The sequence below is a fragment of the Helianthus annuus genome, chromosome 5 (genome assembly GCF_002127325.2).
Source record: "Helianthus annuus cultivar XRQ/B chromosome 5, HanXRQr2.0-SUNRISE, whole genome shotgun sequence".
NCBI lineage: Eukaryota > Viridiplantae > Streptophyta > Magnoliopsida > Asterales > Asteraceae > Helianthus > Helianthus annuus.
Genome location: NC_035437.2, coordinates 173,824,627 through 173,896,715, shown reverse-complemented (window position 1 = coordinate 173,896,715; position 72,089 = coordinate 173,824,627). Strand labels below are relative to the sequence as shown.

Sequence of the window (72,089 nt, the reverse complement as noted above, 5' to 3'; positions counted from 1 at the left end):
ATTTTGATTTTGAAACCTTGAATTTTGATTCCAAGAAGCATTATTGTTGTAATTTCTAAAGCCATTGTTATAAAAAGTTTGACCACCATTATTCTGGTATCGATTTTGATATTGACCTTGACTTCTGAAATTATTTGAATTATAATTGTTCATTCTAGGTGAACTGCTTCTAGGTCTCTGATATCTGCCTGGTGGAGATCTAGGCTGAAATCTTTGTTGATTTCTTTGAAAACGTGGAACTTGTGGAGTTCCTGTTCCAGCCTTATCTACACCAACAGCAACATTCTGTGGTTGCTTAGGAGCATATTTCTTTGGAGAATTTGAACCCTTCTCCTCACTATCACCACTCTTCTCTGGTAATTTCCCTCTCTGTTTATCACTCATTTGTGCTTCACTATTTTTGTTAGGACAGCAGCTAGCTACATGTCCCTTTATGTGACATTTGAAGCACGATCTCCTTTTCAAAGACTTCTTAGCTGGAGTCTGTGAGGTAGATCCCTTATCAGATGGTGATGATGCCTTGGAAGAATTTTGTTCAGTTTGCTTAATTTCAGATTTTTCTATGTTCTTATTTTTTGCAAACTCTACATTTGATTCTTTTTCAATAACAGCGGTTTCATTTTTCATATCACTACCTTGAACAAAATTAATCTTTTTAACAAAAGTTTGATTTTTGCTCTTAGGAGGTGAATTTTTCTTTTTCAAAGATTCCCTGTTATTGTTCTTCTTAGCATCATCACTCTTAGACCCCTCACCCTGACTTGATGTGGATGCGAAACTACTTGGTGCAGTTGACATAAAGTCTGCTAGCTCATCTTCATCAGGGAGGAAAGAATAGTCATGACTAAGAGGAGGTGGGACTTCATTAAAGCCCTGGAAGCCCACAGTGGTCTTGTCATTACTTTTCTTTAACCCACCCATCATGTGTTTCATTACAAAAGACGAATCTCTGAATTGACTTATTTTCTTATCATGTTCAACAATTTGGAGTTGTGCATCTGACAACTCTTTGTTTTGTTCAGAAATCTCTTTTGTTTTCTCAGCCATCATGTCGTGAGCTAAATCTATTACTTGAAGTTTTTCATTTAACTTGCATGTTAAAGCTTCAATTTCACTTTCATAGCCCTTTATCTTCTTCAAGTATAAAGATTCGTTTCTTTTTGCAAAAAAGTTTGACTCCTTTATGCTCGACATCTCGCTTACCAGACTTTGGTTTTGTGTTCTCAACCTGTCAACCTCACCCTGTAGTTCACGACATCTTAAACATACAGAATTAGATTGTACCTCTTCCTCATGAACTTCTGTAGTTTCATCAACAACAACCTTTTCAGCTTCACTTTCTTTCTCTACTTCAGCATCCACTTTTGCTTCATCACTTTTCACTTCAGATTCAGCATCACTCACAGTAGTTTCAGCCTCATCAACTGGCACTATTTCTGCCATGAATGCCTGAGTGACACTCTCATTTCCCTGATATCGCTTTTGTAATGCATCCCACATATCCTTTGAATTTGTGTACTTCTTGAAGATATGCTTGATGCTATCAGGTAAGGATGTCTTTATTGCAGCCAAGGCTCTCTTTTCAGCCTCGTAGATCTTTTTATCATCCTCTTTCATGTTCACGTAGTCTGTTCTACGTGGTCTGCCCTCAAAATCATGTACTGGGTTTATGTACCCATCTTCAATACAAATCCACATGCGTGCATCCTGAGATTCAATGAAGGATTTGAAACTGTCCTTCCATGTAAGATAATTCTCCACCTTCATCATCTTAGGTGCACTCAAGTTGGTCATGTTCGACATTTTAAACGTAACAGACTGGTAAAACCGTACAAAATATCTCCGAAAACAGTGGTTACCAAATTACACCGTTAGAATCGTCTCGAAAAGACGAATCCAATGATATAAATGTCAAAAACCGATTTCGGGATTTTCCAGAGTTTTTTTTTGTTGTCCTAAAATTCCCACAAATTCAACGGTGCAGACGGTTTCTTCAGCTGAGTTACGGTTCACTTTCTATTTTCGAAAACGTGAATTTTTCCTTACGCTTGCCAAAAAATCTTCCACCTTTTTAAATTTGCTGCTAATTTCGCTGGGAAGCACCTTAATTTCGCTGGGTTTATCCAAATCAAATTCGCTGCACTGGTTCACTGTTCAACTTGATTAATTTCGCTGCTAATTATGCTGGTTAACTTCGCAGATTTAATTCGCTGGTTAATTTCGCGAATATGACAACCGGTAAAGTCGCCGAAAATCGTAATAATTTCGCTGTGGAAAATTATACGATTACCAAAGTCGCCTTTGGATTTAATTTCGCCGATGACCGAGTTATTAAGTTCCAAATTTGCCGTTCAGTTAATTATGCTGGTCCTGTTTGCGAATTTGCTAAATTCGCTAGACAGTAATAAGGAAATTCAATCTTTTTAAAATTCTGAAGATTTTATCTCCTCTCCAACACAAATCTGCAAAATCAAAACAGCAGACTATCAGTAATTTTCGAAAATCAACAAGAAACAGAACGAAGAACGTGAAGAACACGAAGAACAATCTTCGAATCTTCAAGTGTTTCCAGCCAAAATCCTTCAAACAATCAACAGAATCTTTCCAGAAATCCTGCAAAACAGCAATCAAACAAACCAGAAGATCAAAACAGCCAACAAATTCGAAAATTTTATCAAAACCAAGAAGAAAATTTCGAAACCCTAATTGTCAGGTTTCATAAAAATTCGAAAATTCTTCCTGTTTATGCAGCAACAATTCTGAACCGAGCCTTCAAGAACCTAATGCTCTGATACCAATTGTAGGTCCCCTTGATGTGTATGGATCTTCACAGAATTGTCAATCCGATCAAGAGTGCGGAATCCTCTTGATCAGAATATAGCAGAAAACGTGTAGGAACAGAAATCAACAATTCACTTTCTAACCGGATCTTTATTGATTAACTATCAAACTGATTACAATCAATCAAGATCCCTAACCACACTAAATTCGTCCAAGACTAGCTCTCACGAAATTTCACTCTCACAAATACTGTTTTGGCTGATTAACCTAAACCCTAATGTCTAACCTTGTTTATATAACACAAGGTTGCAACTGGGCTAGGTCAAACATTCTTGGGCTGCGAATTGGACAGGCCCAATTCACCCACATACACCCAATTCTTTGGGTTTAGTTAGCCCAAACATTACAACTAACTATTACAAAGCTAAACCCGCTAACTGTTTATCGTTTAACTAATTACAAGATATCCAAAGACCAATTCTAAGCTGTTGTCACAGAATATGCACCAACAAGAATCTCAATGTAGGTGCGACATTACCTGACAAGGATTAGCGACTCAGCATCTCCAGTTGCAGGTTACTTTATGGCTAACTAACGAAAGGATAAAACAACCAAGCGATAATAACACAAACTTTATAATAATTTATCAACTATATGCTACTATACCGTGTTATTCACTCAAAAAACAAACCTGGATGCACATCAGACTGCGAATCCCCATCTTTATCACTCCATCCAGAAGATTCCGTAACCTCCACGAGAAAAATTACTTGAATCACCCCTAGTGGGCGGTGAAGAACTGTAATCATTATGACGGAAACCCTATAACGCCGAATTCCCATGAGCTCTAGACCTATCCTGTATACTATTCTCTTCGAATTCCCAGTTATTAGTGAACCAATATATCAATAAAACACAACACAACACAACACAACACAACACAACACAATACAATAACACTGATTGAAACAGTTCACATAATAGAACTCTAAAAACACTACCTCAAACTCGATTGGTCAAATCCACTGAGCAGCTTTTTGCAAATTTCCAACTCACTCAACAAAAGTAGAAAATCTCTAGTATACGAAACTCTCGGTTTCCTGAATCATCCAACACAAATTAAACCCTAATTAACACCACCAAAAGAGAACTTTTCAATCAATAAAAACTATCAAAACACAACAATTACTTTTTCCGATTCATTAACTGATTCGAACGCCTCCATAACCGAGATATCATCTTCGTTCTCCAAGCTCATTACGAAAAACTAACAAAAATCTAACCTTCTACCAGATTATATAATCACAAAAAATGCCATATGAGTGAATCAAGCAACTTATCATTAAATGTGCTACAGTTTTTTTCCCAACGACAATTAATTATGCTACATATGGGATACATAAATCATTAACAAATTGAAAATCAATTTTTTGTTACTACCGATTGGTGGTCAGGGATATTAATCATTGATTTGATGATAACTAAAAAACTTGAAAGATAAGTTTTACGGTACCTTCAGTTGTGATGCAACATAATCTTCCTAATTGGACGGCCATAATCGAGGATCCGATGGGTGATTTTGTACCCGAAAGCGCAAACGAATTATGAGTTGTCAGTCATGTGTATCGATGGAAAGGTAATCCAATGTCCTTATCCAAAATTACATAATTGGTTTGTACATGAGCAATATTCATTGATTCAAAGTTTATGCACTTATCTGCAATGTACGTATGTGTAAAACAATGTAAACATAAAACCACCGGAAAATGAAAACTTTCTGCAATATGCGTATGTGTGCAACAATATAGCTCTTCGATTATGTGCCATATATGCTACGCAAAAACCATTAAAATTAAAAAAATACATTAATACGAATATAAAAAAATAGACAACTCATACAGGCACAGCAAGAAACCCGCAATAAAACGCAAAGACTAGAAAACCATTAATGTATAACATATAAACCGAATAAAACGGCCATCTTCATTGTGATACAATGATAGTGAATAAACCTACGCTCCACGGTTGTAATATACGTATGATTGTTATCTGTATTAGGCTGAACGTCAATATAGGAATCCGACATTGGCTGACTTTCATGTTTCTATTTACATGTAGAATTGGTTGCTAGTATTATCTATGAAAGTTCGAATGGCACTAGGTACTGGACATCAAACGTTCCTACCGGTTTCAAACCCTTTGATGGAGGTTGATTCGTGTATTAGAGGAAGCAATACCTATGTATGAGTTGTATGCAGAGATGGCCGAATTTTGTATACGGTTGGGAACTACAAAGAAAGATAAAGATAAAGAAACAACCAAATGTACATTTGAATGGTACACATATGTAAAACAAGGGTTATAATTTATGGCTTCGGAAAAAATACAAGAGGAATAAACCAATCAACACTTATTTTCTCTTTAGGCAATACACAGATGTATAATTGCATGTTACACATTGTTTCGGCACTTACCCTATTTCATAAATAAGATTATTCAAATCTACCATGATCTTGATTAAACATGTTACCTTCATTTAATATATACTTATTACACATATCTTTACCATATGCGTGGTTTACATTACATCGGTGTAAATGGAGTGGAACACATATGTACACAAGTGCTTATAAAAACAACATATTTTACCTATATCGCGTTATAGCTAACACCAATAAATAGTCAAATAATACACATGTATATCTAACTTAATAAACACAGAGACGATAAACAACAAAAACAACCGCACACTTATGATGGAACATTACTTTAAACAAAAACTTAACTAACTACAAACACAATAGATGTAATATGTCTCCACAAATAAAAACCACACATTAGATAAGTAAAAGCCTAACAAAAGACTTCTTCGCTTTTTTTTCTAAGTCATTCGCTTCTTTCAAGATTCTTTCTGGGTGTATTTTTGCAATTCAATGTCATAAGCTGCACAACATATTTTTTTCTGTAAAAGATTTAGTTTGGCTTTCTTTTCCGTTTTTTATAATCATGGACCCAATCAGCCTACCAGGTAATAGATCTCGCAAAACAAACTTCATCAGGCCTACTCCTGCCTCTATTTCAAACACCATTTTCCTTCATATGCAATATATAATTTAAGTATTAGACAATTTATAAGTGTGAATTTTTCAAACATCTTATACACACAGGTTCACCTACTTATTATACACACATGTACAAGTGCATTATACATATGTGTATAAACTAACAGATTATTTTAGTGTACAACATATATAAACAGATGTAAATTGAATACACATCTAGTTCAGAAAGATTCATGGTTTATTCAGTTCATAACTAGTATACATATACGTGCAGAAACTTTGAATGGATGAAGATTGCTCATGTACAAACAAATTGTGCACACATGTACAAATGTATTATACATATGTGTATTAACCAACAACTTTGTTTCAGATGAGTATAAACTATACATACGTGTATTAACCAACAACTTTGTTTCAGATGAGTATAAACTATACATATGTGTATTAGCACATGACCAACCATTATACCACACACAGACAACGCACCACTTTTTATACTTGTTCAAAAAAAAGTTAATAACACATTAATTCTTACTAATCGAACAAACCCTAACATAAAAACACCATCTTGAAAAAATCCGAAAAATCAACCAAAAAAACCCACAAATCACATGTATATTATGAATTTACAACAACCAATTAAAAAAACACCAGTACATTTTGATCAAACATAGAACTACATTATTTAACTAAAACGTTTTTTTATATGAACACAAAAAGTTAAACTCTAACTTTTTAGATGAACAAACAAGATTATAAGTCTACACATTTGAATAAAAGAGAAGTTCAAAGAAATCAATTAACAATCAGTAAGTTACCTCCATGAACTCGCCAGAATAATCAATCACCGTAGGAAGAAAACATGGAGTCGTCAATTGAAGGGGGCTGTGAAATATAGTGGTGTAGAGAGAACGAGATAATGTTTTAATTTGATTTATGATTTGATATATTGGTAACTGATATTTGAATTACAAAAGAATGAAAATTACTAATTAACCCTCATATCATTTAATAAAAAACCATGAAACATATAAGAATAACAAAACTGCCATTCATTTTAAATCTTAAGATCTCCTAAATCAATGGACAATATTTGTTGATTTTGTTTACAAAAACACTATGGTTCACTTAGGAACCTCACTCTCTCTATATATATAATAAATAGGGGAAGGCTATAGAGAAAACCCACTTGAGTTATGTAAACTCAAGAAACCTTTGTAAAAACCCCATGTAACATTTTTATTTTTTTTTCTAAAAAATTAGAAAATGTAATATACATATATTTAAACATTTTTATAAAAGAAAAAAAACCACTGAATAGTTTTCTTTAAATGTTAAAAATTTCATGTTACATAATATATATGTCCAAAAAAATGTAACACACAAATTTTGAACATTTTAAAAAAAACTAGTAGGCGTTTTTTTTCATAAAAATGTTCAAGTACATTTATGTTACATTCCTTTTTTTAGAAAAAATAAAAATATTACATAGGGTTTATATGGGTTTTGTCAACTCACATTGGTTTTCGATTTATCTTTCCCATATATATATATATATATATATATATATATATAGTGGAGGGTTCAAATGAGAAGAATTTTTTTGTAAGAAGAAAAAAGAAGAAGTTTCAACCAATAAGAATGCTTCATTTTAGTTCATTTAATATTTGTATTTAATTTTAATATAAGGGTATATTGGTAAACTTACTAAATCATTAATGTGTATTCTTCCTATTTAATAACTAGTTAAATTAAATTTGTAACTCCTTTTCAAAATATATACTTTTTTCAAATTAAAAAAAAAACAACTTAATTTAAAGTGTAGAATAAATTACTAGTTGTGTAGGATAAATCACGAGTTGTGTAGGATATATTTCGAGGTGTGTAGGATAAATTTCGACTGTGTAAGATAAAATTCTATAATGTGTAGAGTATATATAGAAAAATTTTGATATGTGTAGGTTTTGTAGATTATATGTAGGATAATTAATAATTAGTTGACTAATTAATTAAAGAGAGAAAAATTAATGATATGAGTTATAAATGAAATAGCATTTTACTAATATGTCCTTTCTTCTCACATTAAATTTCTTCTCAAATGAACATTCCCATATATATATATATATATATATATATATATATATATATATATATATATATATATATATATATGGGAAGGCTATAGAGAAAACTCACTTGAGTTGTGTAAACTCAAGAAACCCTTGTAAAAACCTGATATAACATTTTTATTTTTTTTTAAATTTAGGAAATGTAATATACATACATTTGAACATTTTGTAAAGGAAAAACAAAAAAAACATCGAATTGTTTTTTTTGAAAAAAAAAATGTTAAAAATTTCATGTTACATAATATATATGTCCCAAAAAAATGTAACATTCAAATTTTGAACATTAAAAAAAAAAAAAAAACTAGTAGGCGTTTTATTCATTTTTTACCACAAAAATGTTCAAGTACATTTATGTTACATTCCTTGTTTTTTTAGAAAAAAATGAAAATGTTACATAGAATTTTACACAAACTAACAATAATTCTATCTATATCATATACGAGTGCATGTTTAAATATTCTGTTGTTAAATATATAATTAACTAACAATTTAACAAATCTCATTTTACACAAACTAACAATAATTCTATCTATATCATATACGAGTGCATGTTTACATATTCTGTTGTTGAATATGTTCCAGAACAAAAAGACAATAATATAATTATTGATGTTGTCTTTATCTTTATAATTGACTATTTAGAAAATGAGTATAAATAATTTAAAAAATTAGAAACACCTAATGTAACATTTCTATAATGGAATGCGTCAAATATGTGAACATCACACTAATATAACATTTCTATAATGGAATACGTCAAACATGTGAACATCCCAAATTATATAAAGTACACTCGTTTTTGAAATTACACGATTTAATTTTAAAACATTATGCTAACCCTAAACGATGCCACATGATGTCATCATTTAGAGTTAACATCATATATGTGGGTTAATTTTAAAACATTATGGTTTTTTTTTAAACGACATCATACATGCGGGTTAATTTTAAAACATTATGGTTTTTTTTTAACGGCAAAACATTATGTTATGTAATTCTAATAAGAAATTTCACTGAATGCCATCTTACAATTTCTTATACTAACTTAATTATAATAAATTTCAAAAAAATGTCAAGTAGCAATATATCCTCCACTCTCATGAATAATAATAAATTTATCTATTAAATGATTGTATTATATATATATATATATATATATATATAGGGTTCTAGAGTGAACAAGAGTTAACTTGTGAACAAAATGGACAGATCTGGGCCCTTCATTTGTTAGATGATCAAAATTAAGGATAATGACAAACTTGTAAATATAAAAGATAATATAATAAAGAAATGGGACACATAGGGGCATTAATGTAATTGGATACTGAAACTAATTTTGGGAACTGGGAGAATTTGAAGAGGTTTGTTGAAAAGTTGAAAGATCTTCTCCTCAAACATCGCAATCTTTGTTGTACATATAATCTCATTATATCTCTCTAGAAAAATAACAGACATTTCATCTAAACATCCTTCTCTCATAATCGACGGCGAATTAGGGTTCTTCTTCCCTTAATACTCACGGCGCTGCATTCCGAATAGGTTTAGCATCAAAATCGACGACGAAGGTAAGTTTGTTTCTAGTTATTAATTTCCGGTTGTGTATGAATCGAACTTGTTTAGTGAATATGTAGCCAAAAAGTTAGGGATACCTTAATCCTATGTGAAAAGTTAGGGTTTCTTTAATCCGATGTATAAAAATCATTTTGGAGTTGTTTTTGTGTTGCTTAATCGGAAGGATGTTGTCGTTTTTGTGGTTTGATTGTAGTGTATTTGACTACCTCAGGATTACATAAGGACAAATTAGCCGATGTACATTTGTGTATAGCAGTTATGTGTGGGGTATAATTTCTTCGATGTACACCTGTGTATAGCTTTTATGTGTGAGTATAAATTCCCCAAGTGTACTCTGTTTTTTGGCATTATTTGTTACATCCTGATGTTATGCTTTTGGATTGTGTTTGATGATTGACGTTGTCTGGAAGTACACATGTGTATATCCTCTCGTTTTAGTATAGTGTACTGATAGTTTATGTGTGTTTGTTTTTTGGATACTGATGAAATGTGTATGTTCCGTTTATATTACTCTTTTAGTATACAGTAGGTACATAATCTTAAAATGACTATACAGTTGTGTATTATGCTTCGAAAGATGATTTATGTGAAACTTGTACATGCCTATTAAAGTTCATTTGATTACATTATAAGATTAACACCTTCATTTAGGTTTTGTACTTGAGCAATCCCATCTTGTGTATATTTTGTAGGTAAAAAAGGGATACAATGAGGAAAAGTAAGTTTTAGGAAATTTAAGTATAATAACGTTTTATGGTAGGAATTCAAATTAGTAAATATAACAATAGTAACAAATTTTTATGCATTCGCGTAGGGGGGGAAGTGAGAGGATAGCCCGTATAAAGGCTCGTAGCCTTAGAAATACAAAAGAAGACCCGATTGAGTGTTCTGACGACGATGAAACGGAAAACATAGGTGATTTTAATTTTTAATGTAGCTGAAACTATAGTTTGTCTTGTTTAACATAAGTCCTTCAAGATAGTTTTATAAACGGTGTTTTTAACGTAATTATGTTTCAACAGTAAATAAGATGTCAACTGTAAAAAGGGACCGTAAGGAACCGTTACATGATGGAAAGGATGGGTCGAAGCTGCGTGTAGATAGTGTCCCAATAAGCTTGATAATGGGGATCAGAGAAATAAAGATAATTTTGCATACAGAAGAGGCTTTTTTGATTTATCATGGACACCCATTATTATTTTTTTTACTCGTAGGTTGTGTACTATAAACTAATTACATTTATTGTCGGTTATATCGGTCGGACATAGCTTTTTAGTTTGTTAAAACTGGTGTTATGAGTATTATTTCATATTAATCCGTTGTACACAAGTGTATAATTTCATATTAATCCGTTGTACACAAGTGTATTTTTCATCTTACACATGTGTATTGTTATGTTATACATATGTGTATCAGTTTATGTACACAATGTACAATTATCTATCGTAGCTGATATAGCTTATACTTTATCGAGCAGGGACTTTGTGTTCGAAACCAAATTTGGTGTTGGACTGTATCATTTCCAAATGAAGGATTTACAACCAAGTCAGTGGATTGATGTTGGAATCGTTAATTGCTTTGCGTCAATGCAATAGTTGATAAATGGGATATTGGCTTCCCGCTTGAGTTGGGCCCAAAGAAAGCAGCATTGACACGTTTAAGGAAGAAATACGTTGTGAAGCTGGTTACTTCAGGCGTTAACAAGCATCGTGACCGCATATTGGATGAAGCCAAACAATACGGGAAAGCGTGCAAATTGGGTTAATTAGTACATTTTTTGGTTGTAGACAATAATATACGTTTTATGGTTGATTGTTTTGCGAATTTTTTGGTCTGTCATGGAATGTGTGTTTGCTTGGTTATGGTTGTAGACAATAGCATACGTTTTATGGTCGATTGTTATGTTAATGCAAGTCCTCTGCCACTTGATCTAGAGATCATTGGCTGTTGAGGAACTAGTATTGAGTAGGAAATATAATATGGATAACTGGAATGTACCCTATTTATGTGTACAACTGTAAAAAAAATATGTGATTCACATATTAGCAGAAAGTGGTGATTGCCCTTGTTTTCTTAGTACACTTGTGTACAGTTAATTAAAATGGAAAGTACACATGTATGTAGTAACAGTGGATTACAAGGTTTTTGTTCACAACTTGTATTGTGCAATTGAATGCGAATTTTACATTTGTGAATATGTGTGTATAGTAAGTACATAGGTCACTGGTGTTAATTAGATAATTGAATAGTACACATGTGTATATATATACTTTCAGATTTCTCTTTTAGTACTTAAACAGTAGGCTAAGGATATGAAAATGGGTTTGTTCAAAGTTAGGATTTAATCATAGTAACTAGCAAAGCATTAACAAACATTATGAATAAAGGAAATGATAGAATGTAATCAATTTTATTAGTAGAGCAATGTACATTTGTGTACAGTTATTTACAATGCAATGTACACATGTATGTAGTTCCAGTAGATTATAAGGCTTTTGTTCACAAGCTGTAAGGTGTACGTGAATGTGACTCTTAACATTTATGCATATGTGTGTACCCTAAGTACATGTGTATATATGTAGTTTCATAATTTTTTTTAATACTTGGACAGTGGGATAGGGAAATGAAAATGTGGTTCTTAAAAGTTAATATTTGCTCAACAGTAACTAGCAAAAGCATTAACAAACATTATGACTAAAGTAAATGATAGATTGCAAAGTATTGAAACAGAGTCAACAAACAAATGTAAGTGTGTCATGTATTAAAATTGGAAAAACTTGGAAAAGGTGATTGTCAAAGCATATTCTAATTTTCGCTATCGTTGGCTTCGCTTTCTGACTCATCCGATCCTAGCACCATGTCTTCCTCATTTTCTTCTTCCTCGTCGTCTTCGTCGGTAGACGAGTCATCCTTAGTTGGATTAGCTTTTTTCAAAGGGCAATTCCTTTTATCGTGTTTTCGAACTCTTTTTCCACAATAATTACATTTCCTTCGTGGCCAACTTTTTCTTTCTTAGAAGTACCCAAACGTGTATAAAACCTTGCTAGTTGTGCGTAACCCTCATACATCGCAATTGCGGCTTCCATTGTACTAAATCTTGACTTTGTAACGGGTTTGCAACCAGGGGGAACAACTGGCGTCCAATACCTACTGCCATTGGGTGTCTCGTATACGTTACTAGTTACCGACTCTGAACATTAAGAGAACAAAAGATTATAATTATTTATTATACATACAACTTTCTTATACAAATTAGTTTATCTTAAAAATAAAATTGCTGAATAATATAGTACACATGTGTATATCCATCTGTTATATAAACGTAAAACATTCATTACCCTATGTGTACAACAAAATTTCTGGCACTAAACTAAAAAATATACAAAAAAACCCTACAAATTGTGTGTTGCTTACAATATTTACGTCTGTGTACAAAAAAAGTAGAACATACTGGGAATACATAAACAAAGCATGATTCTATAGAACCAACACAAAACAAGTACAATACCCAAACAACTCAGATCCAATTTGAACAACAACAACAGCTCAGACTTTAAACTTTGAACAATCTACAACTGACTTTTCCGATTAAATAGCCAGAATCCAATCCGTCTCCGATTAATGTTCATCGGAATACAAGTACAATACCCAAACAACTAACGATACACACATGGGTTTAACAAAATCAACTGCCTATTCCGATTAAAATGTTCGTCGGAATCCAATCCGTCTCCGATTAATGTTCGTTGGAATTTTATGCCCTCTCCGATTAATGTTCTCCGGAATAATCGAGCTTCTGATGAAAAATATGAACGTGATGAACTGGGTTTATGAAGATAAATATGGGTGAATTCGATAAATCTGGTGAATGGATTCGATAAATATGATGAACTGGGTTTATGAAGATAAATATGAATGATAAAAGTTGAATTCGAAATCTGATGAACTGGGTTTATGAAGATAAATATGAATGATAAAAGTTGAACGTGATGAACTGGGTTTATGAAGATAAATATGGTTGAATAGGGCGAATCTGATGAATTGGGTTTATGAAGATAAATATGAATGATGAAAGTTGAATTCGAAAATTGACTTACAGAATTATTGTTCTTGTAAGGTTGGATAGAATCATGGAATAAAATTAAAAGATAATTCAGATTTCCCTAAATATAGGAACATGTAACTAAATATTGATTTGTAAAGAATAATAAATTAATAAAAAATAAATGTTATATTACAATCCTATCCTTTTCATCTAAAATATAAATGGATGGTTAGGATTAGTTCACTAGGTTCACAAACAATGATGTTATTCACTCATGATCCTAACCCTATACATATATATATATATATATATATATAACATTAAATACACATATTAAATGAAGTAAATGAAGCATTTCTATTGGTTTAAAACTTGTTCTTTTTATTCTTACAAAAAAATTCTTCTCATTTGAACCCTCCACTATATATATATATATATATATATATATATATATATATATATATATATATAGGCTTCGATTCAATTAGGAATTACCATGAGTTGTGAAAACCATGAGAACTCCTACTTCTCGTGTGAGTTGGGCCACAATTTTTTTGCACAAACTAGATAAAAATATTATAAACACATCTATAAAAAAACAAAAAAAATGTCAAGTCGGTAGTTACGCCTGATGTATGTTTTGTTTACGCCTAATGTAAATTTTGTTACGGCGACGAAATTTTTTTTACACCTGATGTAAATTTTTGTATGCGACATTTTCTTTCTATTTTTCTATTTTTTTTTTGCTAAAACAAGTGATTTTTTCAAGATTTTTGAGAAACTTTTTTTTTTGCGAAAACCTTAAGGTGGTTCTCATTTTACCCTTTTTCCTATATATATGCATATTAAAATAATATTATATTCATAATTATATCAATTCAATAGTATTAATAATTAATATTAGTTAGTTATCTACTTATCTCTACTTTAATAGAAAACAAATTTATCGAAAGAACACGATATAGAAAAAACATTTATACAATATATATTGTAAAAATTTATCCAAAGAAGATAGAGACTGCAAAAAAATTAGATTGTGAACAAATTCAAGTCCATCTATTTAGATAACACTTTCCAAAATAAGATAATAAAAATTTTGAAATAAAATACTTACGCGCATTATTTAAAATGAATAATTTTATATTTTCTTTAATTTTGTATGTATAGTTCATATTAGGGTTATATGTATTCGTATCAAAATTATATATATTATGTGTGATACAAGAAACAATATGAAATAAAAAAAATAATTCAAAATTTATTACAATTTTGTTCCTCGAACACAACCAACCTCAACAATAACATACTTACTTAAAAAAATCATTCAAGTTTATATAGATGGAAATCACAATTTTCCAAAGAACTCGATCAATATCATGTTTATTTAAAGGGCTCTCATTTTCTATCATCAAACTCATGTAATTCATACATGATTTTTTTATAGTGTAAAATATCGGATTTTTAAGAGTTTGGCCTCCACCGATTTGGATTTTTAGAGTTCGACCCCCACCGAGTTTCCTTTCAAGCTCCGCCACTGGTTTAAAATACAAAACCGAAACCGAATCCGAACCTGAACTGTTAAATTTAGTTGTCCGAAAATACAAAACCAAACCGTCAATTTTTTTGTATGGTCTGGTTAGTTTAGTTCGTTATATAGGTTAATTTGGTTTCAGATTGGTTAAACGGTTTTCAGCTCACCCTATAATTAATGTATTAATATATCCTCTCCTTGTTTTTTTTAACTTGACACTCTTCACTGGTGGCTTATAAAACATCAATATATATTTCCAAATTTGGTGCCCTTTCTTTTATGTGTTTGTATGAGGACAATTCCATCATCCATGGGTTCAACACAAGAAAACCAGCCACATGTGGTGTGCGTACCACTCCCAGCACAAGGTCACATTAACCCAATGTTAAAACTTGCTAAACTCCTCCATTCCAAAGGCTTTTTTATCACGTATGTTAACAGTGAGTTCAACCACCAACGCCTTCTACGATCTGTGGGCTCCGACGCCTTACACGATCTCCCTTCCTTCCACTTCGAGACCATTTCTGACGGTCTTCCACCACCCGAAAACCCCGATGCCACCCAGGATGTTTCATCTACACTCAATTCACTGCATGAAACAGGTTTGGGTCCATTTAAAAGTGTCCTCTCTAAAGTGAGTACCCTTTATTCACCGGTCACTTGCATCGTCGCCGACTTCCTTATGGGTTTCACACTCCCTGCCGCCGAGGAATTGGGTATCCCGGCAGTTCTCTTCTGGACATCTGGGGCTGGTTCTCTCATATGTTACGATCAGTACCCAAATCTTATACAAAAGGGTTTGATGCCCCTCAAAGGTAAACATTTTATCAATTTATTGTATAACTAAGTAAGTTATACATATTTCTGATAAACAAGCTATTAAATTTCCGAAGATAGATAAAATATATCTCAGAACAATATTGGAGACAAAGTTGTTTGTAATCATAAATTGTATAAATTCATTTGAATATACTGTTAGTTAATGGTATATTGTAGGGTGTGCCTATTGGCACACCAAACCCTAGCAAATTTAGGGTTTATCTACGCAGCGTATTGGTCAATACGCAGCGTATAGGGTTAACCCTCTACGCTGCGTATTGACCAATACTCAGCGTATATAAACCATGGATTTCAGTGCCTGACAACCAATCATTGCACAGAAAACAAGGGTTATATACGCTGCGTATTGGTCAATACGCAGCGTATATAAACCATTAGATTTTTTGGGTCATTTTGGTAGGTTTGAGGGAAATTTTTTCACAAAGTCTAAGGAGCGTATATAGAGGTCTGAAAATGTCTTTTATACCCTTGTTTTGAGGCTATACGAAGCCAAATACAAGGGTAGTTGTATCATTTTGGTCTCATACGCTGCGTAGGGACCTCTATGGAGCGTATATAAAGCTCCATTTTTGTATTTTTTTTATTGTGTATTCCTTTGTTTATTTATAAAAAAAAAGAAAATTATTTATAAAAAAACAATATTATTGGTAAATAATACAAATATAAATTATAAAAATAAAAAATAATATATATATTATGAATTATAAAAATTAAAAAAGAAAATTATTTATAAAAAAACAATATTATTGGTAAATAATACTAATATATTGTTTTGTTATCGTTTAAATTAAATTATCGTATTCCTTTGTTTATTTATTAAAAAAGAAAATTATTTATAAAAAAAGAATATTATTCGTAAATAATACAAATATATTATATTGTTATCGTTTAAATTAAATTATCTTATCGTATTGCATCGTATCGTATCGTATCGTATTGCATCATATCGTATCGTATAGTGTATGGTATATAAGTCTCGTATAGAGGCCTATACGGGTGTTATTGTTTAGTATCGTATCGTATCGTATCGTATCGTATAGTGTAGTATAAGTCTCGTATAGGTTTCCTATAGGTCTTGTATATGCATATAGGATTAGACGGGACTTAAACCACACCTATACGATACTACGATATCACACTTATAGGCTTATACGAGGTTAATACGTGACCTAAACCACACCTATACGATACGATACCACCCTTTAAATACGCTGCGTATTGACCTATACGCAGCGTATATAAAGGTCTGAAAATGTCTTTTATACCCTTGTGTTCAGGCTATACGAAGCCAAAAACAAGGGTAGTTGTGTCATTTTGGTCTCATACGCTGCGTAGGGACCTCTAAGGAGCGTATATAAAGCTCCATTTTTGTATTTTTTTTATTGTGTATTCCTTTGTTTATTTATAAAAAAAAAGAAAATTATTTATAAAAAAACAATATTATTGGTAAATAATACAAATATAAATTATAAAAATAAAAAATAATATAAATATTATGAATTATAAAAATTAAAAAAGAAAATTATTTATAAAAAAACAATATTATTGGTAAATAATACAAATATATTGTTTTGTTATCGTTTAAATTAAATTATCGTATTCCTTTGTTTATTTATAAAAAAAGAAAATTATTTATAAAAAAAGAATATTATTCGTAAATAATACAAATATATTATATTGTTATCGTTTAAATTAAATTATCTTATCGTATTGCATCGTATCGTATCGTATCGTATTGCATCATATCGTATCGTTCGTATAGTGTATAGTATATAAGTCTCGTATAGAGGCCTATACGGGTGTTATTGTATAGTATAGTATCGTATCGTATCGTATCGTATCGTATAGTGTAGTATAAGTCTCGTATAGGTTTCCTATAGGTCTTGTATATGCATATAGGATTAGACGGGACCTAAACCACACATATACGATACGATATCACACTTATAGGCTTATACGAGGTTAATATGTGACCTAAACCACACCTATACGATATGATATCACACTTATAGGCTTATACGAGGTCAATACGGGACCTAAATCACACCTATAGGCCTATACGGGTGTTATATCGTATCGTATATTATCGTATCGGGTGTTATTTTCCTTTTTTTTATAAACTAGATGGAACTCCCGCCGCGTTGCGGCCGGGGGCTTAGAAATTCAGACGCAGCATACACAAACGCTAGATGGAACCGGTTGCGTCGGTGAAGGTTAAATGACATTAAACATTAACCATGTGAAACGCACTACAATACAGAACTAAAAGCATCGACCAACTTAAATTACACCAACATGCAAACATGTTTCATAATGAAAACAACATTACAGCGTAAAAGACTTGTACAACTTCAATCACAGTGCTGCATCTCAACTGGCTCAACAAAAACGAATTCAATTCGAGAAAGTCGCCTTCTTTCCATTACGACTTGCCTCTTTTAGGATTTTTGGTACTTGTTTGCTTATCAAAGACTCGTATTTTGCATTATACCAATTACCTAACACCCCCTTATCTAATGTTGTGCATTCATCGCAAACATTACTATGTGGTCTATCTGAATCCCCCCATCTAATGGTGTCATTCCAAAATCTCATATGCATACCAAGAGTCTTGCTACTCTCAAACACCAGGTAAAAACTGTTACCAAACACCCCCTAAACACATAATTCTCAAAAGTATAGACATACTTTCAGCTTCGTAACCTGTGTAGAAAGCGTAGTCGCTTACAATTGTGGATATAACCTGAAACTGTGCATGCAGCTTATATCCGAAGTCGCATACTTTCAGCTGATGTGTGTGGATTCACCTGAAAGCAAGTTAATGTGTAAAAAACAAAGCAACCCTCCCATGCTTGTTAACAAATTGCCATCTAGTTGAAGTGTTGAGATTTTATAAAATCCAAATGAATTCCTCTTCGGTCTACAATCTAGATTTATTTTGTTGGTGCACTTGTGTCTGTACTTTGTCTGTATTCGGTCTGTATATAAACGATGTCCTAAGTTAGTCTGTTAGTTGACCAAGTCAACTATCCTCCTAGTTTGACTTGGCCAATATGTTGTAATGTAAAGTGTCTGAGTCGAAGGATAAGGGATCGAAGGATGATGTGGATCCTTCGATCCCCACGAAAGATATGCTTCGAACTATGGAACTCGAAAGATTACCTTTCGAGGTTCTTGCTGATCCTTCGATAGCTTTGTATTCGAAAGATGATCCTTCGGATCATCTATCGGATCCTTCGACCAGACCTGCTGTGTATGGGTATAAATACCCATGCAGTGTGTTGGTTTCAGTAGACAGAGATAGACACTTAGACAGATTCACACACATCCGAAAGAGAGAGCTTTGAGAGCATTCTGTCCGGAACTCACACACACACTTTGAGAGTTTACAAGTTAGGTTTGTAAACATTGTGCTTGTAACCGAAACCTTCATTTGCATTAATACAAGTTGTGTTAATCGGTGAACCCGTGTGTGTTGTGTTTGTACTTGCTTAATCCCGGTTTGCTCGCTAGCTTGGATTCCGCACTCGCTAGTGGGTTAGTATAACAAGGTTTGAGGTTCGTCATCCTCCGACAAAAAGGGACCTACAAGTGGTATCAGAGCTTGGCTCTTTGCCTTGTTTAAAACCGGGTTATTCAAGTTCTTGGTGTGTGTTTGAACACTTGGTTTAACACCCGTTTTTGTTGGTTTTTCTACACTTTTAAACTGGAAAACGTGTTTAAACTTACCGGGAGTGTTCATAAGTGGGTTGGGTAACTTAAAAACTTGTTTTTGAGTGTGTTGGTAATTTTCGGCCATATTCCGGTCAATATTCCGGTGACTGGTTTGGAGATAAGGTTACCTTTTTGGGCAACCTTTCAAAGTTGGTGGGAAAGGTACAGTCTGCACATCCTTTCTGCCGAAAGTTGACTTACCTACCCATCACCTTTTCACCTACCCGTCACATCAGTGTCAGTGTGTCAGTGCACATTCGAAAGATATCCTTCGACTTCGAAAGATATCCTTCGACATCGAAAGACCATCTTTCGATCAAGGAAGGCTCGAAAGATCATCATCCTTCGACCCATCCTTCGAAGTCTGAAACATATCTTTCGATAAAGGAATCTTTTCGAAAGATAAGTGTCCGAAAGATAGGGATTTATCTCGAAAGATAAGGATCTTTAAATTGTGAATCTTTCGAGATTTTGAATCTTTCGAAGCCTGTGCTCGAAAGTCAACAGTGATCTTTCGAACACTGTTGATCATTCGAACAAGTGTGATCTTTCGAAAATCAGCTATACGAAAGATAAGGATATTTAACTCGAAAGATAAGGATCTTTCAAAGGAGAATCCTTCGAGTTCTTGAATCTTTCGACATCATTGTTCGAGATTCAACAGTAATCTTTCGAGTACTGTTGATCCTTCGAACAATAGTTGATCTTTCGATTGTGGTCAGTTTATTGTTAACAAGTTTCTATGATCTCAGATCTTTCGATCAGGATTCTTCGGCTGTGTGATCTTTCGGAGTATTCAGTTAGCATTTATTTTGCTCATTAATCATGAATCCGAGTTGGTGGAATCCTGCTCCAGATAGTGGTAAATATACAAGTTCAGGAGTTACTCCTTCATGGTGGGGTACACCGGCTCCTGATAGTGGAAAATACACGTGTACAAGTCTATCACCATCATGGGCCGAATCTCCAGTATCTACATCTTCACAAGTAAATGCTTTACCATCAAATCAATGGGCATTAGTAACGGGTCAAACTCCGAGTGTACAAAGTATCTTATTAAGCGAAAGCGAAACAGGAAGTTTGAATCGATCCCCAAAACTGATGAGTTTAAATGAATATCCAGGATGGGCTGAGAGGTTTAAAACATATGTTCTTGGTCAAAATACGGAACTGTGGATACGTTTCACCACAGATTTCGATCAAGCCATAGAGGTTGCTGCTTCAGAGACTGCGTCATTTGCTGATCTTCCCGAAGATAAAAAGAAAACGTATGATCTGGAAAAGAAAGCATACGCCATTCTCACCCAGGCTTTGAGCAAGGATATTTATCACCAGTTTGTCAGCTTCAAGACAACTAAGAAGTTGTGGGACGGGTTGAAAACAAGAGGAGTAGGGAATGAAGCAACACGTCAGCTGCGTCATGATCTACTCAAGAAAGAATTTGACAGCTTCGCTTGCATGGATAAGGAGTCTCTGGGAGACATGACAAGTCGTTTCTATCACCTGCTTACTGAGTTGAACAATTTTGGAGTTACAACAACTCAAGCAGAGGTGGTAAAGAAGTTTGCTGATGCCTTACCTCCTCAATGGAGTAGTTTCTTGGAAATCCTTAAGTATAACGGAGCGTTGAGAACTACAAGTTTTAACGACTTCGTGCAGCTTTTGGAAAACAAGGATCAGGAGGAAACATTGAAGGCGAAGAGAGTTCCATTGCCACAGAATCCAGAAATGTATTATGGAACTTCCAGCTCTTCGTCTGCAAGAACTGGTTCACATGCTCCAATTCAAACGGCGTTTGTCACAAGCACAGATTGTTTTGGCAATCCAATACAAGTTCCTGTTAAGCCGCCTCCCACCACAGACATATTTGGAAATCCAATCCAACCACCTCCACCTCCTCCTGCTCAACAACAACGTGCATGTTATGGAGGAACATCATCTGCTGGTCAACAATCAAAGCCAAATACAGTACAGCTCGACACTTCAAGCTTTTCTAAAGTCAGTGTAGAAGTAGCCAAGGAACACATGGAGCTACTTAACACTATAGTGAGCGCGTACTGTGGGTTGATAGAAGGTCAGATTGGTAACATTAATCTGACACAGGAAAACTATCGGCAGATAGATAAAGAAGAGATGGACTTGATGGATATCAAGTGGGCCTTTGCTAGTGCTGTGAGAAGAGCAAAGGATTGGATGGAAAGTACTGGCAGAACCAGCTTGGAAAGTAAGAGAGACACCAAGTATGGGTTTGATAAACAAGCAGTAAAGTGCTTCAACTGTGGTGAACGGGGTCACTTCAAGAGGGAATGTGCAAAGCCAGCACAGCATGGAAACCAGAACCCCTTCAGAAACCAGGGCAACCAGCAGAACCAGAACAAGAATAATGAACGTACATTAGTGCCTGTCAACAATCAAGCCAACCGGGCACTTGTAGTTCAGATGGATGAAGGTTGCGACTGGTCAATCCAGTTTGGTGGTGATGCTCCTAATGGTACAGCTTGCTTTGCTCAAGTTGTGAAGGATGTAGTTAACACCAGTGGTGGAGAATCTTCCGCCAGTGGTGGTGAATCTTCTGAAGATGAAGACTCTTCTGGGTACAGCAGGAGTGTTGATGAAGATTCATCTGGGTCAGGCGATGAGAATGTGGATGAGACATCTGGTGTCTCGGCTGATGCTGATATTGATGAACGTTTGGATGAAGCTGCAGCACTAAGTGTTGGAAGATCTATTCTAGTGGACCAAGCTGCTTGTACTTCGTCTTCTCTCCATTCAGCCTTTATGGCTAATGTCGACAGTTCTTCAAGTCAGGTATGTGTCGATGAACCCATTGCTGTAAACTGTGATAACTGTGATAGCTTGCAGGCTAAATGTGTTAAGTTAGAGGCAAACATGTCTGAGTTGCAAGCCAAACATGATGCTTTACAAGCTAGTTTGTTTGACTGGCAAGACAAACATGGTTCCTTGAATGATGAGTGGTGTGCATTGCAAAGCAAACACGAGGCTTTGCAAGAAAAATATGATGTGACATTCATCCACAATCAGAAGTTGACTGTGGATCTTTCAAAATGCACAGAAGCCAATATGTTTTATGAAAACCATGAAAAGGAATTTAAGTCAATGATTGAGACATTAAAGAAAGACAAAACTGAATTGACTAAAATGGTTTCCAGAAAACAAACGGACATTAATTTGTACATCTCACGTCTTGAGGCAATGCAAAAAGAAATGGTCTGTGTAAAAACGGAAAGTGAGGCAATCCAACTCAAGCTAGACAGCTATTTGAGCTCTAGCTATGTGTTGGATCACATCATTGACGTTCAGAAAGAAAAACGGGATGTCACATGCATAGGTTACAAAAAATGTCCACCACCAGTCAGACACAATTATGATGCCATGCCTGATGAGAAGGATAGAGTGTTCTTCGAACCATCTGTTCCTCTTGATGTGAAGGAGTTTGCAGCAGGACTCGGATACCAGAAAGAAGTATCCTCAGATTCAAATGTGTCAGCAGATACATCTGTAACTGCTGAACAGAAACAGGATCCTCCAGTTGAGGTTGAGGATGCTGATTCTTCAGATGATGAATCTGATGATGCTGCTCCAGCAAAGTCTGATGCGGTAGTCAAAAATGAGGACATACCTCTTGAGAATCACATTCTGTGTGATCCCCCTGCCACACCCGCTAAGACTGTTGCAACTGAGTCCTCGTCTGAGAAGGAGTCGGAGAGTGTGACCTTGCTTTACACTTTGGTTGGTGATGATAAAATTTACTCAGACAAAGATTTTCCTATTAAGAACGTTAATCAATCCTTAATCGATAAAGTCTTTGAAAATTCGACAAGTAAGTTTTTGGGGAAGAAAGGACCACATGTTACAGTTACACAGTGTCCTCCAATCCCAAAGGCTGAAGTTCGAAAACAATTTGGCAACAAGAAATTACCAGCAATGCCAAAACAGCAAAATCACACCAAGCCCAAAGGAAAGGCACCGGCTCAAGTCCAGAAGAAGCCGAATCAAAAGAAGAAGAAAAATGTTAACTTTGTGAAATCGACGGGAACGGACAAAATTGAAACGTTTGAAAATAAATCTAACTTAGATTTTGTCAAGAAAGCTACTGTTTTGAAAAGAAATGAACAAAACAGTTCACAGCCTAGTACCTCGGGTTCACAAAGTTCAACATCATCGGCTAAGAGAACACATGATTCTTCGAGGTATGTTGAACGAAGATCATGTTTTGAGTGTGGAACCATTGGGCATATTATTAGAAACTGCCCATATCTTCATAAACAAAAAGGAAAGGTTGATGATCCCCGTGGCAAAACTGACCATAAGCCAACTGTTTCAACAAAACAAGATCCCCGACTTGTAAAAGAAAGGGAAAAGAAGCAGAAAAGGCAACAGGTCAAGAAAATTGAAAAAGCAATTAAAACTGATGTGTTTCAAAAACAATCTGTTGCTGTAAAACCAGAAAATTCTAAAACTTCAAACAATCAGGAAGTTAAAATTTTAAAGAAAGACACTGGTAAAACAAAACAGACATGGAAACCTAAATCGGTTACTGAATCAGGGGGACCATCACAATTTACAAACCATCAAAGACAAGAAGTTATTGTCATTGATGAAAATGGAAGACCCAAGACCACAATGGCTTGGGTCCCACTCTCCAACTAATCTCTGAGTGAGTGTGCAGGAAGTTCCAGGAGGAACTATTGATAGTCTTAGGATTGTTGATAGTGGAATGTCCTTGCACAAGATAGGCGACAGAAGAAATTGTTGCCTTTGATGGAGAGAGAGGAAAGAAAAAGAAAATTTGGATGAATGAAGTTGCAAAATTCGACCAAATGAAGAACGTGTCAAAATTTGGTCATTATGGTTTTTGATCGGGTCCACAGGAACGAATGAAGTGAAATGTGTGTCGATGCCTTGGCGTGGATTGAACATCCGCACACCATTTCTGAAAGAGAAAGTCAAAGACCTTCGCTGGTGAAATGTGGAAGACCAGCCGGACCCGGAGGTTTATGAGCTTGTTGCTGTCAAGAGATTTTTCAGTAGTTGCAAATTCGACTTTGAAGTCCACACCGGGTGGATATCCAGTTGGGAGAGTGCTTAGATTCCTTGCAATGCACGGAACAGTTGCAGGATACGCCTTTAAATTCTTAATCTCTCCTATACTTGTCGATATTTTAGCTGCTTTGTGAATTGTTATTATCTCGTACAACACTCTTTGACCTGACACATTGATCTCGAATATCACCTCACACGTGATTGTTTCAATATGAAATTCATCAATGTTGTCATGGTCCGCACCGCTTACCGACATGCCAACTCACTTTTCCAAAATTTGTTAAATCTTTTCTGATAAAACTTAATTTTGGTAAACGGCATTAAGGTCAAGCACAAGAGTAAACCAACATCGGAAAATCATTTATGTAAATACCCTTGTGTTTTTAAATTTATCTTAGTTTATTGATTTTAGGGGGAGTAAATCCAAAAATCTGAAAATCCAAAAACATCGAAAAATTTCAAAAACACAAAAACAATAGAAAAACAAAAATGAGTTTCCTGGCGAGCAAAAGAGAAAATGATAGTACATCAGTGGTCTATCCATACCTCTTTAAACCTTAAATGAAAAACGATAAGCAGCTCTATATAAGATGTATCGGTAGGCTCACAATCATTTTAAAATGTGCAGGGTGATATAAATCTTAATCGACTGAAGATCAGGTGGGAACCATTCATTGGCATATGGTCTTAGTACCGAAATTTCGTTTGATAGATTGCCGAGGTTCTGAGATATTCGGTCTTTATGCTGCTTATCATCTGGGTATCATGGTTGTATCTTTTACCGAAAAATAACGGGGACGCAAGTCTAGATCTTCCATGATACTATACATACGTGTACATATTGCATACTGCATTCGACCTCAATAAGTGATAAACAATCACATGTCCAAATCAAATAAGTGATAAAATATCACATTTATCCGGGTGTCAAGTTCGTCTCTCTGCTGTACGGAAGTACTGACCTGTTCACGGACTTGCACCTGTGCCCTCATGCATATGAAAATCAAGTTCCTCATCAATAAGTGATTATATCACATAGGACTTGTTTTCAAATCAAAATAAGTGAGTATCTCACAATTTATACGGTCAAACAGATGATAATCGGTATACTCACCGGTAAGATGAACTCTCGTGCATACCTTGATACGGGAATGTGTCGTGATGTGGATGAACACCGGTCGGTAAGTATAAATCATACCTTAACGTATCCCCTCGCCATGATTACATCTGATAAGTTGAGTTTAAGTGGACAACAATACCGATAATTGTTATAGGATGCTTATCTTAATGTTAACTAACTAAACAACAAGAGTATTTTGGCATGACCGTACACTGATATGATTCTCTTACCCTCGAAACTCGCAAAAAGAATGTCTGTATATATTTATGTACTGCTTAACTTTTATTATTTCTTTTAAACAGTTTCGTCGTTTGGTGCATATCAGCACGACATTAGCGGTGATGTCGTTTGATAACACTCAAAGGATTTTAAATTGTTGTCTTTTAATTTCTAAAATCCGTGTTTTAATATAAACTTTATAAAAGCCAAAAAGATTTTATTTCTGCTTTATTTTCGATCGTACGATGTTGGAGCTCGAGTCTTCGTTACCTGAAACCTGACTGAAAACCGAACTGACTAAATCTTCATAAACGGTCAAAATTTGCAGATTTTGAAAGTTAGAATTTAAAATTGATAAATTTATTAAACTTTCAAACTGTCGGACGGTGTTTGATTACGACATGGTCATTCGTGTGTCATTTGTTTATACTATTCCAAGCAGTTGTTCTCATTACGTGTTTAGATTTCTTGCATGTGCAGATTCTAAAGGCTAGGAGAACATGGTCGATGACACGCTTTGGAATGAAGACACGACGAGAAGGCGCTCAAAAGATGAAGATGATCGAGTTGCCGCTGGCCATCATCAACACCACAAGGATCTCACTTCATAAAGATAAAGTCTTTTCACGAGCATAACTCAAGGGGGAGCTTATGTTAAGGGAGAGTTTGTCAACACACTTCCTACATGATACGGGTAGTTTGTTGATACACTCTCTGCTTTCAAGACGTGAAGACTTTGAAGATCCTCCGACATTGAAGACTTGAAAGGACATCAGAGTTTTGGGAACTCGAAGACCAAAGACCGTCGAAGTTCGAGACGAGTCTACAACTATAGAAGATAAAGACAAAGCTACAGCCAAGGGGGAGTTTGTTGGTGCACTTGTGTCTGTACTTTGTCTGTATTCGGTCTGTATATAAACGATGTCCAAAGTTAGTCTGTAAGTTGACCAAGTCAACTATCCTCCTAGTTTGACTTGGTCAATCTGTTTGTAATATGCTAGTCTGAATCGAAGGATAGTCTCGAAGGATACTGTCGATCCTTCGAGGTAATCGAAAGATATGCTTCGAATTGTTGGACCTCGAAGGATCATCCTTCGAGGTCATTGCTGATCATTCGAACATGTTGTCATCGATAGATGATCCTTCGGATCATCTATCGGATCCTTCGACCAAGACCTGTTGTGTATGGGTATAAATACCCATGCATTGTGTTGAGTTCAGAAGACAGAGAGAGACACTTAGACAGAAAACATACACCCGAAAGAGTGAGAGCACAAGTGTGTGCTAGAGAGTGATAGGAGGTTTGAGTCCTCACCGGGAGAAATCACCACTTGATTTCTCCCTGGATGTATACTTCTTTGGTATTAGTTCGGTTTCCATGTAATCGGGCCGACTTGTAATGTTTTACTACCGGATTAATGCAAAGTTGTTTGTTTATCATCTCTATCTTCTTCCATCTATGAACATTATCATGAAAATCACGGATTGGATCCCGAAACACGGACCTACATATTTTCCTTATCAAGTTGTTACCAATGACTTCATTAGAAGGGACATAAAAATTTGATTAGAAATCAAATCAAGTCTTATTAACACTGATGTTTGAAAAATTCAGTCACATACATAACGACAAGCACATCTATCTTTTTGAACTGTTAAAAGTAGATGTGTAATTGATCCCACTAACGTAATCATGATGCTATCTAAGAGCTATGCATTATGTATGTGTTTAAACTTCAATCATGTAGTAAATAAAAATGGGTTTTAGTTTAAAAGAAAAATCTTACATGGCAATTAGGTATGTGCCTTGCATATCTGTAGAAAATATGAATACAAAAACAATCTCAGTATGGAGGTACATTATTTTTAATAGCCTTTTTTTGCCTTGAGTCCTTTCATGTGTAATATAAAAATAATTATATCTTAAAGATGTTACCAAAGAGATTCAGCCAATGATAAACTAAATGTTTTTGACCCATTTATTCAAGTGCACATTCCGGCAAAATTCCTAGATTCCAGAGAGTTTCCCGCTAAATTCCGACAAGATTCTAGCCAAATTTCTACTTTTAATCAAGGAAAACTACTTTTCTACACTAATACACTAATACTTTGGTACTAATTAGATGATATAAAGTGTTAGATAATAGACTTTGTTTATTTTATTTGAAGAATAGTATTTTTTTCTAATACATAATACATTTTTAAATTTTTTCATTACGCGCTTTATTTTTCTCAGGCCATCGCTTTTTTTGCGCTTTGCGCCTAGGCCCAAGGCGAGGCCTACGCGCCTTGAGCGCGCCTAGTGCCTTTAATAACTATGTCTAAACCCGTGAATTTCGTGTTAGGTTCGTAACCATCTTTTATGTAGCATCAGAAATTCACAGCTTATGCATATATGTCATTGATCAATCTAAAAATAAATTCTTTAGAGGTCGAAACGGGTCAGGCTTGGTCATATTTAATACTGATACAACCCGGGTTACCAACAATATGTTAGCTCTAATCTTATATGAAAGCTATAAATAACAAATTCATGAAATATATTTAGATTAAACACACATTGTGTAAATTTTGACCACACAAAAGTCAAACATTACATTTTTTATTTTCTTTATAAACTCATTTTGCAACAACGCATTCAATCTTGGTTCGGGTTTTGACAAATTTGTGGACTAAAAGGTCGCACATAAAAATATGTTGTTCCAAAGGTTATTAAGCTTTAAAAAATGGCGTGTATATAACAAATAGTGGCTACCTCCTTTAAAATCATGAGTTAAAAGTGCTATTAAAGATGAGAACTTAAAGCACGATAAAAAAAACAACCTTGATGAAGGTTAAAGCATAACAAAGACATACCTCTGTAATCATGGTTGCCAAAAGAAATATGAGAATCCGCTAAAATCGATCTAACATTGGACATGGCTGCAAATAAAAAGTGTGATCCCACTACAGTAAACTTCAACTACCAAGCAAACAGATATATAAAAAGTAAACTAATTAGAACGTTAAATTTGAGTCTATGAATCACATTTCCATGGATCTTGCAACTGAAAGCATATTAATACTTTGCAGATATCGAGTACATTGATTTCTTAGCTTCTTTTTCACTGCCAAAAACACAAATGAATACCATATTAGTTCTTTGGAAATGCAAGTTCTACTTTTAGGTTATAGCCTAATGAGTTAAAACATACCTACCTACCCAATGCGGAAGCTAGGTTTTGTATATAAAGTTGAACAATTTGATACCGAAGCGGATAGCCTTTTCCCGATTTCCCGTGTCTCTTCGTCAGATGAACCGAGCTTGTCCGTGAACTCAAAACCACCGTTGGAATTCCCCGACTTTGTCGCTCGAAGGGCGGCTTTGAAAAGTACCTAACATCTCTTACGAACAAACAATCAACAACTAACAAAAAGTTAATTTATCAAAATAGGTCATTATTATTACTTATAATAGCTACCAAATCAACAGCATGCACCCCAAATTCAAACAAATAATACAATATTTCCTAATACGTTTTAACCCTATCACATTCTACCCAAATGGAAGAAACTCATTCACTTCAATGTCGAAATTGAGTAAAGCCCCAACTGCACATAAAGCAATTTAGCGTTAATTACAAATAACAACTACCTCAAACTGGATTCATCAGATTAACCTCCAATTGCACATAATTACCTTAATTCTTTTGAAAATCACATACATTATACTAAAAGCCTAGAAGTTGGATCATCAGTTCGGAAGATACATATACGCATTTAAAATAAGATGTAAAAGGATTTCCTGATTAACTAAACAAAAAGCATCGCCTAATCTTCTTCTTTTTCTCTCAGTCTCTGTATTGTTTTTCTTAAATGAGATGAACTTAACAAAACGAAACCCATAAATGAAGCACATATGTTAGAACACTGAGTTGAAAATACCTGCAGTGAAGTCAGACATTTGAAGATTGACCAGAATTTTGTCGAAACCCTAACAGCTATCGTCGGAGGCGGCAAGATGCCCAAATACCCTGTGCGACAAAGTATAAATATTGTTTGAGAAAATAAACATCAACAACAAACACTACAAAATGATACGTAACAACAGCATCACCACAAAGAAACCATCATCAAAACCCTAATTATTAAGCATCTAAAGGTGAATTTCGAACTTAGAAGAGCAAACCAAAACCTGGTTTCTTGGTGGGTTATCACAGGTATCTGCATGTGAAATTAAACAACCAGGTATCCACGTCGGTTTCTTTGCGACTTCACCGCCGGTTTCTTTGCCATCTGATTGTGGTGGTGGAATTGTGGCGTATAACCAGGAGGAGAAGAAAGAAGATATGTATGGTTTCGGACACGTACACCTCAGAGGACACCTGTCTTCAGCAGCAAAAGTTACAAACAAAAAAACCTAAGGTACATATATCTACTACACAAAACACCATTTATGCAAACGGTACAACATGTATATGCATAAACATGTTACAAAATTATAGTTTATAATAAACAAAGGAATACACAAAAAAAAAATACAAAAATGGAGCTTTATATACGCTCCTTATAGATCACTACGCAGCATATAAGACAAAAATGACACGACTACCCTTGTATTTGGCTTCGTATAGCCTCAATACAAGGGTATAAATGACATTTTCAGACCTTTATATACGCTGAGTATTGGTCAATACGCAGCGTATATAAACTTTGTGAAAAAATGATCCCTCAAACCTACCAAAATGACTCAAAAAAGTCTAATGGTTTATATACGCTGCGTAGAGAGCTATACGCAGCGTATATAAACCTTGTTTTCTGTGCAATGATTGGTAATTAGGCACTGAGATCCATGGTTTATATACGCTGAGTATTGGTCAATACGCAGCGTATAAGGTTAACCCTATACGCTGCGTATTGACCAATACGCTGCGTAGGTAAACCCTAAGTGTGCAGATAGGCAAACTGGGTGTGCAGATAGTTAGGGCCATATTGTATTCTATTTTCTGGAAAGGAAGATTTTTTTTTTTTTATAAATAAAATATATGAGTCGACCTATTTTCGGGTACATAAACGAAAAAATGTTTAGAAAAATAATCATCCCATTGTTTTAATTGTGGAAAGTTCTTTACAAGATTACACAAAAAAAATTTGCCACTCAAATTTACCAACAACAAATCTAGCGACAAATTACGACCAGAAGCGCGACCATCACGAAATAGCGACTACTACATATCCTGTCGCAAAACGTGTTGCTTTTTTCTTATTCCAGGAAACAGTTTGAAAATTTGAAAACTTGTATAAACTATATCAATAAATCAATGAAATACTTCATCACTAGATGCACTACGGATTTCTATAAACTAATATTTGTCAGAAAAGATAATAATTTATGAAACAATGTTCTATATTTAGTCTACTCTTTTTAATTATAAGTTTCACATACTTGGTGCTAACTTGTATCAATTTTTCTTTTTCTATACAGATCCGAGTTATTTAGTAAATGGGTATTTGGATACGGTTGTTGATTTTATCCCTACCATGCCCGGTATACGTCTAAAGGACATTCCACCTTTTGTTAGAGTTGTCCATCCTGGTGACGAGTTTATGGTTGGATTTTCGCAAAGGGAATTGAAGAGAGCGAAATCAGCATCGGCCATTATTTTCAACACTTTTGATGAGCTAGAAGATGATATTCTAGACACGCTCTCTTTAATGTTTCCACTTTGCTATGGTATAGGTCCTGTGCATCTACTTGAGACAAATAATGTTGACAGGTCTCTAGATATCATCAAATCAAATCTCTGGATAGAAGATCCTAAGTGTTTAAAATGGTTAGATGGCAAAGAGCCATTATCGGTTGTTTATGTAAATTTTGGCAGCATCACTGTGATGACACCTCAACAACTAGTCGAGTTTTGTTGGGGACTTGCTAAGAGCAATTATTCATTCTTGTGGATAATACGACCTGACCTTGTGATTGGTGATTCTGCTGTGCTTCCGCCGGAGTTTTTGGCCGAGACAAGCAGTAGAGGGTTATTGGCTAGCTGGTGCCCACAAGAACAAGTTCTAAATCACCCATCAATAGGGGGGTTTTTAACGCACAGTGGATGGAATTCGACGATCGAAAGTATTTCTAGCGGAGTCCCAATGATTTGTTGGCCGTTTTTCGCTGACCAACAACCGAATTGCTGGTGGAGTTGCAACAAGTGGATGATTGCCATGGAGATCGACAATAATGTAAAGAGTGATGAAGTTTCGAAGCTAGTGATCGAGTTGATGAGTGGAGAAAGGGGAAATGAGATGAGAAAGAATGCCATTGCTTGGAAGAACAAGGCTAAGGAGGCATGCACCTTTCCATCTGGTTCATCAGTTGTTAATCTTGATAAACTGATCCATCTGCTACAAACTTCTCCAAAATAACTCATAGTATGTTTTTGATGCATGTGTTTTTATCTTATGTGTGCCCCACAATTTCTCCAAATGAATTCTATTTTGTGTGCTTAATACATATTGCTTTTTTTTTTACTAGAGACCTCCATAATTTTGTTTCATCATTAGTACATATTCAATCATTGTGATGGAACGATCCATACAAAGGAGAAGTACCATGAAATTATTCAAAAATAACGATAATATCAATATAGCCACATACAGATTGTTACTAAATGTAAACAATCAACAAACACACATTGTATAAGAAAGAGAAAATGCAAATCATTAAACAAGAGAATAATTTGTAACAATAGATATTTGTTGGGGAACAAAGATGATACAAGGGGAGTGGGCTATTGCAAATGTCGGTAATTAGAAATAAGCAAAATTCTGGTCGCAAATCAGTTCAAATAGCTATCTGGACTGAAGTTAATCTCGCAAATGCCCAATATTCTAATAGCTAGTGACAAACCTCCGTATATAAGTGGCTAATGGCGACACCATCAACTCTAGCAGCCAAGCATCCAAGACCTTGAATGAAAAAGAAACAAATAAATTTTATAAAATATTTACACATAAGAAATTATAGCTTTTATAATCTTACCAAATCTTAAAAGGATATTTTCATTTTCACATTGATACAAATAGTATTTTATATAACAGAACTTTCTTGAGTTTAATGTTTTAAAAAATACCACATATAGATCAGAGCTATTTAGTAAATTGGTAATAAAGCATAACAATATGAGATTTGATAAAGATGTTACAAACACCTTGCGTGATTCATCGAACCTGATGAGGTTTGCCCGCCCACCATCATAAGTAGAAGAAAATCTGAGTGACTTTGATACCATTTGCTACACCTAACCTCTCATGGCGACTAATATTGTTCGCTTTGCCCACTAAGATCTTACGGATTTATTTTTGGTTGTCGGGCGAAAACATTCCAAGAGGTCTAGGTCACCAATCCCTGGATTACTCCCACATGAGAATGCTTAACTATGAAGTTATCCACTTATCTACACGCATTGCACCCAAAACATGCTGCTGATATTTGAGATGAGAAATTCATTATGGCTTAGAATCTCTTTTGTGGACATAACAAAATAGGACGATGTGAGATTTGCCAAATTTGTCGTAGTATCCCTACCATGCCCGGCATATGTAAAGATATCCCACATTTTGTTTGAATTACCAACATGGTGATAAGTTTATACTTGAATTTTCATACACGGAGCTGGAGAGCAATAACAACATCGGGCATATTTTTAATACTTTGGAGCTAGAATGTGATGATCAGGACACACTCTTTGTAATATTGCCTTTTGCTGCGGTATAGGCCCGTTGCATCTCCTTGAGAACAATATTGGCGATAGATCTCAGCATTCTGTACAATCAAATTTATGGATTGAAGATCCTAATGCTTAAGATGGTTAGATGCCAACGTGCCATTATTGGTTGTTTATATGAATTTTGGTAGCATCAATGTGATGACACCTTTATAACTAGTCGAGTTTTGTTGGGGTCTTGCTAAGAACAATTATTCACTATTATGGATTGTACGACTCAAACTTATGATAGGTGTCAAAGACAATGGTAATAAACAAAAAAATGCAACTTTATTTCATAGAGATTAAGAAGAAGTCGGGTGAATATCCGATTACAAAGATTATTAAGACTTGAGGTTGATATAGAAGATAAATTGATGCTTCTGGACATGACAACAAACCACTATATAAACACTATGGAGCGAATGATAAGCAAGGCAAGAATTAATCAAACTGAAAGGATCCATAGGATTGATTTCCATTAACAATCACAACAAACATATATATAAAAAGGATTGCACCTACTCAGAAGAGAATATCTCCTTGACTAAAAGAGTTTATCACAATAATTAGGTAATCAACATATGTTTGAATTTTGAACTAATGATTGGCGCCTAATACCCCCTTCAAGCGAGCAGGTGGGGTCCAACACAAAGCTTGGATCGGAACCGTTTCGGTTATGTGGTGATGTTTACGCTCGGCTCTTCCGTTTTGTTGCGGTGTGTGAGGACATGATAGCCTATGAAAATTGTCGTTTTGTTGAAAAAGATTTTGCACACGGTTGTTTGTGAATTCCGTTCCACTATCACTTTGAAATACTTAATCATTAGTTCAAAACTAACATATGAATTATTCTAAACAGTTTTCGTCAAGGAGATATTCTCTCTTGATTAGGTGCAATCCTTTTTGTATATATGTTTGTTGTGATTGTTAACAGAAATCAATCCTACGGATCTTTTCATGGTATCAAAGCGGTAAGGCTAAAACCTAATTTTTTCTATCGCACCTTTCTCTTCCTTGAAAACTCTTCTGTTCTTCCATGGCATGCTCTAACCCGTCCTCCTCCACTGACCCAAAACACTCCCCTTCACACTCTTCTCCATCTCATCATAATTAAGCTATCATCTTCCAACTACCTTCTATGGAAAAGCCAGATTCAGTCTGTTCTCCTACCTCACTCTTCTCTACCATATCGAGGGCTCCACCACTATACCATCCCAAACCATCGCCACTGATCGAAAATCTGCACCAAATCCTGATTACCTCACGTGGAAAGAGGCTGACCAACGTGTCCTTCTCCTTCTTCAATCCACTTTAACCGAAGAAGCAATGTCCGAAGCACTTGGCCACACCATAGCCCATCAGGTATTGTGTGCTCTTGAACACGCCTATAGTCACACATTGAAAGAATGCATACACTTCGTGACTTGCTCCATGTCATTCAAAAAGGAACTTCCTTAGTCGCGGATTTTGGTTGTAAATTCAAGCTTCTGTGTGATGAGTTAGCTGCCATAGGTCACCCGGTTTCGGACGAAGACAAGCGTCACTGGTTTCTCTGTGGGCTTGGGTCATCGTTTGAAACATTCTCCACTGCCTAGAGAATGGTTCGCCCGTCTCCACCTTCTCATGATATTCTGGATCAAGCAGAAAACTAAGAGGTCTTTCTCCAAACTCTACACACTCTACTACCCAAATCGGCCGCTCATCACAGAGATCCTCTCATGACTCGTCATCCCAGGGGATATTGCGTGGTTCGTCTTCCACTCATGGCAGCTCGACCACAAACAGACGACCACCACACTGTCAGTTGTGTAGGAAAGACGGTCACTATGCCAGCTCATGCCCTAGCCTTGATAGTTATGCTCAACGGGCCACTCCTCTAGATGCCAACCTTGCTCAAGCATTTAACGCTCAATGCAACCTCAATCCGGATTGGACAGCTAATTCCGGTGCCACCACTCATACGCTTCGTTCCACGGATGGCCTTGATGAAACTCACACCAACACGGGCAACACTTATGTAACTGTTGGAAATACAAACATATGTTAAACTTTAGTTATGTTATGTATATTTATTCGAACATTATGTATATGTATGATATGTAAACTGATAACTAGTATATTAGGGGAAGCATGATAAGCGGTTTAAAAGGATAAGCGGGTAAATATATTTAAACTACATTATAAGGCAGTTACCCGCCAAATCCAACCGCCATATGTAATGTATATATATGTACTGCCGGCAAATGTTTGCCGGTCACCAAGACATTTTCCCTCCAAAACCGAAAGTGTCCATTTAGTATTAGTTTTCGTTCAATCTTTCTTGTTCTGCACATTCGTTAATCATGTCTGCAAAATATGTTATCTCTTCCGCTGCAAATGGTAATACATATGCAGACGGTGATGATGTCTCGGATGTCCAACATAGTGGTATCAGAGCCACTTCTAGATCCGATGCAGAAATTAAACCAACAGTCACAACAATGCCATGTCAACATTGTTTTGATGAGAAGAATGAAAGAAAACGAAGATCCCGACGAGAACGTTTATGTTATTACTGTCACTTGCCTGGTCATCAAATTTACGCATGTAAAGCCAAGGAGAACGATGAAGAGTTACAACTAATTCGGCAAGCGATCAATGCCGGAATAAGAACCCAGAATGAAGATGTTCACTGTCATGATGAGATGATAGTCACGGGGACAGACGGTGGACAATGGAAGGACATCTGGTATGTTAATTCAAGTTTTCATCATCATTATCATTATGTGGGTAATATTGATGTTTTCAAAAGGGTTAAACACATCATGGGTGTTGAAACGAAATCCGGTATGAATAATTTTATATTCATACACGGAGTAGGAATTGTGGAGATGAAAACAGGAAATGAAACGCTGAGAATTCCCAGTGTATTTTACTCACCGGATATTGATCGAAATGTTCTAAGTCTTGAACAATTAACACTCCAAGGTTTCACGGTCAGAAAATATCCGGTGGTTCATGTAAAATTTTTCCTATGTTTTCATCTCCGGTGGTGAATTCCATAAATGAGATAACTGGGCTATCGAAAGAGGAAGAACTGGGATTAAAAGAGAAAGAGAGGCTACAAAATATGTGTGGAATTGATGATGAATTCAAAAACGATTATTTGAATTCCTATTTTGAATCGCTGAATGTATCGGAGAAAGAAGAAGATGACTGGAATTTAATGATTTTAAAATCATTAGAATTTCGTGATTTCGGCGATTGCAAGGCTCTGATAAACATGCTTGATGATCGTGAATACGTACTCAAGTATAGAGTTATTTTACAAAAGAAATTCGAAGAAATGGTCAAGTGGTTTCTGAATGGATATATGGGAATTATCTCAAGGCCTATCCCTCCCTACACTATGGATCAAAAGAAGATAGATCTGTTAAGTCTCTATATTCTGGTAGCAAGGGATGGTGGATACCGAGAAGTAACAACTGAAAACACATGGCCAATCATAGCCCGGGACTTAGGTTTCGGATATGAAGATGGAGATTACATGAGAATGGTATATGCTATGTATCTCGATGTACTCGAATATTACTACAAATTCAAGTCGATACAGGAGGAAGTTCATGTGAAAGATATGGCAAATGAAGTCGATAAATTAGCAGGAGACAAACACCGAAAGACTCGGAGTGAAGAACTGGATCAGAATGGAATTACCGATAATGTTTATGCAGGTGCAGGTTCTACTTCGACACATTTTGCACTCTTTGCTAGCAATGGTTGGGAGGATAACTGGAATTTGCACAAAAGAAGGAAGCGTTTCAACTTTGGGTACATGAAGAAGGCAATGGAAGATGCAAATCGAAGTGTAATGGAGAAGGGTTCCAACATAACCAAAGTTTAAGGGGGTTGTGTTGGAAATACAAACATATGTTAAACTTTAGTTATGTTATGTATATTTATTCGAACATTATGTATATGTATGATATGTAAACTGATAACTAGTATATTAGGGGAAGCATGATAAGCGGTTTAAAAGGATAAGCGGGTAAATATATTTAAACTACATTATAAGGCAGTTACCCGCCAAATCCAACCGCCATATGTAATGTATATATATGTACTGCCGGCAAATGTTTGCCGGTCACCAAGACATTTTCCCTCCAAAACCGAAAGTGTCCATTTAATATTAGTTTTCGTTCAATCTTTCTTGTTCTGCACATTCGTTAATCATGTCTGCAAAATATGTTATCTCTTCCGCTGCAAATGGTAATACATATGCAGACGGTGATGATGTCTCGGATGTCCAACAGTAACTTTCGGTAATGGTCAATCGTTACTGTATCAAATATCGGTACTTCTAAATTGCATAACATACCATTACAAAATGTTCTTGTGGTTCCCAATATCACAAGAAATCTATTGTCAATCAGTAGACTAACGAATGATTGGCGCCTATTACAAACCTTTGGATAGCAGTGATCAGCAGCTGACATGAAAGAGACCAAAGTAAAAGTTGGGTACACGACTTCCTAATTTGCAGAAAAAACGCAAGATTAGGGGAAATACCATCTTGAAAGGCATACATGAATAGCTTCAATAAGTCCACTACAAGCCCAAGAATCTCAAATTTTACGCATGCAGCCCAGCAGAGAAATAGACCCATATGCAAGACAAAAGAAAAGAAAATGTTAGAAGAAAGCTTTGGATTAAGAAATTGATGATATAATAATTTTAACAATAGGTGATTCTGTTGCGCTTTGGCCAGTGGAATCTCTGCCCCACTTTACTTGCATGAGAAGCGAATTTGGTGATTTCTTTTGGGTACCAACGAATTTAATCTTGCAAGACTCTCTAGCCATTTCTCTTTCTTGACCAACAAATTCTTGACAACAATGTTGCAGATAAGGTTTCGTTTGCCTGACCAATGAATTTTTGTATGACCATAAGGTCCTGGTTTCGATTCTCAAAAGAGGGTTTTTTTTTTTTTTTTTTTTTTTTTTCAGATTTATTGGGTTTGTTCCTGAATTGGTGTATAGGCATTATAGCCTAATGGAGATGAATATGATCGGGTGGTTCCGCTGGTAATATGATGGTACTCTAGTAGTCCGTTAGTAATGCAAATTTGCCGTTAAAAAAATTGAGTTTGTCAAATAAAGCGACGAATTTACTACTTTCATTCACCAAACCATTTATCAAGTTCTTTGTAGGTAATTTGTATTTTCTAATATTTTAATTATTTATTTTCTCGAGCTCACTTCAATAGATTTTTTTTAAATGAGTTTGAGGATAACTCCTGCTCCAGTCGCTAATCACATACATGTATCATTTGCAGACTTAAAAAATTACAAGTATTTTTTTTAGAATTGAACCTGTATGCCTCTACTGTGATAGCCCCAAATTAGATGAAAAAATATAAATGGTTTTCCATTACCTAATAATCTAATATGATTTCAAAAATAATTGTGGTTATCTATCATACCTTCCAGGGTTTGAACAAATTACTTTATCAACATGGACAAAACAAATTACGTCATACTCTTACCATTATATCAACTAATAATAATAACAGATTGTATTTTTCCCTTATAAACCAGCCTACATGTTTGGAATTTGGTGTCCTTGCTTTTGTTTTTGTGTGTTTGTGTGAGAGAGAGTTTTATTTTATCATCCATGGATTCAACACAAAAAAACCAACCACATGTGGTGTGCATACCATTCCCAGCACAAGGTCACATTAACCCAATGTTAAAACTTGCTAAAATCCTCCATTCCAAAGGCTTCTTTATCACCTTTGTCAACACCGAGTTTAGCCACCAACGCCTTCTCCGAACACTGGGCTCCGCCGTCCTACACGATCTCCCTTCCTTCCACTTTGAGACCATTTCTGACAGTCTTCCACCACCCGAAAACCCGGAAGCCACTCAGGATACTACATCTACTCTCAAATCCCTGCATGAAAATAGTTTGGGTCCATTTAAAAGTGTCCTCTATAAAGCGAGTACCCTTTATTCACCGGTGACTTGCATCGTGGCCGACTTCCTTATGGGTTTCACCCTCCCTGCCGCCGAGGAGTTAGATATTCCGGGAATTCTATTCTGGACCTCTGGGGCTGGTTCTCTCATATGTTATGATCACTACCCCACTCTTATACAAAAGGGTCTGATGCCCCTCAAAGGTAAATAATTTATCAATTTATTGGATAACTAAGTAAGATATTTCTCATAAAGCTATTACATTTCTGAGGATATAGAAAAAATATCTCATAGAACATCATTGGAGACTAAGTTGTTTGCAATCATGAACTGTATAAATTCATTGGAATATTCGGTTAACGTATATTGTGTTTTATTTTCTGGAAAGGAAGAATCTTTTGTATACAAATAGATACAGGGAAAATCAAGAAACTAAACATTGACCCAAACCTTTTGTGAAAATAAACATGGGATGTGTCTACCGTAGATGAATCACCATAATAACGCTATGTAGTGTGGTCATGACCTAAATAACCACCACCACCTTTCACGTCAGCGCCATGTCATCCCACGTCCCCACCCCATATGGTGTGGACTATGACCCCCACTATCCTCCACTATCCTCTCCCACCAATCACAATACCCTAATTAATTGAAAGAGGGGCATGGTTACAATGGAATAAACCATGCGAACCACCATGGTTTGCAAAAGGGGGCGGCGTAGCGGTGGTTCCATAGTCCTACGTGGCAATCCATGACCACCTGATGTGTCTAAGGTAGACTCTACAGGTAAGCCAGTAAAGATTCGACATATGTCATCAACCTTTGGCATTTTCTTCACTTTTCCACCACGATTTTTAAATAGGCATAACTTTCATACGTTAATACTTTTAAATAAAGTTTACACCAAACTAAAGAGAATTTTATTATCTTTAATTTTGTTTATTTTTTAATACTATCGTATGAAAAAGTTATGTTCGTTTAAAAATCGTGACGGAAAAGAAAAAATGAAGCGCGGAAACCTATGGTACATTTTTAGACGCATCAGGTGTTCATCCTAGATGCATCCTCTACATTTCTAGATGCATCCTTTACACGTGTCCAATTTTGATTGGCTTTTCTCCAAAAGGCAAGAGCCTCTACCACTTAGCCAAAGAGTGTACCTTAAACGCATCAGATGCATTTATTTTGGTGATTCGATCTCCTATCACAGACGCATCCCATATTTATTTTAACAAAAGGCTTTGGTCAATGTACATTTTCGTGATTTCCCCATTTTTATTATAAGTTTTTAACATATTAGCTGCTAACTTGTATCAAATTTTCTTTTTCTCCACAGATGCTAGTTATTTAGTAAATGGGTATTTGGATACGGTTGTTGATTTTATCCCTACCATGCCCGGTATACGTCTAAAGGACATTCCACCTTTTGTTAGAGTTATCTGTTGGCCCGAACTGGATCTTGATCTCTAATGAGCGTGATAACTTTGAATAACAAACGAACTTGAATAACTTGATAATAACCGAATGTATATACAATATCGAATTGATAGTGTTAAGTTACAAATGAATCTTCATGTCCCTATTTATAGTTTTCTACGGGTACGAGTGAATGGTTGCGTCTCTTCGTGAAAGGACACGTCTCTTGGATATGTGGTTGTGATTGAATCATGAAGAGGTATGTCGAATCTAGTCCACTCGATCCAACAGTTGCGTCTTTCCCTTGTGTTGCCTTGATACCGATTCGAAATGGTGTGTGTGGAGAGACACACCCTTTCGGTTATGAGGGTAGTTTCTATCTTCCATGTTGTCAACTTTGGTCCTCGTACTTTGTAACCGCTAAGTAACATATATATAATACCTATCTAACTAAACTATGATGTTAAGAGATTAACCGGTTTCATTCACCCCCTTAATCTCGAACATCCATGAGTTGCTTCAAGTCTTGTATTCCGAGCAGTTCCCTCATTGTAGCAAATTTGATCCTTGCTAGAGCTTTTGTTAGTATATCTGCCCGTTGTAGTTCTCCACTTATGTGTTCCACAGTGATGTCTTCGTTTTCCACACATTCTCTTATGAAGTGATAGCGTGTGTCAATGTGTTTGCTTCTTCCGTGAAAGACTGGATTTCTCATGAGTGCTATTGCTGAAACATTATCTACTCTGAGTGTTATCTTTTCTTCCTTCAAGCCTGTGATTTCACTTAACAATCTTTTAAGCCATAGTGCTTGACATGCTGCTGCAGTGGCTGCCATGAATTCTGATTCGCATGATGATAGTGCCACTGTTTGTTGCTTCTGTGTACACCAGGTTATAGGTGATTCTCCAAAGTAGAATACCAGACCGGTTGTTCCTTTTCCTTTGTCTGTATTAACTCCAAAACTACTGTCACTATAACCTGTGATCTTACATCCTCCTTGCTTCTTGTAGATGATTCCATGCTCTTTACTTCCTTTGATGTAACGTAGTATTTGCTTTACTGCTTTCAAGTGTTGCTCCTTTGGTTCTTGCATGAATCTACTAAGTAGACTGACTGGGTAACATAGATCTGGTCTTGTATGCAATAAGTACCTGAGAGAACCTATCAGGCTTCTGTAATGTGTTGCATCTACTAGATCTCCTTCTTCAGTCTTTGTTAATTGAGTTCCTGGAGTCATGGGTGTCTTTGTGTCGTTGCAGGATAACATATCGGCGTCTTTGAGTATCTTGTTGATATATCCTGTCTGCTTGATGCCTATTTCACCCCCTGCTTGAATTACTTCTATTCCCAGATAATATGCTAGCAATCCTAGATCGCTCATATCGAATTTGTTCTTCATCTGAGATTTGAAGATGTCTATCTCCTTCTTTGATGTTCCAGTGACTATCAAGTCATCAACATAGACTCCAACTATTAACGTAGAGGCTTCACTCGTCCTTGTATAGATTGCGTTTTCTAAAGTACACTTCTTGAAGTTAAGTGACTTTAGGGTTTGATCTAACTTTGTATTCCAAGCTCTTGGTGCTTGTCTCAATCCATACAGTGCTTTTGATAGTCTGTAAACCTTTCCTTCATTTCCTGGCTTTATAAAGCCTTCTGGTTGTGATACATAGACTTCCTCCTTGAGGTCTCCGCGCAAGAATGCAGATTTCACATCTAAATGATGTACCTCCCAACCTTGATATGCTGCTAAAGCCAACATTAGTCGTACTGTTTCCATACGTGCTCTTGGTGCAAAGACTTCGTCAAAGTCTATTCCGTGTTGCTGAACATATCCTTTTGCAACTAGCCTTGCTTTGTGTCTGACAATATTTCCGTTTGCATCTTTCTTAGTCTTGAATACCCACTTTAAGCCTATTGCCTTGTGAACACTTGGTAATTCCGTCAAATTCCAAGTGTTATTCTTGTTTATTGAATCTAACTCAGCCTTCATTGCTTCAATCCACTTTTTGTCACTAGATGCTTCCTTGTAATTCCTTGGTTCTTCTTCAGCGAGAAATAATTCATGTGGATCTATTTGAATTTCTTCTGTTTCTTCATACAGGTCTTCGAGACTTTTTAGTCTTACTGGAGTGTTGCTAATACTATCTGTTGTACTTTCAGAGGTAGATGGACCTCCACTTGATAAACTGCTTGAGCTTCCTGCTGAGTTCTGATTGTTTGAATGTGCTGACGGGGTTACATAGGAGTCTGGTTCTTCTGTCTGATCTCCTCCTGAATCATCATGTTGTGGCCCGCTACTGCCTGGACTACTTGGTTCATTTTCTTCTAACTCTAGTGGTATATCGTCTTCTTGAATGACAAAGTTTGTCCATTCGGGATTCCCTGAATCTACCGTTTCTATATAACTATTCCAGTTCCATGGTTGACCTTCCATGAACTTTACATCTCTACTGACACATATCTTGTTCTTAGCTGGATCATATAATCTGTACGCTTTTGATCCTTCTTCTATTCCAAGGTAAACCATAGGTGCACTTCTATCATCTAACTTCTTTTGTTGAAGTGGTAGTACCTTAGCGTAAGCAGTGCAGCCAAAGACCTTCAAGTGTTCTAAATTTGGCTTCCTTCCTTTCAATGCTTCATATGGTGTCTTGTTCACCAGGGCTTTTGTCAGAACCCTGTTTAGTACGTATATCGCGTGTCGTATTGCTTCACCCCAAAAGTTCTGTGGCATGTTCATTGCCTTTAGCATACTGCGAGTAGTGGATAACATCGTCCTGTTTCGCCTTTCTACTACTCCGTTTTGCTGTGGGGAATATGGTGCTGTAAGTTGTCTTGCTATGCCGTTGAATTTGCAATACTTGTTGAATTCAGCCGATGTGAATTCACCTCCTCTATCCGTCCTTAGCATCTTTAACTTGGTCTGCGCTTCATTTTCCACTTTTTCTTTGAACTCTTTAAATGTTTCGAATGCTTGATCCTTGGAAGTTAGTAAATATGCCCACATGTAGCGAGTGTAGTCGTCTATAAGTATGAATATATACTTCTTCCCAGCGTGTGTTGGTGGAGTTATAGGACCACACAAATCCCCATAGACTAAGTCCAGAGGCTTTAAGGATCTGAACTTTGCCTGATTTGGAAATGGTGCCCTACTATGTTTTCCTAATAAGCATGCGTCACAGACTTGACTAGCATGACTTATTTGTGGAACTCCATGTACCAAGTTCTTACGAGTCATTTCCTTAATAGCGTCGAAGTGTAAATGGCCTAACCTTGCGTGCCATAACCATGCTATGTCTTCGGTCTTTGATAGTAAGCAGATTGGTTTTCCCGTTTTCAGTTTGACTTTGTACAGCCTGTTCTTCATTCTCTTGACTCGCATTAGTAGCTTTCTATTTCGATCTCGGATAGTAAGTAAATCTCCGTCCATAACCACTTTGCAACCTATTTCTGTAAGTTGTCCAAGGCTCAATATGTTGGTTTTCAGACTTGGAATGTAGTATACTTGTGAAACAATCTTTTGTTCTTGGTTCAGACATTCCAGTAGTATTGAACCTTTGCCTTTGATTTCTACGTGTGACCCATCACCAAACCGTACTTGTCCTGTCACCGTTTCATCTAATTCTTTGAAGTGACTTCGCACTCCTGTCATGTGGTTGCTGGCCCCGTTGTCTAAGTACCATAGATTTTCATTTTCTGAGGCGTAGCTTGTTGGTTTTATATGTTCCTCGTTTAGCAGAGCCTTCTCTTGAACATTTTCTTCTTGTATTGCCATTAGCAATACGGGTGCTTCGTCTTCCTCGACGAGGTTTGAATGTTCTTGCACTTCGTTTTTCTCAGAACAGTCCTTCTTGAAGTGTCCATACTTCTGACACTTAAAACATTGGATCTTACTTAGGTCGGTTCTTGCAAACTTTCTCCAATTTCTAGAATTTCCGTTTCTAGGTCTAGATGTAGATCCTTCGTTTCTGGGACTTTTCCTGTTTCCGTTGTTTCGCCAATTTCCACGTGTCTGGTTAAATCTACCACAACCGCGGTTTCCAGATTGTCTTCCTCTGTTGTTATCATGATGTGTGAACATAAGCCTATCTTGGCTTTCTCCTTGATTTCCTTTCTTTAACTTGAGTCGTTCTTCATACGTCTTTAGTCTTCCGACCGCTTCTTCTAGCGTCATGGTTTCTAGATCGGAGTATTGTTCCATAGAGGCAACGATTTGAGTAAACTTATCCGGTACGCCATTTAGGAGTTTGCGTACTAGACTCGGTTGACTCAATGTCGTTCCTACTTCAGTTGCTCGGGTAACGATACTATTAATCTTTGCAGTAAATGAATCAATAGTGTCGTCATCCTTCATTTGCAACAATTCAAATTCTGACAACAGCGTGTGCATACGCGCCTTTTGTACCCGATCAACGCCAACGTGTCTAACCTTTAGATTATCCCAAATTTCTTTTGCAGTTTTACAACTTGCAACTTGCAATACAACGTCTTCTGGTATTGCTTGAAACAGATATGCAATTGCAGACTTATCTTTCTTAGTGTCTACCGTTGCATTTTCTGTCGGTTCAATCGTTTCCCACAAACCATTCGCTTCAAGAATCGTCTTGATACGAATAGCCCAAACCGTATAGTTTGTTGGTTTCAGAATCGGACACTGAAACTGGGAAAGAGAATTTCCTTCTTTCTGTATTATTATCGGACTTTGTCCGGATGTTCCTGACATATCTTCCTGCCGAATAATCTTCACTTCTAATAAACTTTCTTTTGGTTTCAATGGATCTTAATAACCCCGATTACCCGAATCGTGTTATAATCAAACAACCGAAACAAACTAATTCGCACTAAACCCCGGAATCAAAACCAAAACTTAGATTCCTAACCGTTCGGTTCAAACCGATTACACTAGAACCGTAAATAAATTCTGAAATGAAACTTTTGCGAATTAAAACGAAATTGAAACCTGATCGCGAATTCCCGGCGATGCCTTGCGATTCCCACGCCTAGAGCCTGATACTCTGATACCAATTTGTTGGCCCGAACCGGATCTTGATCTCTAATGAGCGTGATAACTTTGAATAACAAACGAACTTGAATAACTTGATAATAACCGAATGTATATACAATATCGAATTGATAGTGTTAAGTTACAAATGAATCTACATGTCCCTATTTATAGTTTTCTACGGGTACGAGTGAATGGTTGCATCTCTTCGTGAAAGGACACGTCTCTTGGATATGTGGTTGTGATTGAATCATGAAGAGGTATGTCGAATCTAGTCCACTCGATCCAACAGTTGCGTCTTTCCCTTGTGTTGCCTTGATACCGATTCGAAATGGTGTGTGTGGAGAGACACACCCTTTCGGTTATGAGGGTAGTTTCTATCTTCCATGTTATCAACTTTGGTCCTCGTACTTTGTAACCGCTAAGTAACATATATATAATACCTTTCTAACAAAACTATGATGTTAAGAGATTAACCGGTTTCATTATCCATCCTGGTGACGAGTTTTTGGTTGGATTTTCACAAAGGGAAATAGAGAGAGCGAAATCAGCATCGGCCATTATTTTCAACACTTTTGATGAGCTAGAATATGATATTCTAGACACACTCTCTTTAATGTTCCCTTTTTGCTATGGTATTGGTCCTTTGTGTCTGCTTGAGAACAATATTAGTGATAAGTCTCTAGATTCCATCAAATCAAATTTGTGGGTAGAAGATCCTAATTGTTTAAAATGGTTAGATGCCAAAGAGCCATTATCGGTTATTTATGTAAATTTTGGTAGTGTCGTTGTGATGACACCTCAACAACTAGTCGAGTTTTGTTGGGGACTTGCTAAGAGCAATTATTCATTCTTGTGGATAATACGACCTGACCTTGTGATTGGTGATTCTGCTGTGCTTCCGCCGGAGTTTTTGGCGAAGACAAGCAATAGAGGGTTATTGGCTAGTTGGTGCCCCCAAGAACAAGTTCTAAATCACCTATCAATAGGGGGGTTTTTAATGCACAGTGGATGGAATTCGACGATCGAAAGTATTTCTAGCGGAGTCCCAATGATTTGTTGGCCGTTTTTCGCTGACCAACAACCGAATTGCTGGTGGAGTTGCAACAAGTGGATGATTGCCATGGAGATTGACAACGATGTAAAGAGTGATGAAGTTTCGAAGCTAGTGATCGAGTTGATGAGTGGAGAAAGGGGAAATGAGATGAGAAAGAACGCCATTGCTTGGAAGAACAAGGCTAAGGAGGCATGCACCTTTCCATCTGGTTCATCAGTGGTTAATCTGGATAAACTGATCCATCTGTTACAAAGTTCTCCAAAATAGTTCATAGTACGTATGTTTTTGATGCATGGATTTTTATCTTCTGTGTGCCTCACAATTTCTCAAAATGAATTTTATTTTGTGTGCCTAATACATATTGCTTTTTTTTAACAAGAGACCTCCATAATTTTGTTTCTTCATTAGGACATATTCAATAATCTTTGTGATGGAACCATCCATACAAAGGAGAAGTACCATGAAATTATTGAAAAATCATGATCGAAACCTCAAAGATAATATCAATATAGCCACATACAGATTGTTTCCAAAATGTATACAACCAACAAACATAGATTGTAAATGTAAATCATAAAACAAGAGAACAATTTATAACAATGAATATATGTTGGGAACAAAGATGATACAAATGGACGACCGGTCGCAAAACCGTCACAAAAGTGACGAACCTCCGAATATAAGTGCCTAATGCCAACATGATCAACTCTAGGAGCTTTCAAGACCCTGAATTAAAAGAATGAATTAAAAGATAAGCTTTTAGAATCTTACCGAATCTTAAAAGGAAATCTTCATTTTCAGATAGATATAAATAGATTTAGACTCGAGCTATTTAGTAGTTTGGTAATAAAGCAAAAAATGTGAGAATCATTTAAGGTGTCACAAATACACTTGGGATTCATCGTCCCGGCCTGATGAGGTTTGGCCCACCATTATAAGTAGAGCAAAATCTAAGTGGCGCTAGTTCCATTTGTAACATCCAACCTCTCATGCCGATTAATATTATTTCCTATTCCGGCTAGAAACTTACGATTTTATTTTTGATTGTCGAGCAAAAACTTTCCAGGAGGTCTAGGTCACCAATCCCTGGATTACTCCCACCTTGGAATACTTAATTGTGAAGTAATCATCTTATATCCATTGCCCTCAAAACATTTGCTGTTGTCTAAGATGAGACATTCCTTATGGCTTAGAATCTCTTTTATGGACATAACAAAATAGAAAAATGCGAGATTTACCTAATGTGTCGCAGTATCCCTACCATGCTCGATATATGTCTAAAGATATCCCACATTTTGTTAGAATCACCAACATCATCATAAGTTTAGAGTTGGATTTTATATAGGAAGCTAGAAGAGCAAAACAACATCGGACATTATTTTTAACACTATATGGCTAGAATGTGATGTTCAGGACATACTCTTTGTAATATTACCTTTTGTTGATAAATCTCTACATTCCATCAAATCAAATCTATGGATTGAAGATCCTACATGCTTAAGATGATTAGATGCCAAAGTGCCATTATAGGTTGTTTATGTGAATTTTGGTAGCATCACTGTGATGACACCTCCATAACTTTTCGAGTTTTGTTGGGGTCTTGCTAAGAGCAGTTATCAGGGCCGGCTCAAGGGGGAGTGAAATAAATCTAAGTGTTTTGGGCTCCACTTCACTAAGGTCCTATATTCTAAAAAAAACATATTATATGTTAGCTAGTGATTTGGGCTTTAAGATTGTTAATATTAAGGTTTAAGGTTTATGATTTATAATTATACATTCACATAGATGATATGTGAATGATAGGATCTAAAGTAATTTTTTTTCTTTTTCTACAAAAAGGACCCTAATTTTATCATCCACTTTGAGCCAAAATATTTTGAGCGGCCCTCACAATCATACATTATTATGGATAATCTGACTCAACCTTGTGATCCGTGATGCTATTGTGCCTTGGTGAGGGAGCGGCCCTCACAATAATACATTATTATGGATAATCTGACTCAACCTTGTGATCCGTGATTCTATTGTGCCTTGGTGAGGGAATATCTGCCCCACTTTACTTGAATGTGTGGGCCCTCACGAGGAAAAAGTGAAAGTGCACTTATTTTAATGTTTTTTACTAATTTTGTGAAAATAATGAAAAAAAAATAGGAGACAGTTAATCATTCATCATGTGGTGACGTTGATAGTCGAAAGACTAGGGGGTAGATGCACCAATCGGCCTTTGTCGGAGGTCTCACTGGAAATAGCTCTTTATTCCTACCGCATAGAGGTAATGTTGTCTACATTTTACTTTTCTTAGACCGTACCTTAATCTTACTATTACTGAGATTTACTGAGTATGATGATAATGATAATGATGATTAATTTATTATTTTCTCGAGCTCATTTCATTAGATTTTTCGTTAGAAAAAATGAGTTCGTGGTTGATGATCATAGCACGTTATATGTTAGGTCATCAGAATTTTTTGGAATTTTTCACAGAACATTCAACACTGAAAATGTTATAAACATATACGTTGTTTTTTTATTTCGTTCTAAAAATAAATGATTCACAACCATTCTCTTTTAATCAGTTAAACAATGGCAAATGTTTATTATCATTTTTTCCTTGGATCACTAGTTAGTTATTATCTTAATTATCTATAATGCAATTATCAACTTAGGTGAACACTTGTTTGACCTTTCTTTTTGTCTTTATTTTTGGTTTTTTATACTTTTACTCCTCAACTTTTCAGTATTGACAATAACAAACCTTTAACTTTTAAAAGACTTTGTGGTCGAGTTTTACGTGTTTATTTTTTTGTACACGTCGGTATGAATACAAGTTGATTTACATTTTGACGTAAATTTTTCCCGGAAATGAGTCGGGTCAAATATAATATGTTCTTATGCTTATTATGTACGTTTTCGGTTGCCTATGTTTTCACGTAAATTTTTTCCCCAGAAATGAGTAATGAGTTGGGTCAAATATAATAAATGTTCGTTCTTATTTCCATGTATGTCTTCACTTGTTCTACGTTAGTACTTTGACTTTTCCTTTTCTCTATCTCTCTCTCTTTTTTTTATTTTTTTATTTTTTTGCTTTTTTTAAAACTTTTACCTCTCAACTTTCTGTATTGACAATTACAATCCCTTAATTTTTCAAAGACTTTGTAGTCGACTTTTACGTGTTTATTTTTATGTACATTGTTGGTATAAATTCAAGTTGATATAAGTTTCGACGTAAACGTTTCTTGGAAATGAGTTCGGTCAAATATAATATGTTCTTATGCTTATTATTATGTACGTTTTCGGTTGCCCTATGTTTTGACGTAAATTTTAATTTTTACTGGAAATGAGTCGGATCAAATATAATATGTTTTCGTACTTATTTTTATGTACCTTTTTAGTTGTTCTATGTTTATACGTAAAACAATTTCAAAACACCGCAGCAACGCACGAGGCTATTTACTAGTTATACTACATATACGAACATACAATATGTATATTTGTCTATTTGTGTGTATATTAGTATTATGGTAACAATCATTTTTATAAAGGCTAAATTGCACTTTTTGTCCTTTATGTTTCAATATTTCGACATGCGTTGTCCTTTAACTTTAAAAATTACATGGCCTTTATGTTTGCAATCATTAACGGGCGGTGTCCTTTCAGTTAAACTCAGTTAACTTTTTATGTTAAAACCCCTCACGTGCACATCACGTGAGGGTATTCTTGTCTTTTTACCTCCTAAAATCTACGATAAGAGGGTATCCTCTCCCTCGATTCACAAAATTTAGGGGGTAAAAGGACGAGAATACCCTCACGTGATGTGTACGTGAGGGGTTTTAGCATAAAAAGTTAATTGTGTTTAGCTGAAAGGACACAGCCCGTTAATGATCACAAACATAAAGGACATACAATGTAACTTTTAAAGTTAAAGGACAGTGCCTGTCGAAACATTGAAACATATAGGACGAAAAGTGCAATTTAGCCTTTTATAAATTTACAACTTAAAAAGTGAGCAAAATCATTATTAAAAATATATACATACAATCATCGTACATATAGGGGAACAATAAAATTTAAACCAACTTGAGTAAAAAAATCTTAGAAATTCGTATGTAACATTTTTATTTTTTTCTAAAAAAAATAGAGAATGTAACATAAATATATTTGAACATATTTATTAAAAAAAACTAAGGAATGTAACATTTTTACATAAAGTTTTTATAAAGGTTTCTTGAGTTTTTTCAACTTAAGTGACTTTTCTTCCTATACACTATATATATAAAAAAAATTCTAAAAAAAAAATAGAGAATGTAACATAAATAGAGAATGTAACATAAATATATTTGAACATATTTATTAAAAAAATTTCTTCTTTTTTCTTCTTACAAAAAATTTCTTCTCATTTGAACTCTACACTATATATATATATATATATATATATATATATATATATATATGAAAACCCTTGTGAGTTTAAAAGCTCAATATCCACCATCCATCTAAAAATTTTATGATTGAGATTAAATGTTACAAAAAGTAACTTTTCAAAAATATGTTATAAACCGACAAAACTAACTGAACACGTTTTTGCTTTTTCACATTTATGTCTGACCCACTGACATGTAACAAGTTGTCTGTTACACTAAATTTTTTCTATAAAAACATGCAACATGTTTTTTACAAACACTAGTATTTAAAACTCGTAAAATTTAAGTTCGAAAATGTTACACTTCATAAAACTTGTTCTTGAAAAAAAAATGTAACATATATGTAAATGGGGAAAATATGTAACACATTACCTTTCTCTCTCCTGAAAAAAGTTGTTACATATCAGATTTAAAATAAAAGTTGTAACATGTAGCAAAATTGTGTCCATCCATTGGGTTTCTTGAATTTTTTGAACTCACATGAGATTTCTTGTTGTGTAAAATGCCAAAATTTTTCCTGAGTTTAGGTCACTTTTGCCGCTTAGACCACCCGTAGTGGTGAACAAAAATAATGCCCCCCACTATGGGGCATTATCCGACACGTGGCATCCTAGTCAGCGTTGGGCATTATAGCAAAAGTGGCGTAGTGGGGCATTGTTCTAATAACGCCCATGCAATCATTTCCCAATTATTTTTTTTAATTTAAAACATAAAAAACTTCATTAATTTAAAATAAAAATTACACTACTTGAAATAAAAAAAAATGAAAAAAAAAACAGAAAATAAAAAAAATAGAAAAAAAAAACCGAAAAAAATAAAGTTAAAAAAAAAGAACATTATCTAGAGTCCATATTTTTCTCTAATTTTTTGGCAGCGCATTTGCGCAAGGATCAACGCATCGCCTTGGAGGTGATCGATAGGTTTGGACAAAAACTCAATGTCCTTTTCCATTTGCCTCGCCTCTTGCATCTCGTTAAACTTTTTGGTTTCGGCCACTCGTTCTTTAATAATCTCATAACGTTGGTGGCCGAGGTCGCGAATGTTTTGGAGACGACGGTTCATCTCCTCGAAATCTTCCTTTAACTCGAGATCGGAAGACGACTCGGCCGTTTTTTTCCCGGTTCCCTTTCTTCTACCGGTGGATCGGGTCAACTCTTCTTGAATTCCTTCGTCCATTTAATGGTAGTTTTTGTACGTCGAGGTTCGTCCTTATCCTTCTTCTTATGCCACCTTCTGCCGCGTTTTGATTTGTCTTGCACCGGTTCGGGTTGCGTCTCCGGCACGACATCGACAACGGGTTCGGATTCGGGTTGTTGTTGTAACGGTTGCGACCCGCCGGCTTGACCATAGCCGAAGGTGGGAGGTACAAACGGAGTGGCGCCAGTCAAGTAAGCCGCGTACGGTAAAAAGCTCGGGTCCATGTCTTGAAGGTTATACGGGTTTTGCGGTTGGGTTGTGTTCGGGTTCGTGGGTCTTGCGGGGGGTCGGAATGGATGCATGATTGTATAAAAAAAGGAGAAAGTGGGTTTTTTGGTAAAAAAAATAGGAGAAAGTAGTAGAGAAAGTGAGAGGTTTTTTATAAAAAATAAAAGAAAGTGGGTGATATATATATATATATATTTATATATATATATATATATAGTGGGTAAATTTTTGAATTAAAAAAAAATATACACAATTGACCGTTGCCAACGTTCAAGTCTCGCCCCCCTATGCAAGTCCAGCGATTTAATTAAAAAACCAAGGGCATTTTTTTTTCAAAAATAACGCCGGAAAACGCCGGCCGTAGTAGGGCTCGGGGCATTTGCGGGCGTTTTTTTTCAATTTTTTTTAAAAAAAAAAACGCCCCAGTACGGGTGGTCTTAAGTACAAAAATAAAACTTTTTGTATTTGTGTCCCTAAGTTTTCATTTTTGTTGTCATTTTCATCAAATTTGGCAAACTGGGATAAAATTTTCTACTAACTTCTCCACTTTTTTGTCGTTTTACTCATTTAACTAAAATATATTATGACATAAAATGACGATTATACGCTTTATTTAAATGACGTAAACAACAAAAAAGGGAGAAGTTAACTGAAAATTCTAACCTAGTTTACCATTTGGATGAAAATGGCAACGAAAATGAAACCTCAAGGACTCAGATACAAAAGTTTCAGTTTTTGGACTGAAGTGACAAAAGTAGCATAAACTGAGGGACCATTTGGCATTTTCTCTTTCTTTTCTTGTTATACTAGACCTATATATGTATATATATGGGACGGTCTAATTTGTTTTCGTTAATAGTGAAATAAGATAACAAATTCATTTTAACAATTGTAATAATTTTAAAAAATTTAAGAAAATTGGAAGAAATGCAATGCATTTTGTCCATCATAAAAAATATGAACACAATTAAAAATTTTAAAATCTAGCATAAATATTTTATAGGGGCATTTTGGTGTGTGGGGTGCGTGAGGGTTGAAAATTTGACATAAATGTTTTGTTTGTAGTGTTGTCACATAAGGTGGTAACTTTTGACTTTTTAGTGACATTGTTTCAAACACTACTTTATATGCTTTTGAAGGAGTTTATGTTTTGATATTTTCTTTATTATCGGAGTTTACTAGGGCTGGCATAACGGGTTAATCCGATATTTTAAGACACGAACACGATAAGACACGAACTCAAAACACGTAAATACGAACACGACACGAAATCTTATCGTGTTCGATTTTCGAAACACGAACATGAACCTGTTAATAAACAGGTTACGAAACGACCTGTTAAGACACGAAAAAGTTACCAACGTATCATACGATCTGTTAAAGACACGAACACGACTTGTTATGACACGAAAAAACACCAACGTATAATAAGACTTGTTTAAGACACGAACACGACATGTTTAAGACACGCACACGACCTGTTAAGACACGAACACGACCTGTTTAAGACACGAACACGATCGAATTGGAGAAGCTGTGAACTGAATTGGAAATGGTGGTGTTTGAGAGATTTAAAAATTAGGGTTTGGATTGTGGAAAAACAACCGCATGTGTTTGTGTATAATTCATCCAAGGTCCCACGACTGATGACCCCGTGTCCACACGCACATATAATATTTTTTATTTTTTATTTTTTAGTTATTAACATGACTTAACGGGTCTTAACAGGTTAACGGGTTTTAACCTGTTTAGACACGAAACCTGTTAAGGTCTTATCGTGTCGACCTGTTTTAGACACGAAACCTGTTAAGGTTAATCACGAAACATGATAACTTGGTGTAGGTTCGTGTCAGAATTACTAGCCCTAGAGTTTACCCACGTAACACCACATAATTTTACATAACATTTAGGTGTGGTAGTTAATATCACATAACCCCACCATATATTCTATAACACATTCCCCAACTCACACCTTTACCCCGTTATCACCATCACAGGGAAGAAATTTCACAAGCCATAACACCAGGGAAAGGAGGGGGCAGTGTTCCCGGTGCTATGGGCGCCATAAGGTCCATCACGACTGCATAACCCCCATTACGCATGGCTTTATATTCAATTAATGATGAGAGAGGAAATAATGAGACCGATCTGAGATAAAATTATTAAAGTTTTGACGGATTAAAAGTTTTACTGTGATGTAATCATTAACTTCATTATCTATCATGATTGTAATAACACGAATTGGGTCATGTATTTATCAGATTGAGACGGATTAGAAGTTTTACTGTAATGTAATTATTAACTTTATCATCTATCATGATTATAATAAAAGCACCCACAATAAGAATTATTTAGTTGGTGTTTTTGGGATGCCACATCCCAAAACTTTCTCTCTCTTGCCCTCTCACAAACAAAACATCTATCAAAAATTTATCTTCTCTTTCCTCTCTCCTACATCACACTTACGTTACTTCTTCTTATTTTTTCTCATTTTTCCTCAAATACATCATCGCACTCTCTCCTCCACCTCACACTCTCTTTTCTCCACATCCCTTTCTCTCTCCTTAAAAACACCCAAAAATACCTCTAGTGTGGATGCTCTAAGACTAATTGGGTCATATATTTATCGGCTGATTATCATAACACTAAGGGGGACGGGGCGCTACGTGGTGGGATGGTGACCACGCGTGGAACCCCGTGGAACACCGCCGCCACCCAACTTCATCACTCGTCAAATTGAAAACGCGTTATAGCCACAATTCGTGAAGATGATGAAGTGATGGGAGTTGTTGAGTGTTGTGAGTGATGGGTATTGTTGGGTGTTGTGAATGATGGACATTTCCACTAAAATCCATCACCTGTGATGGAATAAAGCTCGATGATGTGGCGGAACTTGATTGGATGTTGTGATTGATGGGTGGGTGGTGAGTGGTGGGCGCCCCGCCTGCCCTAATTTGGTCATATATTTATCGCTCAATATTTGCTCAATTCAAAACTGAGCTGAACCGGCTTGACTCGGTTAGAAAGTGAGGCTAGATTAACTCGGCTTCTACTGGAAAGAAATCAATTAGATATATGTTCTAACTTTATTTATTATCATGATTTTGTATGTTAATAAAAGAATTTTGAGTGTTACCCCTAAACTTTTGCTTTAGATCAACCGTTATGTTTAACCTTTTTAAATAAAGAGGGTCATAAGACTATGGGGTATGGGCCGGGGGTTTGGGCGTGGGTTGGGTACAAACGCTCAAGTCACCATTTTGGGTGGGCTTGGGTTTCGGCGTGGCCCCTTGGGCGGGGGTTTCAGCCCGGGCGTTGGGCGGGCCTAGCGGTCTTTCGTGGCTGGCTCTCATTGGCTGGGTTGGCTAGGCTAGGTGGCTAGGATTTAAATTTAAAAAATAACGGTTTGGCCAACCCAAGCGGGCTAGCCACGCCTCGCCATACCGACCCAACATGCAACTGACCAGCGATACCTCTTCAAGTCCACGTGTCAACCCATGCCACACCATACCCCACGGTCCAATTTAATGTAATGCGTCAAAAATATTGCATAAACAACCATTTAAGTAACAACTAAATAAAAGAGACGACCTACAAACTTATCTTGGGCCTTGGGGGCTGTCAAATTGCCAAGATTCAAAATAATAAAAAAAACTAGTACTTAGACTCGCGCGCGTTGCCGCGCGGGTACATTGCAAACATTGAATGAATTAGTACAAACGTTATGTCATGTGTTAACCATATGAGAACGTGAGTTTTGACATATTCAGTTTAACTCAATCAGGGGCAGATCTACATTGGATAGTACGGGTTCTCACGAACCCACTGCGTTTCGAAATATTAACAGAAATTATATATACCAAACTGTAATGAACCCATTAGTATTGTTAGAAATGAACCCATAAACAAAAAACAAGCGTGTCTAAGCAGATATAGTCATTCTTTTCATTCGGAGTGTCACAGGTTCGAATCCCCTTCTATCCTTTTTAAGAATTTGTTTAAACCCACCGAGGGTTTCCACTAGTCCACCATCGCCCTTTTCCAATTATTTGAGGCTTGGGCCTCAACTACAATTTCAAAGAGGTAAACTTTTAATCAATGAATTTCTTAATTTGCTAAATGTTAATGGAATGCGATTGTGGAATTAGTTTGAATTGTTTATTAGTTTCTAATTCTTAATTTATATTAGTTTGAACTTTGAAATTGTGAATTTAGGTAAGCTTTCAAGTAAACTTACAATTTGCTTTGTTGATTTTCACTTGCCAGCGGAATTAAAGTAGGGAATTTACCCTAATTTAGTTCAACTTCAGCACTAATTGATTTTTCTGTTAATTCTTTACGGTATCCGTTAGTATTTATTCTTTAGTGATCCTTAACATGTAATCATTAGCAAGTGTAAACAGATTCTACCATCATGAACTACATCAGGGGTACTTCCTATAGTCTTAGACAGCAAATTTACTAGTTAAACATACACTACTAGAAAATGAGCCTGATGCAACTTTTTAGATGCAACTCTTTTCAATAATGTTGCATTAGACTCTAATGCAACATAATTCAACATAAAGGTTGCATTAAAAGATCTAATGTAACCTTTTTAATAAAAAGTTGCAAAATTTGATCAAAATTGCAACCTTTTGACTCAAAAGTTGCAAATTTTACTTAAAATTGCAACTTTTTCTTGAAAAGTTGCATATTTTATTGGAGTTTGTAACTTTTGTTAGAAAAGTTACATTGTTCAAGCTTAGATGCAACTCTAGTGCTAAAGGTTGCGTATGAGATAAAACCACCTTAAACTATGTAAAAAATAAAATAATAAAAAAGAAATTTTGTTGGTTATGCAAGTGGGTCCCTTCTCACGTCTGCTAAAGGGCTGGCGAAGCATACAATGATGCCCTTCAATGACACCTAGGAGATGGTTTGAGATGCCATTGGGGTGATGTGGCGAGGAGCTTTATCCCACACTGAGCAACCTACAAGTTATCATGACCATGGTCTAATTTGGTTAAAAATGTTAATCGTGATCGAACAATTGAATATAAATAAAGTATACAATTGAATATAAATAAAGAATATAAAAATTATTTATTAATTTTTTCGATAGTTATAACCTAAATATATATCATCATTATACAATCACATTTTATAATTATTTTAATCTCCCTCCCAAAATCTAAATACTTCCCCCAAAAGTTTAGATTTCCCTATGAGATTTCACAATGAGCATTCATCTCTCCCATTACCCACCCCAATCGCTATTCTTTCGCTGAAACTGCTAGATCATCTCCTCTTATCGATTCCCACTACTACGCCCCTAATGAATCGCAACTGAGTAACCGATGAACCACAACTGCACCACCAGATGATCTCTCATCGCCGCTCATACCTTGTCACTCAACTCTTCTTCGCTTCACTTCAGCCCCGGAAGGTATATTTGTTTCTCTTCGACCAGTTTTGCTTCAATCACAATTAGGGTTTTAATTAAAACATTGAATTTTGAATTTTTTTTTTGGGGCATATGTGTGTTGGAGGGGATATCTTATGTTAGGAGGATTTCTAATATCTTTTACAGAAGAAACACTTGTAATACAACTTAAGGTATATCACTCATCATTGAGTACATTCTAATTTTGTATTATGGGTGCATTCTATTATAGATTTGTTGATTAAATTTTGTAAGTGAGTCATGTGTGTGATTAATGATCAGTTTGGGGACTTGGGTTTGATTTAAATTTTGTTAACTAGGGTTCTATAGCAAAGCCAGAGAATCTCTGTGATGGTACATTGAATTTGATGATTTGGTAGTGTATCATTTGTAGTAAGAACGGGGTAAGTTCTTGTAACATTTCATTTGTTTTGACTTATATTTGTTGATCAAATAATTTTCATTGATTGGAATCTTGAAACTTCTGTGCTTTGGCTGCTTGTTTACTATTATCTTTCATTACAATTTATACAATATTTACGTTCTTTTTGTCTGCAAATTGTAATAGCAACTTATCTAAAAATATGTGATACATTATGCCTACTTTTATAAAAAAGCACACAAAATCAAAAATAAAAACATGGTACATTACAACTATTAGGCTTCCTACATAGTTTCTAGATTCTTATGTCATATTGTTTGTTTACTTGGTTGAAGACTTGCACTCCTTATGTAAAGAGTTGTGCAGTTTCATTTCCTTAGTAATTACAGGTGTAATATTTTTAACTAGCTGGTCCATTTTGGATTACTTGCATATGTTTCATGCCTTTATTGATTACTTTAAATGTGTTGTACATCTTTTTCTAGTTTGCTTATCCCTAGGTATTTGACTATGTGTGCAAACGAGATGAGCTCGAGCTCGCTTTACTTATGAGAGCTCGAACTCGGCTCAGTTTGAGCATTGTTCTAAAGCTCGAGCTCGACTCGTTTAATATTTATTAGTTAATTTATATTGATTATCACTAATTTTTATAATGTGTGTGTGTGTTTGTGTATACATATAATTTAGTCATTTTATTATAATTCTATACATAAAATTACTATTATATGAATATATATTTTATATATTAAAAACAAAATATATAAATTTTAAGCTCGTTTAGGCTCATGAGTAGGCTCAAGGTCGATAAGTGAAGCTCGGGCTTTTTTACAAAATAAGCTTTTATTTAGGCGTGGGCTCAGACTTGTTTAAGCTCAACTCATTTCGAGCCGCTCATCATTATATTTTAATCAAATTACATTTATTACTTTCATGTATATTAAAATTAGATGAGAAAATGAAGTACTTATTATGAACCAGATAAATAATAATCAAAGATCATTATCCCAACAAACCGAACTAATCCCTTGAGCAGCAGCCGTAGCGACTGCATACCCGCGGCTGCGCGACTTCACCGCACGCAACAACGGCTGCACGCTCGCAGCTGCGCGGCTTCACTTCACGCACGCCGCACGTAGCAGTGGCAATTATCTTATTATTGACTTTGTTTTTTGCACAACTTAAATAATGAAGGTAAGGAGTAAGGTTCCATGTTTTCATGCATACAATACACATTCACTTTTTTTATGTTGGATAAAACTTCTTTGTGTGACTGTTCTTTTTTTTTTTTTTTGCAGCCTTCAACATGTATATGTATGATTATTTGTACATGGGACATGTGAATATAGAATGACTGGATGAGGTCTTCAAAGTTACTCAGGTATGTTTATGAGAATTACATATTCCCCTTCTTAAAAGGTGATTCTTAAATCTACAACTATCCTAGACAGTCAAAGTGGGCGGGTTGGGTTGGGCTGTGGTGTGTTGTGTATGTGATGGTTTAAATTCATTTTTTTAATGTCTTAGAATGTCATTATCATGACTGATGGTATCGGGCTGGTTGGGTTGGGTTTGGTTTTGTTTGGTTGTGTAAAGGGTCAAATTAGGTTCGGGTCAAAACGGGCAGCTTTTATAAAAACAATGTGAAATGAGTTAGGTTCGGGTCAAAACGGGTTGGGTCAAAACAGCTTCACGTGCTATAGTTGTTTTATGGCGGTTAGTGGCCACAGTCGGAACGAGTCAATTAAAAAAACGGTTGTTTTGGTTCGGGTCGAAACAGGTTCGGGTCAAAACGGGTTCGGGTCAGTACGGGTTTTGGGTCGGGTCGGGTCGGGTTGGTTAAAAAATGTTTTTTTAAAAAAAATAAGTGATTGTACATCAAGGGGCAATTTATCGGGTTAAAACTAATTAATAGATTAAGAGAATTTATACCTTCTTTGTTTGACAAAATGCCAACTTTTAAACATGTGGTTATAATGTCATGTGGTTATAATGTCAACTGAAAGTGTATTTGACGAATAGAATGTTAGTTGTCGATGCATGTCAAGTGTGGGATTATGACTGACGTCGAATGTTGTTTGATGAATTGAAATGGACGAGAGGAACTTATTTTCTTGGAACATGATACGGGTTTTGGTATGGGTTGAAACGGTTCGCCTCGAAACAGTTCGCGTCGAAACGGTAAGCGTCTAAACGGTTCGCGTCGAAATGGTTCGATTCAAAACGGTACTGGTCGAAACGGTATAGGTCGAAACGGTACGTGTTGAAACGGTACGGTCGAAACGGTTCGCGTCGAAGTATGTATATGGTATATGGTTTGGTGTTTTGTATTTGTATTTGTGGTACCGTAGGTCTTGACCCTTTTGATAGCTTCTCTATTTAAAAAATATAGTATGTGGTGTCGAAGTATGTATATGGTTTGGTGTTTTGTATTTGTATTTGTGGTGGATTGTTTCCAGGCCTGCTTCCTGCTGGTTCGTAGTTTCCAATTGAATTATTTTTCATCGTCAATAAATAAATGTGGCTTCAAGATGAAATAAAGTATTTATTTTGGCATTTTAATTAGCTAGTACCATTTTAAAGGTTCTAAATTGATGCAATCTCTTTCTGAAAAAAAAATCCAGAACTTAAAAAAAATAAAAAGTGAAATTCAGAAGGCGTCCAACTTTTAGTTTCTACAGATACAAAGAGTTGTTACGTATTGCAGCTTCTGGTAAGAGTTTTTCACTTGTTTATCATTCACGTTAAAGAATTTTTATACTCATTTTATTATACAGTTTGTTATCTTTTGGGATTTACTTTAGGCTTTCTTCCGAGTGGTGGTTCGGTTCATCAAATGTGCAAAGATTCACATTGGGATAATATGGGTTGTTTCTTTTCTAGGTGTGTCTGATTGTGAATATATCATCTTACATTTATAATATTGGAACTATTTTTTGATTAATTATAGATCAGATTGGACATGGATCTGGTACAAATAAACATCTTAGAGAGGATGCAGAAATCGCTATGCAAGGACTCATCAATTTTGCTTAATATACATCTAGTATACATCTGTAAGTTGCTAGCTGTTAATATTTTTATATGTAACCAGGTCATCCAACTACTAGTTTTTTTAGTTTTAGCCTTTTAAGTTTGATTCTTCAAGTTCTTAAGCATACAAATTCTATTGAGCATAAAAATATGTGAGATATACCTGGCAGAATGGGTGGGTCAGGTTGGGCGCAGTGATGGGTCATAATAGGTTCGTGTCAGAACATGTCATTTTTTTATAAAAAGCTCAGTTTGGTTCGGGTCAGAATCAGTTTTGATACCAATTGATACAAGTCGGAATGGGTCAACTCTAATCTACAACATATTTTATACTTTAGATCCCTATCGTCCCAGCTAACTATATTCCTTATATTCTGAACTTTTTTTAGTTAAGTTTTTTTCGTAGTAGCATATTTAGGGAATCAGAGTGTAACGTGAATGTGAAATCTTAGCAGCGCCAGGTTTTTGATAAAATGTCAGCGTTAGAACTCGCCCAAAAATCTAAGTGCTAAATCATTCAAAATCTAAGAGAAATCACCATAAAGAATTACTAAAAATTTAGAACAAGAATTAAATAAGCCATAAAACTAGAGGTCTGCATGGGCGATGTGGGAACATCAGCATAGCAAGGCTTCACATCTTTTAAAAAGCACAAGAAAGGGGGACAATACTCCATAAATTTATGGTAAATTAACTTATTACTTATTATCTTTGTAATTGATTGGTTTCATCACTATTTAGCTTCTTATTCATTCCATTAATTATATTCATATACTAGGTTAGAATCCCGTGTATTACACGGGCTGAATAAAAATAATTTTATATACTAAGTAATAAAAAAGTTAACATCTTTAAAAACTTGTATATTGTAAGATTGAATAAACACGTGTATTACATGGTTTAAATACAAATAATGTAATCAATTAACACACACAGTTATCAATATATTTTTGGAAAAAATGAACTTTGATGTAACATTTTACTTTGTTTTTTTTATTTATTATTAAGTTATATGCTTGTGTATTACATAAACTTTATTTATTTATTTATTAATAGATTAGAAATTTGTGTGTTATACGTGGTTGAATCAATTTAATATTAAATAGTTATTAATAAGCAGAAAAATAAAAGAAAGAATTAAGAAAAGAAATATTAAATATATAAGAGATAAGCAAAATAAATAAATAAATAAAAAATTATACAGCAACAAGCATTGAAATTATTATTAATAAATAACCCTTTATATTAATCAATATAAACAATCTATTTGTATTAATTATATGGATAAATTATTCAGATGTTTCTTATCTAAAAGAACACACAAAAATATATAGGAATAATATATGTCATGTAAATAAGTGACGATGAGAGGAATTAAAAAAAAGCCGGTGGAGAATAATGAAAATCGAATGTATTAATATTTTATTTATATAATTTAAAGATAATTTTATGTGAAGTGAATAGATTATTTTTATATATCTTTGAATTTTAGTCTTATCGTTTATTAATATAGATATAATGAATATTTTTAATTATAAAAAATAAGTATTTATAATTAAGTAGGAGATAATTAAGGAAGGGATAATGAATATCTTTAATTATATAAAAAATATGTATTCATAATTAAGTAGAGATAATTAAGGAGAAGAAAGAAGCGGGAAAACAATAAAATAGATAGCTCCAATGAATGACACGTGTACCCTATTGGTTTACTTTATTATATGTATAGATCTGTTGCAGGCCATTTTACTTTGGGGTATGTGAATGACAAGTGGAGTTTTGAGAAGATGATCAGATTGAATTAACAACTTTACTTGGATTACTTTGTTATTTTGAAATTGGAAATATATGTTAAAGTACAACATAAGATATTGATTACATTTATGTTATTGTGCTGGTGTAATTGAGATACTATTCCATATTAATAAAAATTTTAGTACATCAAACAATGATGTTGTAGAGTTGCCTTTGACTATAATCAAGGTTGCATTTGTTTTACTCTTTATATAATAATGGTTGCATTTGAGTGTAACAAAGGTTGCATTTTGGTGTAGAAAAGGTTGCGTTTGAGGTGGCAAAAGTTGCATTTGAGATAACAAAGGTTACATTTGAGTGCTAGAAAAGTTGCACTGAAAGTAAAAAAAGTTGCGTTAGGATATAAAAAAGGTTGCATTATGAAAAGGTTGCATTTGAATAGTAAATGCAACTCTTTAAAAAAAAGTTGCATTTTCTAACAAAAAGGTTGCATTAGGTCTAATGCAACTTCATCTAATGCAGCCCTTGATAAAAGGTTGCATTAGGCCTAATGCAACCTTTTTAACCCCTAATGCAACATTTTATAAGGGTTGCATTAGCATCATTTTCTTGTAGTGATAAGAATTCAACCATCAAAGAAAAATTCACTCCCTTTCTGCTCATTCCTAAACATATGGTTTGTATACAAATTTGTGTTGTTATACCATTAGCCTTTTGAGCTTGTGTTCCCATTTCAAATTCAAAGTTATATTTCAGAAAAATTAGCAAAATAAGCACCCATAGCAATATTGAATAAACATTATGACGTTTTAATGATTCTACCGAACAACTATGGGTATTTTTTTATAAATCGTAAATACCATCGTATTTCATTATGTGATGAACTTTACCCGACTCAAATTATTGCACCGACCCGGAAATTTTATGTCCAGTTTTATTTTATGAAATTTGGAGCATCTAAAGATAGTGAACCCACGGGAAAAGATCCTGGATCCGCCACTGAACTCAATAGTATTGCAGTTAGATCAAAATGTATAATAATTGAATTTATATTGTACAATCATAGCGCCTTTATATGTACGACCTGACTCATACATAAGAAACATACGAAAAAAACATAATCAAAGGTTGAAATTTTACCCCAAGCTCGTTGCGCCGGTTACATATGATAAGTTTTGTATATAAATTATAATACATGTGACAAGCTTTGTATATAAATTATGATAATTAAAAGGAACGTGTTGGCAAAATATAATTATGTAACATTGAACAAAAAGAAACAAAGTATAACTATGTGACATCGAACGAAAAGAACAAAGGTAGAAATTTGGGCCAGACTCAAAAAATATGTAGATGATGAAAAATGAACATATAATATAAGCAAATGTATCGGGTGTAGTACGAATTGAACTCGAGCAGCGCGTAGATCAGATGGAGGGCGGACCACCAAGTCAGACCTCAATACTTATAAAAGTTTTGGATAACCTTCTATATATAAGACAAAAACGGAGAAATTATCGGCGGCAAAAGCCATCGACTTTGTCTTTGAGATCTTATATAATATAATATAATATCTTTCATGTGAACAGATTAAATTACTTGGATTGAGAAATAATAATGCAATAAACAATACTAACGGCCATTACGATGTAATTAAAAGCATTTTGATCCAACTGCAAACATTGCAAACCTTCTATATAAGACAAAAACGGAAACGGAGAAATTGTCGGTGGCAAAAGCCACCGACTTTCTCTCTTAAGTAAGTTTATAATGTGAAAAAAGTCTCAGTAAGTAAGTAAGTAAATCGATGTGGAAGACTACTATTGTGAATTATTAGGGCTGTTCAAAAAGCCTTAGACTCGAGGTTTGTTCGAAGTTTGCTCGAGAAAAAGTTTTAAAAAAACTTGCTTCAAAGTCATCATGGCTTTAAACGAGCTGACTCGGCTCGACATTTTTGGTTTTATCGGTGTTTCTATAACAAATACAAGACCAAGGCCTGTAGCGATATCTCCGGGTAAAAGGGTTCAAGGTTTCAGTTAGCCTAACGCAGGTCGTGGGGTCCCCCCACGTTTGCAAGACGTGGAGAGAGGTTCACTAGTTTTATTTTGTTCTCCTTGAATTCTAGACTGATATGAAACCAGCTCAGAATGTAATCGTTGGAGAGGATGAATTATTTAGAGCGAAGTAGACAAGCAAGCATGAAGCTAGTTCTCATGGGAGAAGAAGAAGAGATGTAAGTGCAGTATCCGGTGATTAAAGATTATTGATGCCACACAGAACTGATGCAACAGTTAAGGGGGAGACTGTAAGTGCAGTTCCTGCCGGGTAACTGTCGCTTATCAGTTCTGGTCAACCAAAGCAGAAGTCCAAGTTAAAATCAACGATTATGAAGAATTCTAGACTACATGAAGACCATGCACTAATCAAGGGGGAGTTTGTTAATGCACTTTGGGTGAAAAGTGCATGCCTTCCTATTGTTAGGGTCTTTATTGTACATATCTTGGAACTTAGTCCAAGGTTTATCCTTAGACAATTTGTCCAAGTTTTGGTCTAGAACTTTGGTTTGGGGTTTGGTTTTGGTGAAAATTGTTTTGTCTGAGTTTTGTCCATAGTCTATATATATGTGTTGTATAGAATTAGGGCAGACAACAAGAACGACAACGAGAGAAAGAAAGAAGCTTTGTGCACCTCTCCAGAGAGACTATGTGTTAGTGAGAGAAAGCTAGGTTTAGATCTTTGTGATCTAAACCAGCTTGTAGATGATGTATACTCCTTTGGTTTGTGTAATCTGTGATGACTGATTCATCAATAAAGAGTTTCATCTTCTACAGATTTCTATCTTGTTCATATTTTGTTCTTCATGTCTTGAATCAAGTGCAATGTTTGATGTTCGTCATCGATCCGGTGCTTTAACAGTGGCATCAGAGCATGGTTACCGATTCAGAATGGCCTAACCGCCTTCTGAATCACCATTGCTCTTGATTTGATGTTTGTTTCCGCCAAACATCTTAAAGACGTGAAGATTTTGGTCCAGATATAAAGAAATTCGAGCTGTGTTGGAGATAACTGCTGGGTTTTTTGGTAGATCTAGGGTTTTGATCTGAAAAAGGCTCTGTCTGGATTTTTGTAAGTGTTTTACTCGTCCGAGTTTCCATTTCTGTGTCTGTGTTTCCGGGGTTTTGGTGAACTAGTGTGAAGTCACACTAGGGAGATAGTCCGGAGACTTGTTTCTGAGCTTTGTCCGAGTTTTAGAACCTTTCTTAGGTCCGAGTTTTAGAATCTCCACTGGGTCCGAATTATAGTGGAGTCTCTTTGTTTGTTTAAAATTTAGTTCTGAGTTTTAAATCCAGAACTTGAGAGGTTCCGAGTTTTGAGTTTATGCCCTTTATTTCGAGTTTTAAATAACAAATTGTGTGTTTGTTCCGAGTTTTAAACTTAGTGAAGATGTTCCGAGTTTTAAATAACAAACTGTGTGTTTGTTCCGAGTTTTAAACTTAGTGAAGATGTTCCGAGTTTTAAATAACAAACTGTGTGTTTGTTCCGAGTTTTAAACTTAGTGAAGATGTTCCGAGTTTTAAATAACAAACTGTGTGGTTGTTCCGAGTTTTGAACTTAGTGAAGATGTTCCGAGTTTTAAACTCCGAGTTTTAAACTCTTTCTTGGTCCAAGTTTAAAACTCTTTCTTAGTTGTCCAAGTTTAAAACTCTTTCTTGGTCCGAGTATAAGGTATTTTGGTCCGAGTTTTGGTAAAATTCGGTTCCGAGTTATTCAAAACCAATTTTGTTTGTTCCGAATTTCTTTGTACTCTAAGTATTGTTCCGATGATCTGATTCGAGGTTTCAAGAGCTTTCGAGTTTTACGAGTTCCGAATTTTCTAGAATTCCGGGTTACCTGGGGTACCGGATTTTTAACTAAGTTTAGAAGCTTGTGTAGTTGGGAAGTTTCGAGTTGTGCATGTTCCGAGTTTTTCTAGTTATTCCGGGTTACCTGGGGTACCGGATAACTAACTAAGAGTCAGAATTATGTGTAGTTTGGAAACTTGAAGTCGGTTTCGGATTATCGAAAAGTTTTATGGTACTTATGTTGTCCGGATCAAGTGAGGAGGTGAAGAGAATAAGACTTGCTTGGATTTTTGTATTGTTTACAAAGAAAAAGGGGGAGTAAAAATTTTTGAAATTCCTATTTTCTTTGTAAATCGAAAGCTCGTGGTGCTACATCGAAACAAGTTCATGTTTACTATCTTTGAGATTAACTTAGTGTTAATCTTACCGGTGGCGAATTGTTTATAACATGAAGCAAGTTAGAGCTAGTGTATGATTGAGTTTTGTCAAGTTTGTTCGAGGTTTAATCAAGTGTTGACGTGATGAAGCAAATTGTTCGTTTGGCAAGTAGTTGAAGGTCATGCCTTTATCGTATGCCGGTTAGAGTAGAGAAGATTAGTCTTCTTGGTACCTCTTCCAAGTGGGTGACTGATCGGATTCTCGAAATAGGGATTCTTACATTGAGGGGGAGATCAGAGACGAAAGTCATCGGGTAATTGGTGGATTTGTGAAGATACGAGATTGGATCTTGAAGATTCGAGATGAAATGATTTCAGACACTCGGTTGAAGACTCTGATCAAGATGGTGGATGTACTTTTACAAAGTTCAGTTTGTTATTAACTTATCGAACTGAGCTTCATGTCTTTGCGAAATTTGAAGTGTTCAAGGCTGGGCATTGGAAATCCAATGTTTCTTTCTGCTGTTGGTTAGGTTTAAAGATTAATGTATCGAGCGATATTCTTACATGTGGTTGTAGGTCGGTTCGCGTTAACTTGATTCAGGAGTAGATTGAGGGGGAGGATCAACAGTGTTTGATGTTGGATTCTTCGGGTTTCACAAAGCGGCCATTTAAGTGATCGTCAGCAAGTCTTTGATTACAAGGGTTTAAGATCATTGTGCTCTATCGGAAAGATCAAGTCTCAGCCAAAGTTGAAAGCAGGCATGATATCATCAGTTAAAGGGGAGTCTGTAAGTGCAGTATCCGGTGATTGAAGATTATCGATGCCACACAGAACTGATGCAACAGTTAAGGGGGAGACTGTAAGTGCAGTTCCTGCCGGGTAACTGTCGCTTATCAGTTCTGTGTCAACCAAAGCAGAAGTCCAAGTTAAAGTCAATGATAATGAAGATTATCAATTGCTGAAGGCATTCCGGACGACTTTCTAGTGTTTCGGATTACCGTATTGTTTTGTATCCCGGACAATGTGTTTTGTCCGGGTTTAGTCCCTAGCCTTTATATATGTGTGTATTGTGTAGATTAGGGCAACTCTTGAGTGCTTGGTGCACCTCTCACAAGATCCCATCCATTCTCCATCACTGTGTGTATTCTAGATAGAGGGAGACTATGTGTTAGTGGGAGAAAGCTAGGTTTAGATCTTTGTGATCTAAACCAGCTTGTAGATGATGTATACTCCTTTGGTTTGTGTAATATGTGATGACTGATTCATCAATAAAGAGATTCATCTTCTACATATTTCTATCTTGTTCATATTTTATTCTTCATGTCTTGAATCAAGTGCAATGTTTGATGTTCGTCATCGATTCATGTGCTTTCACAAGAGAAGCAAGCATGAAGCTTGTTCTCGAGAGGGAGAAGGAGAATCAGAGAATTGAGATAGTTTTTTGCTGATCCTGGAGTGTTTGATATGCTTGGCATGGGCTGCAATTTATAGGGGAAGAGGTTTCTTAAAGGAGAAACCTTTAACTAGTGAACCTGGCTTGCAGTGAGGGACTTACCCTTTTAGGGGTTGAAGGGTTTGGATCTGCGGACAAAAGGGTGTGCTCTCCCACATGTTCTGGTTGCGGCTGGGCAAGAGGTTTCACACGCAAAGGGTGATGTGATGGATGGCAGTTTTTTGCCTTTTGCGTAATAATAACTGCCTAGACTTCACTTTCTTTTTTCTTTCAATCCTCTCTCCTAGGTGATAGCAAAGAATGGGTTGAGGCTTTTTGTAAAGAATGGGGGATCGATCAAAAGTTTAATCCGGTGGCTCCGGGTTTTAGATAAATCGATCGATCAGTGTCCCGCTGGTTCGATTGCTCTTTATTGCTGTCATTTCGAGTTTTCCAACTTGTGTCATCCATTTTCGGTCTTTGTTCTGAATATTTTAGAGTATTATCGTGTGTCGTTTGTTCAGTTGCGTCCTCAAGGTCTTGGTGAGATTTTACATTTTGAGGTTTTATGATAGGGTATGACCCATCGTTGTTGTTCCGATGTTTCTTTCGTTTGACCAAGAATGAAGATTGGGTCACGTTTAAGATATCCCAAGTTGATGTTTGTTTGACTTCCTCAATGGTTACTACCTTTGGTTCTTGGAAGGACCGATTTTTCTGGATTTCAGAGTCCATTGTTCCCTTTGAGCTTGTTGTGAGGCACCCTGATGCTGTGTTAAACAAGCTTGAGCCATTTGAGTCTTAACTAGATAGTTGGTTGTTAAAAGCCATTAGGAAATGTCCTTCGAGGCTTCGTCCCTTTCCTGAACACCTTTTAGTGTTGACGGGTGTGAGCATCTTGTGGGACAAGCCGGATCGTGACCCTGTGCTCATGCGGGATGATCAGGGTATGATGTTTTGCCTTATGCTTTATAAAGAGTGATGATACCTCTGATGTTGTGTTTGGGGATGCTGACGCTACCCCTGGCGAAGATGCTGTTGCCAAAGGTGCTGAACACAGGTTCGAGGGTTCAGGTTATGTGAACATGTAAATGTCGAACGCTTTACTACGTTTGGTGCTTCCAAAGCTTCTATTCGTTGTTTAACCGACGTATGTTGAAGGGAGCTGAACTACCGTCGGCCTCTGAGCCAGTGGAACCAAGTGATGACATGGAGGCTTCGGACGACTCGGAAGTTGGGGTTCAGGGAAAAAGACAAGGAGTTGCCCTTGGTGATTGTTAAGGAGAGTAAAGCAGCGGGTAAGAAGGTTGTGAGCTTGAAGGGTTTAAGGAATGGTGGTGAAGGTTCCACCAATGTTGATCCAGAAGAGGTTTATGTGCCGGATTAGAAGGTCACAGTTGGTGACAGCTTCATGTCTTCATCCGTTTGTGAGGATGTTCTTACCCATTTTGCTCTTCCTACTATTTGATGTTCTTGCTCATCTATGGACGATGAACTGATGATTTCAAAAATGATGATGGGTGCTTGCAACCTTGCTACTTTGCTTCTTGATGGTGTATCCCAATTTCGCAAAAGGATGCAAGAATATGAAGTCTTTTCGGAGAGGAGGGATGAGATGAAAGCTTTAATGGTTGCTTTGAAAGAAGCTGAGGGCTACACTGAGAAGAAGAAAGCATTACTGTTTGAAGATTTGAGGAGTTTTCTTCCCGCACAAGACTGATATGGTTGAGTTGGAAAAACGCTTGGAGGCTGACAAGGTTTAAGTCAGGGTCGATAAGGATGCCTTAAAGGTTCAGAAAAAGCCTTATTAGAGGAGAAAGAAGGGTTAAAGGCTTCACTTGCTCAGGCAACTAGTGATAATAAATGGCTCATTGAGCATGGATTCCAGCAAGTGGTTACCTGTCTTTTCCATTTATCGGAGTTCAAAAAGGTTTTGGGTGATGTGTACATTGAGCTTCTTGCTCATGGAAGACACCAAGGTCAGTTTGCTGGTTACAAAACTTTGTGAACCTGTGGAGCCTTAGGAAAAGTCTTCTCTTTTTCAACCCAAAGCCTTCAAGGTTTTCAAGGGAACAGTTTTCAAGATTAAGCATATGATTTACCCTTATGTGAGTGAAGTATCCAAGTGTTTTGGTAAACCTTTGCCTGTTTTGCAGGAGCTAAAACCCCAGGGCCTTAATGAGGCTGTTTGTAACGAATTGTTGAAGTCCCTCTCGAAGAAACGTTCTTGCTCCGGAGATAGCGAAGAAACATGTTCTGTAGGTGGTGAGGGCTCAAAGGGTTCAAGCCTTGAAGCCTCCGAGACAGTGGGTGTCGTAGGGAGGAAAAAGAGGAAGGCTAAAAACACCCAAGATGATGGGGTTTCGAATATAGATGATGCAGCAGAGTCTACCATCTCTGATGCTGCCAAATGAAGAAGAAACCTTAATTCATAGCTTTCTTAGCATGTCGAACAATGCTATGGGTTGTTTGTTTGAACATCCTTTTATTTTAAGGGAACCGTCTAGGTCCCTTGGTTGTTAAAGCCTGGAAGGCTTGTGGACAATGTTTTATGTTTGATGGCCAGTATGGCCCTTGCTATCTTTAACTTATCTTGCTATGTTTATTGTGTTGTTCTGATTACTCCCTTGTGTTTCCATTGGTTTTGTATTTTTGTCTTTGTTTTGGGTGGTGCATCTTATGTTACTCATACCTTGAAGGGTTCAGTGCTGCAGTCACTTAGCCTTAGGATATTTTTAA

General features: G+C 35.7%; 2 protein-coding genes and 1 long non-coding RNA gene across 4 annotated transcripts; all 3 read left to right on the top strand.

Moving 5' to 3' along the window:
• The first annotated feature begins 15,403 nt into the window (after positions 1–15,403).
• LOC110942237 (7-deoxyloganetin glucosyltransferase) lies at positions 15,404–32,566 on the top strand. The gene is made up of 2 exons (XM_022183985.2): positions 15,404–15,938; positions 31,545–32,566. Exons 1-2 carry the CDS (start codon positions 15,413–15,415, stop codon positions 32,480–32,482), a joined length of 1,464 nt encoding a protein of 487 aa, XP_022039677.1. The 5' UTR covers positions 15,404–15,412; the 3' UTR covers positions 32,483–32,566.
• A 6,874-nt stretch (positions 32,567–39,440) lies between these two features.
• On the top strand, positions 39,441–47,632 carry LOC110942238 (7-deoxyloganetin glucosyltransferase-like). Its single transcript, XM_022183986.2, has 3 exons — positions 39,441–39,979; positions 41,116–41,218; positions 46,690–47,632. The coding sequence occupies exons 1-3, from the start codon at positions 39,475–39,477 to the stop codon at positions 47,522–47,524; spliced, it is 1,443 nt and encodes a 480-aa protein (XP_022039678.2). The 5' UTR covers positions 39,441–39,474; the 3' UTR covers positions 47,525–47,632.
• Positions 47,633–58,313: 10,681 nt separating this feature from the next.
• Positions 58,314–63,892, top strand: LOC110942239. 2 transcript variants are annotated; one of them, XR_002594673.2, is made up of 4 exons: positions 58,314–58,531; positions 60,206–60,288; positions 61,858–61,963; positions 63,681–63,892. It is a non-coding gene; the product is annotated as an uncharacterized LOC110942239 (long non-coding RNA). The 2 variants fall into 2 exon arrangements; XR_002594674.2 differs by having other exon boundaries at positions 61,858–62,625.
• Positions 63,893–72,089: the final 8,197 nt, after the last annotated feature.

Coding starts and splice junctions, on each gene's coding strand:
- LOC110942237 (XM_022183985.2), top strand. CDS start 15,413: ATGAGGACAATTCCATCATCCATGGGTTCAACACAAGAAAACCAGCCA. Junction 15,939..31,544: donor GGGTTTGATGCCCCTCAAAG/GTAAACATTTTA, acceptor TTTTCTATACAG/ATCCGAGTTATTTAGTAAAT.
- LOC110942238 (XM_022183986.2), top strand. CDS start 39,475: ATGGATTCAACACAAAAAAACCAACCACATGTGGTGTGCATACCATTC. Junction 39,980..41,115: donor GGGTCTGATGCCCCTCAAAG/GTAAATAATTTA, acceptor TTTTCTCCACAG/ATGCTAGTTATTTAGTAAAT. Junction 41,219..46,689: donor CCACCTTTTGTTAGAGTTAT/CTGTTGGCCCGA, acceptor CGGTTTCATTAT/CCATCCTGGTGACGAGTTTT.